Source organism: Caloenas nicobarica, chromosome 2, assembly GCF_036013445.1.
Source record: "Caloenas nicobarica isolate bCalNic1 chromosome 2, bCalNic1.hap1, whole genome shotgun sequence".
NCBI classification, from domain to species: domain Eukaryota; kingdom Metazoa; phylum Chordata; class Aves; order Columbiformes; family Columbidae; genus Caloenas; species Caloenas nicobarica.
In genome coordinates this window covers 108645648-108717736 of record NC_088246.1, presented here as the reverse complement: position 1 = coordinate 108717736, position 72089 = coordinate 108645648, and positions in this window count along the sequence as shown.

Below are 72089 nucleotides of genomic sequence, written 5' to 3'. Positions count from 1 at the left end.
CTGTGAAGCTAGGAATGTTCATGAGAACTTCTTTGAGTAGAACAATAAATTACTAACTCTAGTGCATAGGAAAAGTGCATTCCTTAATTACAAGAAGCCTCTGGTAAAGTTCACCATATTGATCTTAAGAGGACACCAAATTCATTTGAAAATTACTTCATAAAGTCAATCCAGTGGAATGGTTGCATCACCCAGACCAAAATCAATAGGATTAACAGATTTTAAAACAAGCAGAGTAACATAAGTCTCTCTATAATTTTGATAGCCTAAAGGTCCATTAGAGGCTATTCTATTCCTAATTTCCTAATTCCTCTTATATTACTAATTTAGTTTACAACTCTCCATATAAAACTGTTTCAGAAAGCTGATCAAAGTAAATTTAAAAGGCCATCGTTAGTAAATAAGCATATACTCTGCTTTGCCAAGTTGCTGGTAAAAATGTAAGTCAATGATAGCCAAAGGAATTGGATATTTTTCTTCCACATTCCAAAGCATATTTTAAAAACTGCCATATGCTAATAATTTCTGCTTACAATATTTTCTTTTGTAACTGGATCTGAGTGAGTCACTCACTTAGGCTTCAAATTTAAATATGCAAGCACAAAGAACACAACAAAAGAATATGATAATCTTATTCTGTCAAAAGCAGATCCTATTTCTTATTTCCCAAGGGCAGCCAAAGCAGAGCTGGCCTAAAACATTAAATACAGTGAAGCAAGCATACACATATTCTCACCTTTTGCTAAAATACAGACCTGAAATGTGGGCACAAATTTTCCACATTTTTTTTTTCTTTCTCACAGCTTCAAGTAAACACGATCCCTTCAAATCACATGAGCAAATTTTCAAACATATTTCAATGCAACTCCTAATTTTGCTGAAGTGGATAGAGCCACCTGCCATTCTGCTGTTCACTTGGCTAATAATTTATGCATTGCACAGTCTTATGGAAATCCATAAAACTGTATGGTCAGTTCTGAATCTAATCATGGGTAATGAACTCCTTTGATAAACTCAGGTCCTTTGGATTTTCAGCCCTTGGACTCACTTGTAAGTGCACAAGCTTGTAAGTAGAACTTGAAATGCCTTTTTAAAGGCACATCATTTTCCTGTTAAATACTGCACATAATAGATCTTTTTAAGATGTATTGCTTTTTCTTGGATATATTTACCCCAGCTAAGTGTAGCCTTGAACATTGTGGCCTGCTGCACAAATTTCCTGGGAACTATAACAGAAAAACTGGAGTTCTTAAAAATCTATTATCTGCAAAGAGACACAAGGGTAAAGGAGAAACTCATCATTTCAGCTGAAGCTCTGTAACTCCTTTATTGTTCCTATTGTCCTTTCAGTATATCATATCAACACTGTGTCATTATTATTATTATTAGTTTTTTTATAAGGACACATTCGTGCTATACACTCAAGAAAATAAGACTTCCATTTTAGTAAGATGGAAGTGATAAACCTGTAGTATAATGGATGAATAGTGATAGCAAGATTAATTTGCTGGTTTTCTTTGGAAAAAAAAAAAAGGAAAATGAAGAGAGGGCAAAGCCATGGCAGAACAGTCATATGCTAACTCATTCTTCAAAGCAGAATGCTCTAGATTCAAGAAAGACCTTTCTGCAATAGAAACCAGATTACGTGTACTGTTTTGAAGGAACTGTTGTACACCCTCACCTATCATGAAAGTGCTTCTGGTGCAGATGTTTCTGCAGGATTAATATGACATATTTTTCCCTTATCTATGACAAAACAGTAACATCAGGGCTCAAGAGTGAAAGGTTAGCATTTACCACACTGCACAGATAACTCACTGTGAAAGAGTAAACCAGTCTTCCAAATCAGTCACATAAAAATATTCTGAGGGGCTTCTATTGGAAACACAGATAATATGGAAAGAAATAGGCAGACTTATTTGCAATGACCTTTCTTGCTAAAACACCTTATATATGTGTATGCAGCAACACATACCTGCATTTGTGCACACACCTAAACAGGCAAAGCATTTGAGGAGTGTTGCTCACTTATATAATGTGGCTTCTCAGCAGAAAGAGAAATGAATCAGTAATATCTGCTGTTGCTCTTTCTGCACAAATAAGGTCACTTTCCACCCTCCTTTTCCCTCTTCTTGCCTGAAATATTCAGTGCTGTCATTTCAATACTCAGGCCATTAAATCTAATAATTAGAAATTACTAAAGAAATTTTTGCCTGAGACACATATGTAAGCGTGTGCTCTTTTCACAGTGTTTAAGTGATTGTCACATCAAATCCCCAATTATTTTCCAAGTAAACATCACTCAACATAACTCAAAACTGAAGGACTGTAAAGTGTCTTTTTTTTTTTGTCAGTTGAAGAAGATAGGGAAAAAGAGCATGCATCAAGCTGCAAACAGAATAGTACTGTGTTCACAAAATACCTGATGATAAGCTAAAGTCCTTCCAGTTCGTGCACCTCCTTTGATGAAAACAAAAAATTTAAATTCTGTTTCCTAATGCATATCACCAAAAATCTGACAATGTCATTGAAATCCTTACAACTATGAGAATACAGACTGAAAGTACATCTGAATTTAGTTATCCAGAGCCAAACCCTCTTTTAAATTCTACCAAGATGTTAAGCAACAAATTTTAAAGTGTCCAAGGTTTTTTGGAAAAAAAATACTTCAATAAAATACATACCATAATTGTAGGCAGATTTAATATCACTGGAAAAATTATTCATTTATTTGCCAGACAAAACAAAATACTGAGATATCAATAAATACAATAGATGCCTATATCCATGGTACTAGCCATTGCTGAAGAATAACAAAAATAATAACAAAAACCTAAAAGTGACTTCAACAATAAAGAAAAACAAGTTTGACATAACGATGGTTGCAGTTTTGGCATGATGACAGGGGATGGAAGGATCAGAAATCTGCTCTTCATTTGAGCTCATTCATAACACAGGTTGTTTTGGATACTCAAGGTGATCATATACAGCTGTAAACTCATTAGGGTTGTGGGAATACAGAGTAGACTGAGACTAATATCTAAGGAATAAGGATATCTGAAAGTCAGATATTTTCACAACTGGTTTAATAGCTTCAGTTCAGTACTACAATTAAATTTCATGGACAACACAGAAGAAGAAAGAAATCCACAACACATTAACCATTTTATTTTCCTCTGGTCTGGAATCTCCCGTTGAACTGAGGCATGAGCCTTTCTCCTTCAAAGCTGTTCATGGATGAATGTATGAAGCGGACATAATACAACAGATTTTCAGCATAAATACTGCAGATTTACAAAGCAAGTATATTTGTCTGGAGGTATATTAAAACTCTGCAAAAAACTGTGAGCTCAAATCAGTAAGCTCTGAAATAACTAGGGGAATAAGAGAGAAAATAGCTACAGTCCTTAGGTTGTGGCCCACATACCATTTGACAGTGGTCTGTGGAGAATTTATAGGTCAGATGGCAGTCTGTCCTTCTTGCTCCCGGTTCACCAAAGGGAAGACGTGGTGAGAGAATCAGGTGAGAAAGAAGCACATAGAGGATGCAGCAGAGGAACAGAGCAGATGGGCGTGGGAGACAAAATGAGAAGCAAAAGTGACAGCACAATCATTGCATCCTAGACAACTAAAAATACACAAATAGTTTTATATTTGTTTCCCTCACTGCAGTTGCCAGAAAGATGTCACATAATCACAAGTGAAAGGGAAGGTAGCACATGCAAGTAGGAGTCAAAGTGAAGGAGATGCATTAGCTGCTTTCTGCTTTCAATGATGCTCCAGCATCTGAAAGTCAGAGAGCCTGGGGCTTAGGAGACTCCATGACCCTGTACAGAAAAAGGCATTTTGTCCAGTTCTTCTGTGATGTCTGAAAGTGTTAGCAGAGTTGCATTGGACAAGCTCGGCTGTTATGACATAAGAAAAAAAAAGTAGTTTCTAAGATGTGAGCTATTTAAGATCTTCAAGGTGAAATCTTGTACTTCAAGAATTATAAAGTATCAGATTCAAAGTTTTATTTTGTGAACAGAATCATTGCAAATGCCAAAAATTAAGGCTTATTTATAGCTACATGAAAAGTTATCATAAACAGCTCAGAGGTAATTTTTGTGGCTAATATGGTCTTAGCAGTTAGCTATTTCCTGCTCTAATTGGTGCTGTTAGAAGAAGACATTGAGAGGAGAATCCAGAACACAGGAATAGCATCTTTCTTTTATTCAATGGTTAAAAAACTCCATCTGATAAATGGGCTTCCCCATTTATCATACATGTGCTTTCAAGATGGTTTTGGTATATATGGCAAATAGATAAAATCTACAAGCATTGTAGATTGATAAAATCTACAAGCATTCCTGGGAGGGTTGATCAGCATCTAAGTATCTCAGTCCTCAACTAAACCTCATCACAACTAAATACAGAGACATAGGCTCCTTCCTATCACTTATTGAACTAAGTTCTCTTGAAAGGGCCACTGCTTCAGCAGGGTCTGAAGGAAACACCTTTTTCTCCCAATAATTCCTCTACATGGAGTGGGCATACCCACTACAGAAGGAACTGAGTATATAGCTGGGCATAAATTTGCATTAGCTGAAATGAATCACAGACTACACTCTCAGCTTGCTGACCATGAAGAGAAACAGGTTGAAGTGTGTTTCCGTGTTTTATATTCCCTTTGAGCCAGTTCAAAGTGTAGTTAATATGTTGCATCGGCTGCCTGGAGTTCACAGTTGAGGATCAGAAGATCTTTATCCTTGGTCTATCTCCCGTTTTCTTTAAAAGAAAAAAAATAAGAACACCAACAGGAACAGTGAAAGTATCCACCATAATTCAATAGTTGTTTTATTATAGCCAGGGTGCTTTAAGGACATTAGCAAGGTAAACTCCATAGAAAGAGATAGCGTCTTTTACTAGATCGACAAATATGGCTGGAAGATTACATGGATCTGGGGACATGTGCCCTCCTGCAAGCTTCAAATGGAAACAGCCAGCTTATCTGAAATATATATTTAGAAACTGAATATACATATAAAAAGTATTACATTATTGAAATTTTGACTTTTAACAGAAGAATTTGTTCTTTCTTTAAGACCAATATTCTGGAGCTCTTGGTAGCCAAAAGGTTCATCACCTAATCAAGTAAATTTAAAACTCTTGGTTTTACTATGTTTGAATGATTTTTGATTCCTGATGTTTCACTCCACAAGCTTAAGCTTCTCCATTTAACTGAAATTTAGTGGGTCCTCTCTCAGCTATATTGCTGCAATACTGCTGTCTAACTAACAGAAGTGCCAATGACATTTCTCTTTTCAAGTGTACAGCAACATGGACATTTAAGTTACTGATTTTGCTAATACCTGACTGAATTTATACATCCTTGTCAAGGCATTTCATTGTTTACATACTCAGTGATCAGAGGCTTTTATGTCTTCTCCAACTGGAGCCCTCCTCTTAGACTGGGACGCCGTCTAAGGAGACTTCCCGGGATGGAGAGCGCCTCACCTCCTCTTGTGGTGAATGGTTATTTACTGGATATATCCTTGAATGAGTCCTTGCCCAACCTAGGCAAGTGTGAGCCCTCACCTAACCCAGGCGAGTGATTATTTCTTGTGGGTACTCTGGAGTGAGAGACCTCTGGTTCTGTTTCTTGTGAGTGTATGAGTGCATGTTGTGGATCCTCATTATTCTTATGTTGTTGTGCCCCAATAATCTCCTCAACTGATATCCGAATGTGGATTTTATGTCGTTGGAGTGCTAAATAATTGTATAAACCCTGTTTCTAGTTGGTTTATTGGCTACACTTCTGCCAGAATAAAGTCTGTTTTGGAACTTATTGTCTGTCTAAAACTGACTTTGGGGTGCACCCGTGACACTATGTATATATTTTGTACCCTTTTACACACAACAAGATTTTGTGCCTAAAAAATTAAAGCAGATTCAAATATATGACAGAATGAAATATTGCTTTTGCATTCTGCATAGTTAGAAAATAATTTTCGATTTGATAATTTCTTGGAGGCATGACAGCAAAATAGGTCTTCAAATAGAAGAAGGTAGAAGAGGGTTCCTGAGTAGGACTTAAGAACTAATTATTGTGATGGAAAATCCGTGGGGCCTTATTTGGCCTTTAACCCCACATTGGCTCTACTCCTGTTTTTTGAGCATGTGATTGTAACATTCATGACATAATTCAATTCTCTATCTATTAAATGAAAACAGATACAACTCAGCATAATGGGATTTTTTCATAAAGATGAGAATGATAATGGAAATAATCATTATAATGGGGATGAAGTAAATGCATGCTATTCTTGTTTGTTGGTGGCTTTTTCCAGTGCAGGAAAGATTTTTCCATTGATGTTCTACAGATGCAGTAAGGAAAGATCTCATAGGTAAATATGAGAAAATAAGAAAGATAAACCTATGACGGCATTGTTAATGGAGTATGTGCTTAAGTATACTCTCACACACTCCCAAAATGTGAGGGCAATCCTGATTTTTCTGTGCAGTACTTTAATGCTGCTAAAGGCAAAGACTTGCAGACTGTACTGACAAGCTGGTAAATTTTAGCCTGGCAAACAACAACTTTGAAATTAATTAGAATGTTCATGGTGGCTAACAAACTAAATGTGCGTACTCAAAAGAAAGAGTTAAAAGTACAAAGAGGGAAATCTTGTGTAAAATTAGGGTGCAATATCATCTTAGTAGAGGGGCAAGAACTACTGGAACATAATGCTTTTGGTGGTAATTTAAATTGGAGAAAGTTTGCAGAAAATCCAGGAGAATGATTAAAATATTTGGAAACAGGCACTCTGGAGGGTTGTAATCTGCTTATTAAAGAGACAAAAGAGATAAATGTAAGGGAGGTGGTGTACGTGCTTGTCTGTGTGGGTGAGTGACTGTCTTACATACTGAAAGTATCTCCTGGCAAACAAAACTTTGATCAAGGGTTCTCTGATATAGTAGACAAAAGTGTAACGAAATTCAATGGCTGGAAGCTGAAGCAAGACAAATTTAGACTGATAGAAGAAGGATCCAATTTTTAACACTGAAGATAATTAACTAGTGAGTACCTTGAGGAAATTGTGGTTGCTTTTCCCTGGAAATTTCAATTAAGACAGCATATTTTTCTCGGTAAACTCCTTTAATTCTGCTGGAATCAATTCTGGTGAATCCTATAACCTTCGTTATTTAAGAGGTCAGATTAGATTATCATAATAATAATTTATGGCTTTGCCACCTATGTTTGGTAATAATTTCTCTCATGTTCTAGTTAGTGTCTCATAAAAAAAAAATTTCTTTTTTCCTTTTTCTACTAAACCCTTTTTCCCAGAATATATCCCCTACTTTCTAAGAACTTTGTCCGCTGTCCTCTGCTCCCTTCTCTTGGGCCCCTAGACTTTGAACCCCTGTTCACATGTGCATTTTGATTCCTTGGCTCGCAATCTGAACATGAGCAAGTGAGTAGATCCAAGCTGTAAGAGGTCAATATTTTTTTGCCAAAAAATATTGCCTTGTCGAAGAACTAATGGCTAACTTGCATTAGGTAATATAAATATTAGGGGACTGAAAGGGTCTGAGGGGAAACCTTTACTACAGCAGAAATGCTGCTCTAAGTTTTATGAACAGTAAATGGATCAAGGTTTACATAAAGTCTTCATTTTGTCGGGTACAATGGTAACAGCCAAACAAACACATCCCATAGCCTTAGGTCTAGCAGTCTGTTAAACCAATTTGTATGCACACAGGAGGTGTCTTTCTGAAACATGAAGATGCCCGAGAGAGTCTAGAAAGGTTTTACAGACATTTAATAGTTCAAGACATTATATGTTCAATAACGAAAGAAAAAGGTTTAGAGAGAAATCAGATTTTCATGGACAAAAGCTATGCTCTTGTCCTGAGGGGAGAAAGTATCATAGCAGTGATTTTGTATGTGTCAGGAAGACATGCAAAAAAAAGGGTTTGACAGCTGGAGAAGCAAGAGAAGAGAAAGAGCTGCTCTTTCTATCTCATCTGTTTTGTATGCTTTTATATTCCATTTTCTCTGAGTGATTTCTAGCTCTTTCCTCCTCTCCATTAAACTGATTCATTCTTTTTTACACTCTTCTTGGCACACAAAATAATTATTTTTAATTTTTCTGCTCAATGCTTTTTCTGTCCCACTGTCCTACACCACTCTCTATAGTGTACCACAACATTACCCAAACCTTTTGCAAGTGCATCCCCATTATGGTCACATTTGTGTTCACATGACTGCTGTAGCAGTCTCCACTAAAGTTTGTTGTATGTTTTACTGGCTGTGCAGAAGCTACTGAGAACTGATTACAAGCATCAATATCCACCCCTCTACCTTGGAGGAAGCAGATACTTGCCAGCAAATAGAAGTAGCTACCTGTTCCCCAAGTAGCACAAACAGTTCTTCAAATACTCCAAAAGATTTGAAACAAGTTTGGTTCTCTAATTTGGTTCTTTCATACTTTCACCTTGTTTCTAGTCTTCAGAAGTGCGTTAAGAAATCTACACTAAGACTGACCAGACCAGTAACCATGTGGTGATGGTGTGGCCAAAGAGCTGATTGCCTTGAATACCTTGAAGTGAGAACTCCAAGAATTCTAGTAGTGCCAGTACAAGGTGTCAGACAGTAATCTCTAAGGCCTATTAATATTTCACTATTTCGTCCACCTTAAAGTACTATTGTTTTTGAATAAAAATGAAGGGGCAAGGCAATGAAACACTGTAAGTTTCAAATGAGACGAGACAACCTTCTTTATACAGCCACAAGGTTGTAATATGCACTTGGGCTAAAAAGTTGTCACTAATTTACTTATGTCAGTTATGAGTGTGAAAAAACTCCTATATCCTTACTCAGAACAGTGATTCTCCCCAGAAAAAAGGACACAGATGTAACTGTAGTAATGTTTTTTTAGTTTAATCCATTCAGGATTTGGTTTAAGCCAAATGGGAGAACCAAATCTCAGTTGCTGCCCTGGAGTTCCTGTACACCAGCAAAGTCTTTTGAGTGTAAACAAATTATTTTTGCATGTGGGAGGATGATAGGACTAGAAGGTGTATTTTACTTTTGAGTGGGATTAGGATGACTCTGTTGGAGTGGCAAAAAATTCTGAGCCTTGGCCTCCTAAATGTTATGGAGTTTTCATAGGAAAGATTTTTATTAGGAAATGTCAAAGTAAATATCTAAGCATGGGATAGCTCAAAGCTGCCTGTCATACATACAGTATTGATGGATTCTTGGCTGTGTCTTTTGTCAAGTAAATGAGAATACTGGCTTCATGAATTGTGGTTACATGCCTAAATGCAAGAGCTGCCCACGCAAAACCTGTGTTGGAACTTTCTAAGCTGACATGGTCGATAGAAGTGAGAAGTTCTGATTCAGAATAAAGAATCAGGACATCTGTTTCAAGTTTCATGCTTTTGGGGGTATATGATGGAGGGGGAACACATTACTTTAATGTGACAAATACAGACCAATTTATTTCAAACTTTACTTTGATGATAAAGATACAAAGTAAAGATACTAAAACACTTGTCGCTTTTCCACAAATGCAAATGACATATATATATCTTAACCCTTTCTTTCAAACTTAAAGTTTAACATTCATCAGTATGATTCAGGCATACAAAGCGGAACCTGGGAATAAGAAGCAACAATTCTTCTGAAAGTTTGCATCAAGAATATATATTTGGACTAGATGATCACTGTAGGTACTTTCCAGCTGAGCTGTTCTGAGAAGAATTATTTACATAATAATATATATAATGGGCTTCTTGGTGGTGATACAAAGAAAGAAAAATACTGCTGAGCACCAGCATAAATGCTGATGCAACTGTTTAACTGAGCATGGATTTCTGAAGACAGAAGTATCTTTGTTAAGCCTGTTTTCCATTTGACCCTTGTTTAGGTGACATGTATACCGACAGCAATATGAATTTCTAAAGCACTACCTTGAATATCAACTCTTACACTCCTAAATTACAAGGCTAGCTAATCAGCACTTTTATGATTGGGCTGCCATTCTCCTAATTACCATTTTCCGCAGCATTCTTAAAAAAGATTTCAAATGACAGAGTATTTTATACATAAATTTTCATAATGTTAAACTATGAACAAAATTGTGTACAGAAAATAAGTTTTGCTTTTCAAAATAAGCATGCGACATTATCACACAAAAACATGCTTAAAATTCAAGAGGTGTGCCTAGGATATAATTCTCAGTCCTGACTGAGATTCCTCTTGACTAGCATCAGTTTGACTTGTTTCAGCTACTTATCTAGTTTTCCTAAATGGAAAAGTTCCTATCTCGTCATCACCTTTATTTACATTAGAAAAATTCTTCTACAGTCCCTGAGAAGAAGTGTAAGAAGCAAAACCTAGCTTTGCCTATGAAGTTCTGCTGAATGGATTTTGATAAGACTTTTTCAAATTCCAGTCAAAAATTTTGTATCAGCAGAATATGATAAAACTTCATTAGTATGTTCATCAAATATGTATACCTGCTTGGCTGATAAGCAATGTCCAACCTACACTGTAAATAAAGGAAACCATCATGTGACACAGCTAGCATGCAATACTGTAATTAAAAACTGTGTCCACTAATTATGTGTACAGCAAAAGAAATGTCTGAGAAGCACTTTCTAACTTACCCTGCTAACTGTTGCATGAGCATGTTACTGGTTAGCTCAAAGTGCTTTGCTTTGTCCTTTTTATCACAGGTTTATTTTTCTTGCAATAGATAAAACACCATGTATTTTAAAAAATGAGCTATGTAACTTAGGTGCTGTGGTCGGCTGACCTGGGCTGGGTGACAGACACCCACCCAACTACTCTCTCAGTCTGCTTCCTCGACAGGATGGGGAGAGAAAATAAGATTAAAAAATTCATATGTCAAGATAATGACAGGGAGATTTCTTACCAATTACTCTCAAGGCCAAAAGACACAAGCTGTGGGGAAAATTATTTTAATTTATTGTCAAATAAAATAGATTTGGATAGTGAAAATCAAAGACAAATTAAAAGACATTCTTCCCACCCAGTTTTCCTAGGCTCAGCTTCACTCCTTCATTCCCACTCTTCTACCACCCCCTCTCAGGTAGCACAGATGAGATGGGGAAACACAGTATCACAGAATGTTAGGGATTGGAAGGGACCTCAAAAGATCATCTAGTCCAATCCCCCTGCCAGACCAGGAACACCTAGATGAGGTTACACGGGAAGGTGTCCAGGCAGGTTTTGAATGTCTCCAGAGAAGGAGACTCCACAACCTCCCTGGGCAGCCTGTTCCAGTGTCCGTCACCCTCACCATGAAGAAGTTTCTTCTCACATTTAAGTGGAACCTCCTGTGTTCCAGTTTGTACCCATTGCCCCTTGTCTTACTGTTGGTTGTTACCGAGAACAGCCTGGCTCCATCTTCATGACACCGTTTACATATTTATAAACATTAATGAGGTCACCCCTCAGTCTCCTCTTCTCCAAGCTAAAGAGACCCAGCTCCCTCAGCCTTTCCTCATAAGGGAGATGCTCCACTCCCTTCAGCATCGTTGTGGCCCTGCGCTGGACTCTCTCCAGCAGTTCCCTGTCCTTCTTGAACTGAGGGGCCCAGAACTGGACACAATATTCCAGATGCAGTCTCACCAGGGCAGAGTAGAGGGGGAGGAGAACCTCTCTTGACCTACTAACCACCCCCCTTCTAATACACCCCAGGATGCCATTGGCCTTCTTGGCCACAAGGCACAGTGCTGGCTCACGGTCATCCTGCTGTCCACCAGGACCCCCAGGTCCCTTTCCCCTACATTGCTTTCTAACAGGTTGTTCCCAGCTGAATGGAGGGTTGTGAACAGTCCATGATGGTTCTTCTCTGCTGCTCCTTCTTCCACACGCTTTTCCCCTACTCCAACCTAGGTCCTTCCCATGGGCTGCAATCCTTCAGGATAAGACTGTTCCTGTGTGGCCTTCTCCACTGGCTGAAGTTCCTTCAGAAAATATCCACATGCTCTGATGTGGGGTCCTCCATGAGCTGCAGTGTAGACATCTGCTCCAACTGGTTGCTCCATGGGCTGTGGGAGAGTCTGTGCTCCAGTGCCTGGAGCATCTCCTCACCCTCCTTCTTCTCTCACCTTGATGTCTGCAGGGTTGTTTATCTCATTGGCCAGTGAGATGGCCAGTGATGTGTCAGATAATAATATGGGGCTTTTTAAGTACATTCATAAGCAAGAGTAGGTCTAAAGAAAACATTGGACTGATATTTGTTGAAGATGATCATCTGACTAATAGGGATAAAGTAAAATTGGAGGCATTAAATGTTGTTTTTTTGCCGCAGTCTCTAATAATACTGATAGACCTTGGGCTGCCCAGTCCCCTGAGTTGGGGGACAATGAGCGTGGGGACAGTGACTTTCCTTTTGTGGACATTGAAATGGTAAGGGACCTGTTGTATCAGTTGAATGTTCATAAATCTATGGAGCCTGACGGGATTCATCCCAGAGTATTGGAGGAGCTAACAGATGTTGTGGCAGGACCTCTGTCAATAATCTACCAAAAGTCTTGGGAGTCTGGAGAGAACCCCACTGACTGGAAGCCAGCCAATGTTATTCCAATCTACAAGAAGAGAGTGAGGGAAGACCCAGGAACTACAGAGCTCTTAGTCCAACCTCAATTCCTGGAAAAATTATGGAGAAGATTATATGGAGTGCTATTGAAAGGCATTTAAAGGATAATGCAATCGTCAGACAGAGTCAATATGGGTTCACAAATGGAAAGTCCTGTTTAACTAATTTGATATACTTCCATGATAAGGTCACCTGCCTAGTGGATAAAGGGAAGGTGGTGAATGAAGGTTTTCTGGATTTTAGTAAGGTTTTTGGTACTGCTCCTCACAGCATCTTTCTGGATAAGTTGTCCAGCTGTGGGATGAGTGGGTTTGTGGTGCACTGGGTAACGAACTGGCTGAATGGCAGGGCTCAAAGGGTTGCAGTAAATGTGCCTACATCTGGCTAGTGACCGGTCACCAGCAGTGTTCCTCAGGGTTCAATTCTAGGTCCTGCCTCATTCAATACATTTATCAATGATATAGATGCAGGAGTTGAATGCATCTTTAGTAACTTTGCTGGTGATACCACACTGGGAGATGCTATTGACTCTCTTGAGGGACAAGATGTCTTTCAGAGGGATCTAGATAAATTGGAGCATTGGGCTGTGACTAATGAGATGAAATTTAAGAAGTCCAAATGCCAGGTTCTGCATCTAGGACAGAGTAGTGCCAGGCACAAGCTTAAACAGGGAGAGGGGTGGCTGGAGAGCAGCCCTGCAGAAGGGGGTCTGGGGGTGCTGGTCAGCAGCAGGCTCAACATGAGTCAGCAGTGCGTGCCCTGGCAGCCAGGAGGGCAAACCGCATCCTGGGGTGCATCAAACACGGCATCACCAGCCAGTCAAAAGAGGTGATGATCCCGCTGTGTTCAGTGTTGGTGTGGTCTCATGTGGAATACTATGTACAGTTCTGGGCCCCACAGTTTAAGAAGGATGTGAAGGTCCTTGAATGCGTCCAGAGGAGGGCAACAAAGCTGGTGAAAGGGCTGGAAGGAATATCCCATGAGGAGCCATCAGGGACTCCAGGTTTATCTCATTTGGAATACAGGAGGCTCAGAGCCACCTCATTGCTGTCTACAGCTTCCTGAGGAGGGGACGTGGAGAAAGAGGTGCTGAGCTCTCCTCTCTGGGATCCAGTGATAAGACACATGAGAATGGTTCAAAGCTCTGCCAAGGGAAGTTCAGACTGGACATTAAGAAGCATTTCTTTACTGAGAGGGTGGTCAAACACTAGAATAGGCTATCAGTCTTAAGAAAAAGCTATAGGAGAGTGGCATGATGAGTATTCTTACATTTCCTCTATCATTTCATTTATCATTCAGGTGAATTTAATTAAAGGTAAACAACAATTCCAGCAAAAAATAACGTATGAATAATTCTAAGTGGGGAAATGCTTCGAGTTGTCATAATAAGTCTTGTTTTTCTCTGGTAAATTTCAAGGTCTGTTTCATGTTTTCTCTCCCAGTTTTGGATTTGTGATTTTACTAGGGACTTCACTTTGCCCAAAATGTGTACTTAGGCTAGAGATGACACTGTCTGGGCCATGGAAACAGAACTCACTTTTAAAGTGACTTCACTGTTTTTTCTTTGCTGCACTGTAAACAAAGTTCACAAAGCAAGCTGAAAGTGTGTGTTTGTGTGTTTGCAAGGGATACACTAACTATACTGAATTAGCATATGTATTTCACAACTCAACAGATAATTTACTAAATTGCTGTAACTTGATTGCATTTAATTTAGTACCATTATTGTAAAAGTATTAATAGTATCAGTTCTGATGGATCTTTGTATTCTTCATCTTAAGAAATAGTCAGGCAAACTCAAAATTTCATAAGTGCTAAAATATTTCTCTAATGCTAGGGAGAATAGATATATACCGTGGTTTTACATCCTCTTACAAATTCACCAAAGCCATCATAAATCCCAAAACTTGTGAATTACATCTGGAATGTGTTCGACAAGCACACACAACTTAGAAGCATGATACTGCACGCTTTGCAGTGTGTTGATGGGACAGAGTACTGAAAATTGTGGGAGCTTATCTGATCTTTTCCTCCTCTGAGATTCTGTTGAAAGAATTCAAAATAGGCAAACCTTAATATTACTTCAAAATGGGCTAATGGTCTAGTCATTCTATCTCTCATTGAAGGAACTTTTTTTGGGAACAATCATTAACAGGTCAGGAGATTTTAAATTGTCACCTCAAACCTATATTATACGTATTGAAGAGCTTTCAATAATGTGGGATTACTGTGGTGAAAAATCCTTTAGCAGGTATCCATCCATTGTGAAGAAACTTTGCAGTAAAGTTGTACAGTTGTGTTTTGTAGGTGTGCAGTAGGGAAGGAATTAAAGAATACTTTATACAGAAGCCTTTAAGTAATAGATGTCAAAATTCCATTTCTAGTATTAATAGCTTATGTAAAGCTTTGTATTTTAAGATTAGATTTATTTAGTTTTGGTCTGCTGCATGACTTTCAGAACTCCCACACTTATGCAAATCATATCCATGGGATGAAAAATAAAGCTGTCACAGATATGTTACCCATTGTTCCTGATCCACTTCTAAGTTAAATACTTTAGCTAAACAATAGGACAAGCTTTAGTGTAATGATGTTAATCAAGTCATAATTTCAAAGTACAAAATGAAATGTGACACTACAATGGTGTTTGATTTGAAATATGTCCAAATTGGTATTGCATTGTACTTTTGTAATGATTTTTTTAAAAATCAAATAAAGGCCGAAGTTTATGTAAGGGAAAAGTCCCTTTTAAAATGCATTGTTTAAAACTGGTAAGTATTTTATCTACGGGAATAGTAATGTAAAATGATTTTACACAAAATAAAATGATACTTCTACCAAAGGCCACTACTATGATGAGGCATCACTTATCCATCTATAAAGTATTTTTCACCATCCTAAAAAATAATCTTTTCATTAATGCTCTGCCATTTTCCCCTCCTAAGACTACATTTTGTGTGTGACCTAGAGAAAGAAAAAGGGGAATAGTTATATTAAAAAATGTAACAAAATTAAACGTAATGGACATGAAACGTACAAGTATAATGTATAATGGAATTATAACAAGTGTTATAATTTAATTTTTGAAGGCACTGTGAAATGAGAATGGTACTGCCACCCAGGAAATGTGCATATTTTTATCAAATTAGTATAAAATAAAGTTATTCTATTTGTAAACTCAAACAAGATTTATTAGATTTTTTAATTCAGGTCATCCCGAATCATCTTTCACTATAGAAATAAATACTCCTTAATTTGCAGGGCTCTACAAGATGTCAATTTGTTAGGCTTCTTATTGTTAGTTATTTGGAGTGTTAGTAGGCTTTCTATAAACTAGAGGTTTGGTAGTTTTTTATTTATGATTATAACTATCATTTCATGATCAATATTTGCGTACTTGAAACAGTAACTTTTTAATATGCATCAGAAATCCAGTTCCCATCAAGCCTGTGTGACCACGCACAAAGTGAAAGAGTACTTGTTAAATACGACACTGTGGCTTTTTCCTCCAAAGAGAGAGACACTGTACATTCATGTGAAAACCATAAATCATGAGCTGATTAGAAATGTCCTTTAGAGTTCTAAAGTTTGAGATATATTTGAGCCTGTAAAGTCCTTACTTTGGTGGGATCCCGTGAAGGATACCACAGGGCAAGAAAATGACATTTTAGACCGGAGAGGCTTCATATCTCAGACAGAAATGAAAATATTAATTCTGCAAGGTTAAAACCTGGCTGTCACCTTCCACCACTTGTGAGAGGCACAATATAGAAACCAGCTTCACAGATACACTTTAAATGACAATTCATTAATAAAGAATGGTCTGGAGACCATAGGAGAAATTTCATTTGGAAAAATAAAAAGGCACTGTACTGCTCGATTTATTAATTTAAGACATTTTGAAGTGTTGCACAAAGCTTTCAGTGTGCTCCTTAAATCAGGTTATTTTATTTTGTGAACATCAATAGAATTTGCAGTGCTGCTGCAAACAAGTGGGATTTCCCAGCTGGCAGATGGTCCACTGCAGTTGAAAACTCATGAGCAGAACAATACGAAGGGAGTCTCTCACACAGCTGAATTCTGCCATTTAAAGTGTCTTGCTTATCAACAGAATGAGAGACTTAATATTCAGGTCTCTTGGATTTTTAGCTTTTGAAATAGCTTAAAGGAATAAATAAAATGCTAATATTTCATTGAAAAGAATAACCTCTACTGACCTATGTGCCCCAGGCCAAGCCTGATTCTTAGTTATATGTGCAGAACACTATTCAAGTCAATGCAGTAATAAGAACACAGCTGAGAGATGAGGCGAGTGATTTTTAAATAGCCAAAGTTCAAGTAAGTTGTACTTTAGAAATAATTTAAAATTGAACAGCCTTTTCTTTGACTAAAGAGTATCTTTCACTTTTTGATCAGGATTTTCTTCACAGACCAACAGTTTTGTCTTTACTAAGTAATTAGAAAACTGATTCTTGTTAGACAAAAAAGAAATGGCTGGAATTTTTAATGAAAATCATGTAAGTGATTTCATTCTACTTACACAAGCAAATTTACTCATGAAGTTTCGGAGGGCACTGATCAAACACAGAAGTTAGGAAGATGAAATTAGTACACTAAAAGAAATTGTCAAAGCAGAAGTCAAATTAGTGTCTCACTTTTGTCCTGGACAGATATCAGGAAGTCAGACTTGCATAAAAGTAAAAATTGGTCAATTCCGCTGTGGTTTTAATATGGTTATAATGAGTAAAGCTCCATTTTCCATTCTGTAATTTTGTTATTTGTTTGTTTTCTAAGATTTAAGAATACAAGTAATTCTGAAATAGGATCAAATCAAGTCTCATCAAAGTGAAAAACTAGAAAAACCTCAAATGCGCACCCTAAGTATCTAAGCCAATGGTGTAGCTCTTGGGTGTCACATGAGGAAGATTCCACCTGAGAATGTTACATTCAGGTTACATACAGATCAAGAGTTCTTCAATTAACTGGAGTTCATTCACATCAAGAATGTAAATTCCTGGATGACTGGGATACTGGTTATTCCAACAAGGGAAACTTTTCCTGCTTACTGTTGGAGCCATTCCATTTTAGATAAATAATATGTATTCTTTGGTAGAGAGATACTTATGTTATTCTCCAGCATCCCTAATTATTAGACTATGAAATTACTCTCTCTTTTTATCTCTCTTTTTGTCCCAATGCAGTTATAATGTTTTATATAACATGCAAAACCTCTGAGTGGAGGGGGAATGGGATGAGAGAGAGGAGAGAGAGGCTGATTTTGTCCATATCTAGATCACCTAAAACTTTCAGGTTGGAAGCTGAAGTTGCTAATCTGATGAATTTTTCCAAATCACAAACAAGCTTTCTGTGTAGAGTTCGCTTGGGTCCTGCAGAAATTCCTTGCTTGCTTTCTGTTTTGTAAGTGCCGGAAAGTCTTTTTGTTCAGAGCGGATTGGGGGGTGGGGTGAGGGGAGGTGGTGGAGAGGGAGGAAGTATTCGTTTCTGATAATTTCTGGTTTTCGTGTAGCTTCATTTTCAGGTGAAAAGGCATTGTGTTGTAAAATTCTCAATAAGCTCTAGTTATATACTTAGTCTGAGATCAGATGTTATATCTCTGATGAGGCATTGCAAAACCTTGCCACTATTTTCAAAGGGATAAATAAATAATTTGAATCAACAGAAAGATTATCTTGGGTTTTAACCCTTCTTATAAATCTCCATATAAATTTATACCATCTAAGCTTTATGAGACAAAAGATGCTGAGTATTTCTGAATGACTTTTTTACAGCCCTGAACACAGATAAATTTTAATCTGGTGATTTTGAAGATGTAATTTTTAACCTTTCATCTTGGTTTACATAGTGACATGTCATGACGATATATTACAGACTCATTGGGGAATACTTGCATGGTTTTGGAAAACTAACATGCTTTACCAAAATAAATATAGTGTCTTTCAGATTCAGAGTACTGACCTTGGCAGACTGGTCCCTTGATACTTGAAAAATAATGATGATACTTTAAAAGTACTTTGTTCTGTTAGAACATTTGTGATTTGTATGGTGGTTTCCTTCAGCTGTTCCAGTGCTGTGTGGTATAGAGCATGCTTCCTATAAATTTATAAATAAATAAAAAGCAGTGGGATGGGATCAGTGACTTAAATTGCTGTGCTTTGTCTTTGTTAGTCTCCAGCTTATCCATGTGCTTTACTCATAACAGAACTCAGGTTTTTTTAAGTTTCAGGCACTGTGAATGAAATTACTTACTAAGTTAACCTGTTTTCTTGGATATATCTGATATATTCACAAAGGCTACCATTAAGATTAAATCATGTCCAGTTAAGAGATTCAGCGAGTCATAACATATTCCAGTGTTTCTGCAGTATGGAGTATGAAATCATGTCTCTACTCCACCAGAAAACTGAAAATCCCAAGAAAATCTGCTTTCTAAAATGCATACCTCCATAAACACTCTTCTGTTTTAGATGTAATATTTCTACTAAGCCCCCTCAAAAAAAAAAAAAAAAAAAAAGGCAAGCTTTTAATTAGGAGTTGTTCTCTTAGTTACCCAAAGGCAAGTGGGATTGTATATGAAGGGATTTTTTTTCCAGTTAGGACAGTGATTTATTAATTATGCAAATGAAACAACAACAATACAAAACCAAAGCAATACTTCTCCCTGCTCTACTGTTTTCAGATATATGCCACATTATGTATACAGTGATATCTTGAAAGCCAGGATTGGTATTGCTACAGCATTAATTCTGTAACTGTCTATATAGGACAAAGTGCTAAAGCACTTTATGGAAGCTGAGAAATTGTCCTAAGAGTGTTAGAGTATTTTAGTGTTTTGGTAGTGGTGGTGGTTGTTTTGCGTGTGTGTGTGTGAGGTTTGTGGGGGTGGTTTTTGTCTTGGTTTTGTGTTTGGTTTAGTTTAGTTTTGGTTTTGGTTATTTTTTTTTTTAATTGACAAGATCACCTCGATCAGGTATCTCATGTCTGTGGAACAGAAAGAATTTCAACCTGCCTACGGTTTGCTGATTGTGCTCATCTAGAAATCAGAATAGACTACTGCAGCTAAAAGAGTGCTTATATGATCATTGTAGCAATATTCAGTATTAATAGTAATAAAGTTATTTTTTATAGCGGCTGGAGTTCTCAGAGGTTATTTTCACTCAAATGCTTGGCCTCTGGGAAAAAAACAAAACCAAAACAACCCAGCCAAAAAACAAACCTAAAAACTGGGGCATCTAATGCTTGTAAATTGAACTGTGAGATGGAGAGAGGGTATTGGCAGAGCATGGCTAAGGAAACAAAGAGTAAGTTCATTTGAGTCTGAAAAGACCAAGGTATTAAAAGCCTTTTGCATGAGATGTGCAGTCTTGTAATCGATACAATGTTTAACACAATGAAGAAATACTTCAATATTGAGAAAAGATCTTATTAGTTCAAGAGATAAAATGTGCTATTACATTCTGAAACTGCTGGACCCTGCACAATTGCTTTATCAACAAAGGCTGCCAACAGAACAGTGTATTAGTCTGATCTCTCATATACAAGTAAGGATGTACAAATCTTTGCTTAATTGAACTACAAAATGGAACAGTGGCTTAAACATTGTGTAAAATCTTGGCCATTAAGAGGAAGTGTGCTAAAGAAGATATTTCTGTACTCACAGTAATATCTACTAATTTCAGCTGGTTCAGTCAGTAGAATTTCTCTTTGTGTTTTTCTTACTATGTTCCTAAATTCCAACTTAAAATTCTCATTAGGAGAAGGAAATAGAAACAGAAGCATAGCAGCAGGAATTATTCCAGTTATTTTGTGCTGTTCTATTTATAAAAAAGTAATACAGTGGGGCTCGCCAAAATGCAAGCTCTCTTCAATTTCAAGTGGAAAATATATAAGGTGATCATAAAAGTAGAGGAAATAAACTTGAAAGATAGCTGAACAGATAATGATGTTATTGAGCACTATAGTGACATGACTCTTGCTGTTGCTCTGCCTCTGTATTTTCTTGATAGTCAGCCCAGATTATTAGAGAACAGTGTAAACTGTACTGCTGAAAAGGAATAATCCAATTTAGGAATTCACAGTCATATTGCCAGCTTTAATGCATTTCGACTTGATAAGAAGGCTGAAAATATAGTGTGGAGATATGCAATGTGATGAACTGTTCTGTGCTAAATATGTTTTACAAAGCAGTCACACAAAGCCAACACTTGATGCAATCCTTTGAGTAAACACCATTATTACTACTTGTTATGTTCGATTTTGTGTACTCAAGCAGCCCAGGGACCTCATGGTCTAAATTGGGGGGTAGGTGAGTGGAAGTGAACAGACAAAAGGAATTATTATTCTTCTTCAATAGATGGAGAATTTTGGTAGGCTGAAAGTATGTGGTTTGGTGACAAAACATAAAATAAATCCAGATTACCATGTCATTTCCCCAAATTAAAGCCCACTTTTACTTCCAGTGAAAAACCAGCTGTGAATCATATGGCTATTGTTGGATGGTGGCAGCATCAGGCTTTGTGGGACAGGCACAGAGTGCTTGATGAAGTTACAGTGTACTCCGATTCCCAAGGCTGCTTTAATTCAATCCAAGCATTTCTTCAATGTAAAATACACTTTGGAGCTTGACTGAGAATTTTTCAGCCATGTTTGCTGTTAACTTCTCCACTGTATCTAGTAACAATCCATTCCTCCAACATATTTCTTAAATGCTTGTAGAATGAGCAAAAGCCTATTGAACGGTGAACTTTAATTGAGGAAACCATTCCCGCAGAGTGGGCTCCTGAATAGCTTCAGCCTGGAAGCAGGAAGGGTTGTACAAAGTCTGCACAGATTCTGATCAGCTGGAATCCATCCCTTTTCAGACAGCATCCTGGTTCCCTTTGCTTAGTCCAACTTCTGGGCTTACTGGTTTGCATTTTCTACCCACTGAGTCAGCAAGACTGCATGAAGAGAGCTTATGGAGAGAGAAGCAATATTCAGACATAGGCACCCAAGGTGATATGGACTGATTTGTGGAGGGATTATTTCATGTCAATATTGTGAAACATATTTGAGAAAAGGTACAGAGAAGAAGATACAGAGGATACATGGTATTTGATGACATTTTTTGAATGAAGAAATCACTCTTTGGTTTGCTGAAACCAAAAAACAAAGATAAAAGATAGATGTGTTGCTTTCTATGTCACTAACTGGTTTAATCCAGCATCAGAACTGAGTAATAAAATGTCCAGCATAAAAATACTATTTTTCAGAAGAATCAAGGATGCTATAGAGAGACAATGACACAGGTTAACAAGCAGTTTTTCTAAAATTTAGGGAGGAGATAGGACTGTTCTCTGCATTACGGGTGTAGAACTCCCCTGGGGTCCTCACAAAGAAATGTGAAGGAGAGAATGAATTAGGAAATGCATAGTTGCAGAAAAAAATATTTACTAGATAGCCATTCGAGGTTATAGTGAAGACCAGGGGTTAAACACTGACACCTTTAGCATTAGGCTGGGTGGTTGTAAGTCTTGGTGAGAATTTCATCTGGGTAGGGAATATTGTGTAAGCACTTTTAGATGGAAAAACATTACAGAAGTATTTTTCTCTTTATAAGACTGCATAATGACAAATTGACCTTCAAGTCACTAAGGTGGCTAAGCTGTGGAATTTCACATCTGAAGCAGTTAAGAGGGAACAAGAAAAACTCCAGAACACAATTCATTTAACCTTAATTTTCAGAGACGTTATGAATTTTTATTCTTTCTGAGCAGGATGTGTATTTCTCACCAGTACTGCCCAATGAGTGGATACTGACACACTGCATATTTGCCCTTTATTTTGTTTTTCCACAGCTTAAAACCCAGGGAATAAATTTGCTGCTTGAGGAAATTTAAGTAACTGAATATCATTACTGAAGATGACCATCAGGTTGCCAAGCTGAAGTACATGCAAAGGAAGCATATGAAAGAAGAAACTTAGTGAACTAAGAAAATATGTGCTTTCTTAAGCAGAAAAATATTTCTCAGTAATGTACATATTTCACCTCACTACCTTTGAAGATCAGTGAATAGGTGATGTAGATTTCAGTAGCAATGACTCCTCCATTAGGATACAGTTGATCAACTTTTGGTGGATTCCCACTTGTGGATAATGAACCCATCTACAGGGCCATAAGTAAAGAAGTGGAGAAAAAAAAATTATTATACTTCTAGGTAGGACTGGATATATTTAGGACTTTCTTGATGAAGATGGGAGATTATGGTTCAAATTCTCTAAGACAGAAGGGGAAATTCAAAGTCAATCTCCCATAGCTTAAGCAAACCATAAGTTATTCAGGTCCAAGAGTCAATTTCTCTTTGAACTTTGCTTTGAATGTTTTTATGCATTTTCCCAATTTTAACTACTTGATGAATTAAGTTCAAATTTTATCATTTTTAGTGCATTTTGACTAATATATTGTTCATCACAAAAACCTTTTTTTGCTTGAAAGTTTTTGGTTTGATGAAGGGGAGAAACGTATTGCTGTGTGATATACAGTTTAATGAGTTTCTAGTGTAGTTTCACAAGCCTCCCACCCCAACATGGTTTTTGATTGTTTGTTTGGTTGGTTTTTTTCCTCTTAACAAATGCTCAGTAGGTAAACGCTCCAGCTGTTTTATTTGAAAACTTAGTGGGGAGAAGAATTTTGCCATCTTGCTCTGTAGAGTGCTGTAAGACACATACATGATTTACTACAATGGATATCTTTGGATGGAGTGGGGGCAAAAAAAGAATGTGGAAACAAATGAATGCAAAAAAAAAAAAGAGGAGATTATGCTTTTACTTTTCACTGAAACAACTTGCACTGTGAAATCACATATTGCAACATGGATTTCAATCAAACTTCTTGAAAGTAGACGACTCCTTTAAAACACTGAAAGGCTCAAGGAAGTTCTTTCGGGTGCCAGTGACTGATCTTATTTACATTTTCAAAAGAGAGTTCCAATTGACTGAATTATTAAATTGAAACACTCAGAGCAAACATTTCACTAAGGATGGATCCACGTACTCTTCCTATTTCCAAGAACACAGGCTGTATTTTTTCAATGAGACAGAAATGAAAATATTTGTTACTGGGGAAATTTCAGGAGGCAGACGGGAGATTGAACTACTGAGCTTGTTTTTGCATCAAAAACAAACATTAAAGTGAAAGTTACTCTCAGACTCTGAATCATCTCTGGAAGAAATCACACATAAGCAGAGTCAAAGTGGGTTACCCCTGATTTAATGGAATTCCAGATACAGTGAATGTGTTGTTAAAAGCCTAGGTAGGTCAATGGTGCTGAAACATTTGTGGATGAAATGAGCTAGAGAAATGTGCATCCTTTGCATCTTGGGGCTGTTAAATAAACATTCTCATGTACTTACCAGAAAACTGTGCTGCTTTTTCTCTTTGAGAAATCTCAATGAATGGGCCAACATTTGCTTGAATTGGATAATGAGTACAGAATATTGGCTGACTGCTGCAAAAAAAGCTCTTCAGCCTGTTTGACAGCCATTCTTTATCAGGTACTAAGTATTCAAAATCTCCAGCTGTTTTAACTGAGCATTTAGGACAGGTGGGTTTCCTGATTAAGTGAGATAAATAGTGTCATTTATATCAGCCTGGTGCTACAGCTCATGTGCATGAATCATTACGTTGTTGCATAAAACTATTTGAAGAAAACCAGCACAAATCTTACATGCTGTTTAAATTCCAGTCTGAAAAGAAAGCAAACAGATGACCTCTAGGACTTAAACTGTCCCAGTAGAGAACTGACTCCCTTGTACTGTGGAGGCTTTTGGCTCTTTAGTTAACACTCATGGAGTTGTGACCAGTTCTTTGTTCTATGTTTACTAGAATAATCACTACAAAGAAAGTGATTACAAACATATTCAAAATACATTAAAATAGCACTCCCTCTCTCAGGATTTCAGCTCTGTTCTAACAGTGACTGATTGTACTGGTTTTGGCTAGGACAGTTACATTTCTTCATAGTAGACGGTCTGGGGCTGTGTTTTGGATTTGTGCTGAAAATACTGGTGACAACACACTGATGTTTTAGTTATTTCCGAGCAGTGTTTACACAGAGTAAAGGCCTTTTCTACTCCTCACGCTGCCCCACCAGCAAGTATGTTGGAGATGCACAAGAAGTTGTGAGGGCATACAGCCAGGAAAGCTGACCCCAGCTGAACAATGGGATATCCCATACTATATGACGCCATGTCTATTGATAAAAAATGGGGGGTTCATTGGTGGGGGGATGCCACTGCTTGGGGGCTGGCTGGGCATCGGTCGGTTGGTAGTGAGAAATTGTTTTCATTTGCATCACTTGTCTTTGTTGGGTTTTATTTTACTCAGTCTTTGTCATTTTTTTCCTCTTTATGATTTTTTAAAAAAATTATGATATACTTTTAACTATTAAACTGATTTTTATCTCAACCCACAAGTGAGTTTCTCACTTTTATCCTTCCTTCTGATTCTCCCCTCATCCCAATGGGGACAGCGGGGGGTGTCAGCGAGAGGCTATGTGATGCTTAGTTGCCGGCTGGGGTTAAACCACAACAATGCTCTGCAGAGGTCCGTTATATACCAAGTTAATTGTTACATCCAAAACTAATAGTAGTCTGATGATCTATAGCATAGTGGCAGAAGATGTCACTATATCCAGTATGTACTTCGGTGCATTTAATATGTTTGTGATCTTTCTTTGAGTTGTTACTGTGCCAAGGAATTGCAAGTGTAATAGAAGCAGTTTGGTTTTGTTTTTTGTTTGCTTTTTTAAAATAAATTTAAAGTCAAATAAAGAAATAATACTCAAGACTGCAAGGTGATATCTTAAATTATGCTAACCTCATATTTCTTCTGGAAATAAATCATAGCACTGTTGAGAAACTCATCTAAAGACTTGATAGGTTTGGGCTTGCCAACAGCACACGACAATGTGTGAGCTGCAGTGCTTGTGGGGACAGTGGCTTTCATGCTTTTTCCCAGTTTGGCTCTTTCATTGCCCTTCAACACTATTCTTTAATCCTGTATTTTCTCAGGTACGAACTATAATTTATTGTTCCTCATTACCACATGCTGACTCCTTCCTTCCACCTCCCCAGGTTATGAAAAATTACCTTTTGGGGCTAGAAATAAGTATCTTTAACTACGTTTCTTGACCTGGACACCCTCAGCGTCAGGGTCATAAACCTTTCCAATTTTACTCTCTTGAAACCTCCACACAGGCATTCCACATCTTTGATCTTATCATCAGGCTTTAGACAACATCCCATGCTTGTCATGAGTTGCCTTCCTACTAATGACCAATCAAGTTCAATCATCACTGACTTGGCTTGTCTTTGTCTCCTTTAAAAACCCAACTTTGCTAGAGCAGGCTTTCTAAAATAAGTATGCGTACTGCTGAGCTGAAAAAAACAGGGAAAAAAAAAAAAAGAAAAAAAAAGAAAAGAGAAGAGCAGAGAAAGCACAGATAACCAAAACACCATAAGGTATGCCCGTAGATATCAGAGTCTTGAAGTTATTTTAAATACTGAGGGTTTAAAACACTAAAGGTCCTCAAGTCTGGGCTAAAAAAAAAAAAAAGTATACATTTGTTTTCATTTGAACACAAGCTGCTGCATCTTTGATTTATCTTCGAAACAGATGTGTTTTTAGTTGAAGTTAGACTTCAAAGGAGAAAGTAAACGTTTAACAGAAAATATTTTTCTTATTTGGAGTAGAGACTGCAAGTGTAAATTTTGTTCTGAAAAGATAAAATTGTATTCTAAATGTTCCATTCAGAAGTTCAGAAATAGTTCAGAACTTCAACTTCGAAAAGTATGGAAAATTACAGTTATGAACCTCAGGCACATTTCTTCAACTGAAGTCCACAGTGTTAACCAGGAAAATATAATATCTGGCTGTTGTGATAATTACATATCTTCGTGCTTTAAATGCTTGAACACTCTGTCTGCAAAGTTTTTCAACCACTTTGACTTAATTTCCTCCATGCAGAGCCCAGAAATAGTCTGATCCTCCTCCCATGTGCTTCAGCTCGAACACTCAACATCCATGCTCTAATCGCTGACATTTTTGTCTTTGTGTCTAGTCACCTACTCTGACACATACCAAGATGCACACATATTTAGATACGTTGCTGAAACCTTCTCTCTTCAGTTAAGCCCTGGGCTAACGCTTACAGAGTTCTTTTTCTCCCCAGCAAGTGCGAGACGTTTTCTCTCGCCTTTCAGCTTTGCCCAACTGCTCCATGCCTGCAGCTTTGTTGGTGCTTCTTTCTGCTTACTTTCCATCTGCTTGTGCTTTTTTAAGCCCCTTCTTGATTTGCCTTCCTTTATACTTCCTCAGCTTCCCAGCCAGTTTCTCTCATTCTCAGTCTTGCATTAGGACCTTCTATTTTGTTCTGTTCTGCCAAATGACTTCCCAGTCTTCAACCCAATGAAAGATGTTCTTCATCCAGAAGCTGCTTTTACCGATAATTCAGTTAATTATTTACAAAAAACCAAATCTGCATTTCTCCTAAATTATGGTTTCCAGGCACACATCTTGTTTCCTATTAATAAGACCAATATCTTGTGTGAGCAATGAGCAGGGTCAGGCCTATGAAGGTGAATGCTCTGTTCCATTTTAACTCTCAAAAGCGGTTAGTCGTAAGTGTTATGATCCAGCTGTATGATCATACATCCTGATGGACACAGAGAAAGCTGGAAATGTTTCTGTCTGTAGAAAGTCAGCAAGAAGAGATTTATAATCATGTGCTTAATAATATCAGCTTCTTAATCCCTTTGACAGATAGAAAAATATTATGCCTATGTAGTATTTGGAGAGACCGATTTTGAGTAATTCAAGGTCAAGCTGGAGTGTGTGTTATGGAAGTGATTGCATGTGTTTAACTTCACATCTTATTTATAGTACATTTCCTCCTTTTGTATCTTCCCTGTGAAGACAAAAATGCTGGTGATACAGAAGATAAAGAACAGACATCAAGGTTTAACGATTCTGCCATTTAGGGCTACTCTCAAGGTCTGTGTATGGATGACCTTTGAAGTGAATTTGACCACCTTTCTTTTAGTATGTATGAGTGGTTTATACTATAACAGGAATGGAAATATTTTACCTATAGTTGTGTGCATGTAACTATCTATTACTACATAAAATTGTAGTATATATTATAAAGATAAAACTAAACAAATCTATATAAAACCATATGCTTTTATTATTTATTGTATATGTAGTTATGCGCTACTCATCTCCACCATTCAAACAGTTCAACAATTTTATAATATGTCTATAAATAGAGCGATAATATTGGAATGATATTTTATATTAATCCATGCTTCTTGCCCTAAATATGAATAAACCAACCTGGACTAAAATAATTATCTGAAAATAAATGAGTTTATTGTAAGTTTTATGTATCATTTGAGATTACTACTTTGCAGCATACCAGAGGGCCATTGACTACTTCTGCTGCCTCTCACATCTGCTGTGTGAATCCCCCATTTTATTCAGGAAAAAACTAACAATAACAAAACAAAAAATAAACAAGCAAAATGCCAAACAGTAACCTCTAGATGTCTCAGAACATTTTTTTGGTTGCTGTGTTCATCATCCATCCTGTTTCTGCTTCCTGTGTCTGAATGGCTCTTCATTTCTGGACTGACATGGAGTAGTCTGGATAGCATGACAGATTGCATTTGTGAGATAAAGAGATACACAAAATATTTTTTTTCTTGCTGTTTCAATAAGATTTCTGCACTTACTGGATCTTCTTTACTGCTTTCCATTACTGTTATGCACAATAATCTTAGGAACAAGAAAAAGTGCAATATTCCAAGGTGTCAAAATGTTTGTAGTTTTACTATACTGAAGAGTGATTGCAGTTGGCAGCAGCACTGTGGCAAAGTTGAAATGCACTTTTTGTCTCCCCTTGTTCCTCACATCTTGTTTTTGTCCCATTAACATTGATCTTCAGACCCTTCTATGGCAGTGATGGGAAGGAGAAGCCTGTTCCTTAGCTCCTTAGCCCTCTCTGAGGAGCCTTCACAAGCCTTAAGGCTGGTTCTGTGTATGTGTGTGGAAAGCACACCAGAACTAAACTGTATGATCAGCTTTGGCCTCCGATCTGATTCAGCAGACATTTCCATATGTACTTATTCCACATGCTCAACCTGTTTCAGGGGCTGATGAACTCAGGGCACGCCTTTAAAACTGCCAGTAAGTTTGGGTCTTGACCACTGAATGGTGCTCTGCCTATGTAATACATATTATTGGAAGGCGTTCCAGTATCTGCTCCGAGCTCCTCATATTGGCTTACACAGTGACCACTGAGAACTATTAAGTGATAGATCCTGTGACAGCAGTTTGTGTATGTGCTTGGGTCCTGTTTCCTACCCATCCTGAGGCTGAATTTAAAGCTCTGTCCTTGAAACTCCTAGGTTTCCATGGGACAGAAGATCCCATAGCATGGTTTTAGCCAGGTACCCTCCTGTGAATGAGTGGAAGGAGAGGTGAAGGAGTTATCAAGGCTGCAAGACACCTAAACACGGCCCATGGTCCAGATTTATTAGTAGTTATTGGCTTCCTCCCATCATACAGCTCACATGTGGTCAGAGCTGCACAAAAGACACATGAAAAGGATAAAGTCTCCACAGAGCAGAGATTTTAGTCTAAACTAACAGAAGAATATTAGACATAGAATTTCATTATGAGACCTGGAGCTAGTTCTGACTTCAAGTGTCATCTATTTTCTGATTGAAGTTAATATGCCTTTAAAAGCATGAATCAAAGGAGTATTTCAATTTAAACTGTCTTGTGCTAGTGTCTCACTGACCTGAAAGATAAAGAAATGTAAATGGTATTCAAACCCCTTAATTGCTGCCAATAGCAATTCTTTTGTTACTCTGCAAGGGGAACAGTAGAGACATATCTTTTAGAGAACAAAGCCCCAGGTAAAAAAAGCAGTAAGTACCTCATTAGCAATACTGCCCTACAAGTGTGAGTAAGACCCCACAGACTTCAAGCTAAGTGTTAAAATAGGTTACCTGTAATGGATGACTAAATTGTTCCAGCGACAGTCTATCTTTGATGAAAGGTGCCTAGAGCTACTGGTTCTCAGGTTTGCGTACCATACCCATCTGTTTTCTCCCATTCAATATAGTTCACTTCTCTCTCAATTCAGTATCTTCAAGGTATTGGAAAGCTGGGAATTAGAGATTATAAAATAATAGCTCTTGCAGTAGCCACTCACAGTTGGGGAGTGTTAAAGTGATTGGGTATTTGTTTTAGTGAGCGTCACAGAGCACTAAAACAAATAAAAAACGCATTAGTTGTGAGTTACTGAAGGAGACATTTTGAACCATTGATGCTGGGTGAATCAAGCCTGGGAAATTTAAAATGTTCTTCGTGTGTTTGTAGATATATATATATATTACTTTTTAGATATACTCTAAGCCAGACTGCAGGCATTTCCTCTTCATCTTCTGCGTACTTAATAACTTCATGAAACACGTTGAATGCTGTGATAGAGAGATGCCATAAAAGAAAAGTGCCTGGCCAATTCCTGCCTGGTTCGCTCACGCAATTAGGTAGTGCCTGCATCAGTAAATCAAACAATGCTTTTTCCAGCACTAGATGAACTGATTTCTCAGCTGTCTTCAGCAACCAAATGAGAACATTTTGACGTCTGTTCCTTCTCAAAAATGCCTTAGAGTAAAAAAGAAAAAAAAGGCAAAAAAAAAAAAAGCAAAAAAAAAGCAATTGCTGAAAGCAGCCACTTTATCTCTTAATAGATGCAGCAAATGGGACAAATGGGTGGTGGAGGACAGAAGAGTAATTTACCAGTCCAGCACAGATTTCACTGAAGCCAGGTAGATTAGATTCCCAGGCAGATTAGATTCTAACACTGAGTTTCAGAATAATTCAAGGCTAAATCTTGAGTTCGTGTCAATTAAAAAAAAAATTATAAAATTGATTCATAAATGTATAGATTAAATAGATCATTAAATAAAATAAAATTTTACTAAGTAAAATTCAAGAGCTGTTTTTAAAATGAAGAAAAAAAATATCTACTGTATCTCCCAGCAGAAAGGAATGAAGAAAAATTTCATTTTTGATTCCAGTCACATTGTAGTACTGAGATGAGGAATGTAGCATAGAAATCTAATTAGAAGAAAGTTTATTTGTCTAGTTAATTCTTCACCTTCCTGAAGTCTTTCACAGGGAAGAACATTCACTGAAGTCATTCAGTGTATAAAGCATGTGCTATTTAGAGGAAGACACCTATTCAATATGAGCATACGCTTCATACAGTCACACAAGCAAAGGAGTTTGCTTAAAATATCTTACTGCCCATTCCTGAAACATATGCTCAGCACGGTCGTTCTGTAAGGGCACTGCAGACTAAATGTATCATAGTTTACATCTACCCCAGTTCCCTCAGCAGAGTTCGGGAACGCTCCTGGGCACAGGGACTCCATCCCCTCTGCCAGTAAGTGACAGTACAGTCCCAGCACCAGCTATAGCCCAGGGCAACTATAACTCTGTCCCTGGCCCCCTTCTCGTGTTTGCGTAGTCTAAGGATTGAAAGAATAAAAGAATTTATGGACATGAATATGAGCTTTCTACATAAACTGGACTCGTCTGCAGACACCAGCTCAGATTACATTTTTGGTACTGGTATAGCTCTAGCCCATGGGATACCACGATGCATGATGACCGCTGCCCTCTTGCATCGCCCCAGGACAGGCTGGCTCAAGAGAAGCGATGCTTCTGGCTCATCTAAGGTAAGAGTTTTAGGAGTGAGTTTGCTACACGTGAAGAGCACCCCGATTAAGAAAGAAACATTCAGGGTGTGGTCCTTGGCTCCTAAACCAAGATCTCTCATAAAATTTGCCTTCCCTTGGCCAGATTCCTCATGGGCTATTGTCTTGCCCTGTTGCTACAGTAGCGGCTTAACTGCACTTAGCATTCAGGTGACAGCAACCAGATAAATTAGCTGGGACAGTGATGTAAGAAATATTCCTTCACCAATGTTCCTTATTCCCTGTTGTCTTCTTACTGGCCTGCTCACCTAGGGGATCAAATCTTACTGGCTGGCCAAGTACCAGTGTGTTCTTGAGTCACTTGGCACATGTCTGTGCTTACTACTAGAAATTCTGAGAGCAGGGACAAACTTCATGCCCTCCTATGACCAGCATGGATTTAAGTACTACTCAGTCCTAGCTGCAGCCTATCCTAGGTGAGTTTGCAGAGAAACTCTTCAGCCGTCATCCTCCTCTCACAGACACAACCTTTTTAGCAAGTGTTTTTCCGGTAAAATCAATGTCTGGTCCCTGAATGAACCACATGATACCAGAAAGTTAGTGGGCGTTTTGAAATTGATTGATACCACTATTTAAGCTGCTACTAACTTAAGAACTGTGCCAAGAAAATCATAACCATAAAAGTTCCTGAAAGCACATAGAGTACACCTGGCTTTTGGGATCCTCTTTCACGCATACATGTGATAACTATTATAAACCGCTGAAAACAAACGGTATCTAATTACCTTGGTTACAATCATAATATAAATAAAATATTGCCTTACTGCTTAATCTAAACTGCTGTCTATTTCTCTCTTTTACATATTATGAGCATTTGTTGAAAGTTTCCAAGCTCTTTCATTATTTTCAATCATAATGGACTATATGATGCAAATCAGCACTTTAACCGTGTAGTATATCTATGGAAAAGTAAGTAGACATCTTATGCGAAATAATTAATGAGATTGATCCAATAAATACTTTCTCATTAAGACATCAAATAATTTCCTCTCGAACATCACACAAGCATGACATTTTTAGAAGATGTATGAGAGTCAGAAACTTAGATGGACAAAAATATTATATGGTTCCAAGACAGTTCGTTTTTCAAAAAAACCAGACTCATGAATTACACATGACCTGAAATTAGATCATAAAAACCTGAATTTCTGTACATCTTTATTTGGTATAATGTGACTAGATGATACTTAATACAATGTCATTTGTATGCATACGGCTTTTTAATTTCATAATGGCAGCTTATTTGTTCAGTGCCTGGCCAAGAAATATACTAACTGCTAAATAGATGTTTACAATATTTTTTATCCTGTGCATGGTAAATTGGTCCTAATTAAGCAGGATTAGAGTGGTATTGGTGCTTTCATGTGAAATAAAATAACCTCACCACCAAGGTCTCATTTACATTCTTATTATTCACCATATGTGAATACAAAATAGTTTTGGCATGATAAATGAGGATTCTTTGTCAGCAATCCAGACCCCACAATACATTTGGAACTGGTTTCTTTCTTCAAATTGATAACAAATATCTGATCTGAAGAAAATGCTCTCTTTTGGGTTTTTTTTACATGCTATGCTAGTTCACACTGGATTATATTGCTTTAGATCATGAGCCAAGCAGTGGAGGAGGAGGGAAGGGGGAAGGGGGGAGTGGGGAGGAGAGTGAATGTGTGACATAATCTGAAGTATGCTTTAAAATCGCTGGAAGTACAGAGGAAGCAGCAGTATATCAGGAGTCCCTGTTAAGTACTATAACTTGGGTTGAAAAGGGCATAGATCCTGACCCTTGCCTTCCTCATCACTTATTTATAGCTTTCAGAAACACATTATTACATAGTGAAGCTGTGACAAAATACAGAAGAGCAGCAGCTGCGTGGCTGGCAGACCCTAAAATCTCAGTTACAGATACGTTCTTAGTACATGAAATACCATTATAAAACAAAGAAAAAAATATGAAATTCCTGACAGCCCCACCTCCCAGTAACATGCCTTAGATTAGACAGTTAATACTTAATCAAGAATGATGAGAAAATACTACCCAGCACTTAATAATTTACCAGTGTTTTTTTATGCTGTTACACAATATAACACTTCTGTAATTTATTTTTCTTTAAACTCATGTAATGAAACACTACATTGTAAATCTAAGCTCTTTTCTTCGTGCAGAAAGGAAGGAAAAAAGCATCAGGCTAAAGGAGTCTAAATATATGTTTAATGCAGGTAGGAAGAAGGAAGACTAATAGAAATAGTTGTGGAAACTGGTTGAACACCCATCTGCTTGCAGAAATCTCTATTTCTTTATATTCTAATGGCTGCAAAATATATTTCAAATGCTAGTGCAGATGCCTATTGCAGATTCAGAGTATGAGAGCCAACAGTAAGTGTGCAAGGCATAATTGGCACATCCACTGGGGGGGTCTGATAAGATTGTAACAGTCTCTCTTTGTCTAGACTCTTCTGATTACATCCTATTTGCTTTCTCTTTTTACTGACAAACTTGACTTCCAAATTATGGTAATGTTATCATGCTCTTTCTCTAACTGGTTGTACTTACATTTCTTTGTCTCAGGATGAGCTTAGAGAAATTCTACTGAAAAGCAGTTTTCCTTGTTAAGTTTTTTCATTATCCAGTTTCCAAGACAGTTAATTGTTGGCCACTTGATATTCTTGTGCCTTTATTTGCATCCGGACTTCTTCCCAACAATATTTAAGGAAAGTTAGATAGATGTTTAAAACCTAGACCTTAAGGGCTATTGTGTGAGAGGCAAAAGAGGAACAGGTTGAAACCTTAAGAAACACAGCTCAGCTTGAAGTAGTTTTGTGCATTTCTCTATTGAAAGTCTGAGGAGAGTTGTTTAAAATACCGGCAAGTGCTATGTACCTGGTCTAGCTTATTTATTGAGGAACAGTGAAAACAGAGCTGATCTTTTGACTCAAGCCTGATTTTCTGTTTCTGTAGCTTAAAGCTTGGGTTTCTGAATGTTACAAAAATGGAAAATTTCTATAAACCTTGAAAAACACAGTGATCTACTGTAATACCTTTCTGCAAAATTTAAAAAAAAAAAAAAAAAACCACACACAACAAAAGCACCACACAACAAAACACTTCCTGCATTGCAGGGTGCCTTAAAAGGCAAAGGCTGTTTTGCTACCTGCACAAAATGCTGCTCTTGGCTCAAATTATGGTGAAGTCCTGCGGGACAAAGTCCATCTCACAACAATAACTCTGCTGCTTCTGTTGGGACAGAATGTGAAGGTCTTCTCTCTGGAAAAGAAGCTGGTTAATCAGTGTGTAATTTTGATTAAGGAAATATTTTCAAATTGGCCTAAGTGGCTGAGGGAACTCAGCTTTACCTTTTGAAATAATTTTGGAATTCATGTTTCTCGAGTACAGGTGTTTAAAGATATTATAGATGTTTGAAGACATAGAGGGACCCTTTCCCTTTCAAAATGCAAAGGCTAAATCAATGGCCCTGAAGAAGTAAATGACTGAAACCTTAACTGTGGGGAAATCAGAGAGCCGGTAAACAAAGCTATGCTTATCCAATATGGAGTGAGGGCAGAAGATAATTTTCTTCTAGCTAATATACATTTTAAGCTGTGGCAGCAGAATACCTCTGGCACCTGGTTCATTCAGACCCCCAAAAGAATAGAATGCTGGAGAGAATAGAATGGGTAAAAAAAAAAGGAATATGGAAACTTCTATTTTTCATTTTGATTTGGAAAATCCAACCATTTTCTATTTTAATGCAGACATTCTTCACAGCATGAATATTCCGCGTTTCAATCAGCTATGTGAATCCTTTAGGAGACTTTCCAGAATATCCTCAAAATGCAAATGATCTCATAAAACCATTTTGCTTGAGTATGCAAATCTGACATACATCAAATAATCATAAGCTTGAAACATATTTTCACTGAAATGAGAAAATATGTCAGCAATATAAGCAAAGAAAAAACCTGATTTATGTCTAGCTGGCTGTAACTGTGCAAGGCCAAGCTCTGCACTGGGTTGGATTCCTTTGGATTCCTAGTTTTCACACACACGTTGTTTAGCTACTCTATGTAATGTTATGCTTTTATTCTCTTATACTCTTATTCTCTTCTGTTGTCTCTGCCTTCCTCTTGTGTTGTGGATTGCATAAGACATTTTTGCCACACTGGTCTTTCTTCATTAAATTTTTCTGAAGGACCTCCGTCTGTTTAACTCACCATTAATTATTTTGTATGTACAAGCATTGTTGGCCTAATTTTTACTTTTTCCTCCTTCTGTCCTATTAACTAATATTATTGCTCCTATTTCTTCTGAAAAGAAGTAATATGCAGCACTGCAGCAATGGACATGTACTCAAGTGAAATGCCATCTCTGAAACCTGTGTTTTTGCATACAAAATAAATACATTTAGAAAACAACATCTGGAGACTGGTAGCTCTGTATCACTATTAATTACTTTGAATTTCATTGTCTCCTTGAGCTCTCTCATCTGACGTTATCTAGTTTGGTCTTATAACCATCTCAAGAATGGCCACAGTCTTTGTTCCTAGGGTCCATTTTTACCAGCAGTTTGGTATTTAAGGCCTAAACCCATGTACAGCACTGTCAGCAAGTTCACTGATGACACCAAGCTGGGAGGAGTGGCTGACACGCCAGAAGATTGTGCTGCCATCCAGTGAGACCTGGACAGGCTGGAGAGTTGAGCGGGAAAAAAATTAATGAAATGTAACAAGGGCAAGTGTAGAGTCTTACATCTGGGTAGGAACAACCCCAGGTTCCAGTATAAGTTGGGGAACGACCTGTTGGAGAGCAGTGTAGGGGAAAGGGACCTAGGGGTCCTGGTGGACAGCAGGATGACCATGAACCAGAACTGTGCCCTTGTGGCCAAGAAGGCCAATGGCATCCTGGGGTGTATTAGAAGGGGGGTGGTTAGTAGGTCGAGAGAGGTTCTCCTTCCCCTCTACTCTGCCCTGGTGAGACCGCATCTGGAATATTGTGTCCAGTTCTGGGCCCCTTAGTTCAAGAAGGACAGAGAACTTCTGGAGAGAGTCCAGCGCAGGGCCACAAAGATGATTAAGGGAGTGGAGCATCTCCCTTATGAGGAAAGACTGAGAGAGCTGGATCTCTTTAGCTTGGAGAAGAGGAGACTGAGGGGTGACCTCATCAATGTTTATAAATACATAAAGGGTGAGTGTCACAAGGATGGAGCCAGGCTCTTCTCGGTGACAACCAATGATAGGACAAGGGGCAATGTGTACAAACTGGAACACAGGAGGTTCCACTTAAATATGAGAAGAAACTTCTTCATGGTGAGGGTGACGGACACTGGAACAGGCTGCCCAGGGAGGTTGTGGAGTCTCCTTCTCTGGAGACATTGAAAACCCACCTGGACGCCTTCCCGTGTAACCTCATCTAGGTGTTCCTGGTCTGGCAGGGGGATTGGACTGGATGATCTTTTGAGGTCCCTTCCAATCCCTAAAATTCTTTGATTGTGTTTTGGTGAGCAGAAAGATCTATGACTATATAAAGGGTTTATATGCTCAAACTTCACACCAGAAAAGCTCAACACAGAGTTTTCTGGAGTTAACGGAACTACTCAGGGATAGACTCCAGTTTGGTGAGAGTGAAAGAGGGAAGAAGACATGCTGTCATGCCTCTCTGGACATGAGAGGTAGCCCCCCTACAAGGGCTGATTCAGGTCCTGTAGGCCACTGATCCTCCCCACTGAAGCATAAGCAAATTGACACAGAAGTGAGGGGTAAGGCAGGACTACCAAGGTGGATGCAACTCTGTGCTTAGGAGGATGCCCAGCTGACATCTGAAGGCAGAGGGCCAGGAGCAGAGCTGAGCGAGTCCCAGGACAGCTGAGCTCATGGCAAAGGGGTGAGAAAACATTTTGGGGGGGGCTGGGGAGATTCCTGCTGAAGCCATCCTGAGCTGCGGGATGTTTCCACTGCTGGCATCAAACACTGACAAGAGCTTAATGAAGAGTTTCAGAGCTGGGAATGGACAATAACCTAGACACTATTCCCAGGTGGAAACTTTGCGAAGCCTTGAAAAAAATTTGGTTGTCAGGGATTAAACATACCAATGGTGCAATCATAGTGTCCAATTTATGGTGATGAGACAAAAGCAGGAAGGAGGAAGCTTGTATTGTGATTAACATATTGCAATCAGACTTTCAGTATGATTTACCATAGCCTTTGTATTTTTGTTTACTGTTATATACACCTTTCTGTATGTTAGTTTGAAGAGGAATTAATAGCATTTCTGTTCATTGTGTCTGCTGCCTTTCCCTATCACCACAGTTCTCCATGAATAATTCATACTGTCTGATGGACTTCCTTTTAATTCTGTAACACCAGGACATTAAATTTACGTATAAAATAAGAAAGGAGATTCCTTTTATCAGATTCATGAATTTGCTCTGAGTGGAAAATGATCTTACTGGTTGGTGGATTCTCACTACTACTCGCTTATGAAGAAAAAACAAAAGGCTTTTTGTTGTTGATGTTGGAGAGTTGACTTTTTTTTTTCCATCTAGGCTACTCTGTAATAATTTCTACTGCATAATTCAGATATCATGGGAAACCAAAGCTGCTAGAGACTCACTTTCTTATTATTAATTGTAGATTTCCTCTTCTGTTAGTAATATTGCACTGAAAGTTTGTACGGAAGAAAACTATTGAGTGTGACTTAAAGCATTTTTAATTCTTCATCCTCCAGCAAAGGTGCAATGAAATTGCCTTGGGTTATGTGTACAGACTCTCCCATGAGACATAACATTAGAAAGATTTCTTCTGTTTCTCAGGGAGATTTTATTTTATTTTATTTCAGACATGAATAGCAACACCAGGGATTTTTCTTCTGCCTCTGTAAAAACTAACCTAACTTTCTTCATATGATTGTGTGATGATTAACTTCAGCAACATAAGAGCATTAATCCCAGAACATGAATAGCACACTTGGGTGTTGCTCATGGTCAAAATACATCATCCATTCATTTAAATATCACAGAAAAGGCATCTACTTTGGGGAACGTTTAAAATCTTTTTTCTTGGAGTTATCACAACAGGTATGATAAGATTTTAATGAGCTTTAGACTTAATTTGATTTCTTTTACTTTATGTAAATAACTCCAAGCCTTTTGTTTTGGAAGATCAAAGTTATTTGCATACCCTCATCTTCACATAATCTCACAAACAGACATTTTCATGGGAATGCCATTTTATTTTTTAATCCCAGACAAGCATTTATATCTGAGACAAGCTCTAGTAAAGTGTCCCCATCTTCACAAATATCAGAAGGAGCAGACCGTCACAATCTATAAATTGCCATAATTTACTACAATTTTGCACCAGATGAGGACTGGGTATAAAATAAATCTCTGTTTATCTGACAACTTGAACTCAACTTTTCCATTAGCAGCAAAGGAATGACTAAAATTTTCACAACGATGCTACATCTATACTGAAATACATGAAGGAATATAGGAATGGGATTAGATGAAATCCCAGTCTTCTCTCTGTATTTGAGTGACAGCAGAATACAGAAAGTGGCCCTACACATGGTTGTTTGTCCCTGTCAGTTAGGCCTCTTAGGGTTTGATGGTTGAGGTCCCGGCTGCATCTTTGTTCATGCAGCAGTGGCTTATGAGTTTAGGCCCAAAGATTTCAAGTTGTAGTTGATGACTCATCCTGGAACATAATATTACAGAAAGTAAATGTGTGCAGCAAAAGCTCAATGCACAAGTTGTCTCAGAGAATATAATGGAGATCAGTTGTAACAAAATAAGGCTACACAAAGTTTTGAATGCCCCACAGCAGGGAGCTGCAGCCATTGTGTCAGCTATTGTGAGAACAACAATAAGGCTAGGATGGGAGATATTATTAGATTTAGGTCATAACTAAAGCAGTACTGAAGTAAGCACTCTCTGCTTGTTGTCTATTCTAGAAATCATCTTATAAACTAAGCACTGTATACAAATGTAAAGATCTTCGAAACTGTATTTGTTCAGACATATCAGCATTAGAAGCAGTTCTTAGCACTGTGCACCATAATCTTTTGAATAGGAAGCTCTAATGTTATTAATTTTTAAAAGATTCCTAAGCACAAACTTGCCAGCATTTTTAATAATAATATAATAACAAAAACAAATAATAATAATAATATATATAAGAATCTATTACTACATTATTGGTATAAGATGAAGTCAACCAAAGCTGAACTGTTCATAAATGGTAAAACCAGGGTCAAGAATCCTGCCTGCAGGTCTGCTGCTCTAATAGATCTGTGAGAGTGTATTATAACTGATTAATGTACAAAAATAAAGGCATCAGACTCAACTCATTTACATTGTGTACTATCATGATGTGTGCCAAGAAATTACAGCTTACATGAACCAGAAATATTGCCTGTATTATTCATGAAGAGAAGGACGCAGGAAAAGGATTGTTTAGGTAAGCTGTAAGATGACATGACTACAGTCTTTGCTGAAACATACACTATTAAACACCTACTTGTTTCATATACTAATTAGTTGTTTTGAAATTTTCAGAATTTTTTTGGTTACCAGGACAACTCAAATTTTTACACATTATCTTTTAGACAGAATTTGCACAATAAGCTCACAGGGAGGTGAATCACTGGTTTGCCACAGGGTATTGTACAAGATATCTGTTTAAATTGCTGGAGCTAAGAATCTGGTCCATCATCTAATTCACTGTTCCTAGTCACAATGAAGTTTATGGGCTTCAGTGGGTGCTCTGAAATTTACCTATCAATCAGTCATGGATAATGACATCTTCTGCAGCTACGTGCTAGGACACTCAAAGGCATCCAGAATCTTTCATAAGAACGTGTCGTGCACTTTGAGTCCTGCCTATTGGAGGTTTAATGTGACATGACAGGATGTGATACCCTCAAGGTCAACTGCTTTGCATTTACAGCCAGTTTTTCCAAAGGAGATATAGGCACCTTAAAACTCAAGTTCAGTTTATGAATTTAGCTGCAAAATCCCACCGAGCTGTGAGTAATAAAGTGGGATTAATAGAGTGTTCCAGATAGCAAAATAGATCATGGAGAAAGGTATTTTAATAGGCCACCTTCCCTCTATCCCAGCTTCTGTTTACAAAATAGCACAATATTCTTGGAGTTGGAAGGACAGCAACCCAGAAGCAGACTGGCTGTGTTGTAACCCAGTGATAGGGGATGTTGCTGCGGAGGGTTTGTTGCCAGTGTACTTGAAATTCATACCACTGAATGAAACCTGAAAAAGTTTTGGGAAAAGGAACTTCAAATCTTTTATTGTAATTCTGATAAGCCGCCTATTTGATCTGAGCCTTAAGTAATGTTTAATATTTTAAGAAACATTTTGACAAAATATATTACAGCACTGTACTGTTAGCACTGTTAACATCAGCTGACATTAGAAAGTAATATGATCTTAAGCAGCATTTGTTGAAGAGTTCTGAAATATCCTAAGGTCTATTGAAAACCTATTGGTGCATTCGCAATGCACTATTAAAGTTCTTATTAAAAGGTTAGATATGTCTAAAAGAATAAAGATTCAACATTGTCATGAAATCCGTGGCTGGCATCACAGCCGTATCAGATCACTCCTACTCCAGGTCCAGATGACAGCAATTATAAGAGACAGATTTAGGCTGCAGTGAAAAATAATTGTGGATTGGCAACACTAACAATAACACACAAAGGTTGCTCTCTTCCCAAAGTTTACTTAATTGTCAAGTCTCTCACCACACTAATAAAGAAGTGATTATGAGAAGTCTCTGGAAACATGTTAAAAGAAAAGGTGTATGGACTACTGAGACTAATCAGGACTCATTAACATATAAACCAACAACCCCAAAATAGCAAAGAAAAGCTCTGGCACAGGAAGGAACATGGAGATAAAAGTGTGATTTTTTTCTGTTAGTGGCAACAAGAGAACTCGCTTCAGAAGGGCACTTGAACCAATGGGAAGCTATCATCAATTCTGCATACATTTGATAAGATCCTAATTCATCTTTGCTAAAAATCATCAAATAAAAGTTATGTAAACTCATAAGAACTTGGTACTGATAATGATCCTCTGTAGAACATGGAAGTCCTTCTGGAGTAACATTAAATGTCTTTTCAAAATTAGGGTCACAGAGACAAGCAGGAGCATAAATGATACAGTACTTTGTATGAAAAATCAAGAGGTACATGTAGACTTGCAAGGGATACAGTCAATCTTCATATGACCATAATGCAATCAACCATTCATTTTTCAAAGGCTCAAAAGAAAATTCATATTGAAAATCACTGGGAAAGTCTCCCTACACTAGACCTTTGAAAAGCTGCTTTTCCTTTGGTAGATGTAAAATGGTTCATGGTAAAGATTACAATCAGTCCGTAGAAATGTTAAGTGATTTGCAGCAGTCTCTCAAACCAGACTACAAAGTGTTATGGGTACATTAAATTTTTGCTCTGCTCTGAACAAAGCTTTGAGTACTATGCTAATGTTCTTCCTATTGCTACCATACTATGTCGGTGATTCCCCTACCATTAAATAAATAAATAAAACCCATCACTTCTTTCCCAATGAACCAATTCCAAGATTTCTGTAATAAAAAGGACCTCCCAGAGCATTAAAAAAATCCAAAGGAATAGTTATCTCCTTCAGATCCAAGATGGAGTTAGAAAGAAGGCACAAGTGTCACAATGACCTAGCAATAATCTCCCCGTGCTTTGTTGCATGCTCTTCTGTTAAACTCTTCCGTCAGTGGGCACTGCTCTATAGGACAGGTTAACAGATCTTTGTCATCTTGTTACACAGCTGAGGTGCTGTGCCAAAAAAGCACTTAGTGTTCAGGTAAAAAAGTTAAAAGCTCTGTCAAGTTATGGTACTTCGTGTTGTGTTGGAAGAAAAGGAATTATACAGAAACCAAGAAACGTACCGTTTCATCTTCCTGTGCATTCGTATACTGGATATATACCAGTTTTATTTATACCTACTTTGTAGTGTTCTAGCACTTAAATATAAATCCATCTAAGAGAATTAAGGAATTCTTATAGACATGTTGTTCAGATATATTTTTGAAAAATGACTATGCAGCAGACATTTGAGCTTATTTGTGTAAAATGTTATGCCATTGAAACCATCTGCTTAGAAGCAGATCAGAGGGGAAATATATCGGTTGGGCTCCAAGAATTTGAGATCAGTCAGTCAGTAGCTTGCATTTCTACCTAAAGTGTCTTTAACATATAAAGACTTCTTGGATATTTTTTTGGCACTAAGCCTGTCTTCAACACAATGCATCATCTGTAAACATGCAAATAACTTTGTTTCCAATGAGTCTCCTATAGAAGGTGCATTCTAATTAAATTTAAAGACAGACTGGGGTTTTTTAATTAGGATGAATTATAAAAATGTTCCTGTTTATGGTAGTGTTCTTTATGCTTTACAATGTAAAAATGCATTGTAGTTTCTAAAATTACTTCAAACACTGGTAGTACATTTTATTTATCCCTCTGTACTGTGTTAAAACAATACATGGTTGGTACTGTCATCAGAATAAGAAAGCCATAAACATTCGTTAAATTAGAATACAGTGGAGTGTGAATTTGTGTGCACATCAGAAGACAGTAGCTTTGTGTTAGAAATATTTTCTTACATAAATGGGCTGCACCATATTACATTTATTAAAATGTATTTATGGAACATTAACCATAATACTAATTTCTGGTAATTAACATAAATGAAAAAATGACTCAAACTACCAATTAAGAACACTTCTTGTGCCTATGGACTGTGGAGTGAATTCTAATCTCTATTACACTGGTCAAATTCTATCAAGGCCAGTGAGTCATTTGTTATTTAAACCTGCATAATGAAAGGCAAACACTTAATATGTCCTTGTAACACGTTATATCCATTTATATATACCTAATCATTTAAGTTGACAGTGTTCCTCTTTCTGTTATTTTATACAGTACACAGGTGCATCCATTTCAAGATCTTAAACAACACATGGTATATTCAAGTTAGATTATCAATTAATCACATTCCAGCAGTGACAAAAGGAGAAAAAGGGGAAAGGGAATGGACTTTGTGGAAAATCAGACCAAACCAAACCACAACAAACTAAACAAAACAACCACCCTTGCCCATAGTTTTGTAAAATCCATCAATGGGAAGGCTTGCCAGGGTCTTTCATGCCACTTAGACTTCATAACAGAGCTGGAGGATAACAGTGGTTCTGTAGCCACCCCTTGTACTGTCACCGTGAATTGCTAGTAAGAAGTCACAACACTGATGGACAGTTAGCTGCAATGGCTATTAACACATTCCTCCAGAAGTATGTGGTAGTTTTGTCATAAAAACTGCAGATAAATTGCATAGTCTAGTCCAGGGTGGATCTGGCAAGAAAGTTCAATTTTGTTACTGTTTAGGTAGAAGTAAGTGGATTTTAATCTTAACTAACTGGCTTACATATTTAGGATATTTGCTCATGATGTGCCTTATTACTTTTCCATTCTGCCTTTTATATTCCTACCTCTTCTGTTTTCATCTGTTACACTCAGTCTCAGAAAGAACACACACTGCAAGGTTATCACTGAACAATACTCTACATTTCTTCAATAATAACTTTTCCTGTGGCTTGTTCATCTTCTCTTCCTTTTTTTTTGAGTCCTTTAGTTCTTGCTTTATTTTCATCATTGCTTCCATACTTCCCTTAACACCTCTGATTGAACTCTGAAAAAATTCAGATTTCTGATCCCCATCTTCTTTTTTTTTTTTTTTTTTTTTTTTTCCTGGGGCTATTCGATGTGTTTTCCCTAAAGCTGTTTGACAGAAACAATGACCAACAGCTTCTCCTTCCTAATACAGCAGAACTCTGCCCTTCAATGAGATAGTGCTGTTATGACAGAGATCGATATTTTCAGATGCTGGTCCCAAACATGGAGCTAATTCTTCCAGAAAGCCTCCTCAGATACCTCACTGTTTTCTGCCCCCTACAAAATGCTTTTCTCTATGATCTTGCCCTTTTTTCAAATAAAAATGTATGTTTTCACAACTAAAACCACAGAAAACATGCTGCAGTAAGACACACTGTGGTGTGCTGGCATACAGTTCTCCCCTGGGGCTGGAGATAAGAGAGGAAGCAACATATGACAGATGTGACATTGTTTTTAGGAAGATTCTTAGACAGAACAGTGGTAAACACTATCTAAATCTGTATAGAAGAGAGAGAGTAATCCTGAACTTTAACTAATCTCTTTTTTCATCCCCTCACTAATTACTTTGGATAAACTTTAACTCATTATAATTTAAAACCCATAATATTCAAAACCAAGCTGAGCACCTGAAAAAAGTACAAGGATTAAGAGCTGCTTTTGTTTGCAGTGAACTTCCACTCTCTGCTAAACTGGTCAGTCTCTTTGTGATTATTACATTTATATATTTATAATATTTTCAGATTAGTGTGTAACAACTTAAAAAACGATTAAAAATTGTTTTTAAATCCAACAGGTTAGTACTCAAAGGTGCAATGGAAATGCACAGAGGAATGGAGGGAGTATCAGAGACTATTAAATGGCATGTTTATGTTTCCAGGATTTCAAATACCAGGGCATGCTCACATTGCCAGACCTCAGTTACCAGGGTCTTCCTTCTTACTCTTGGAAACAACAAATTCCTATGGTTCAATGGCTTTTATTATGATAATTTTGTTCCATCTAAAAAAACTATTATCAAATTGTTGATGTTATAGCCTAAAAATCCCGAGAATGTAAGGCACCACAGAAGGACAAAAGTGGGTATGGAAATAGAAAACTTCCAAAAAGAGCCTTCTACTCAAAGACAGAGACCAGGAGAGAACACAGAAGTGCAGATGCAGTTGCCAAAGTGCCAAATAAAAGAGGACAAAAGCATTTTTGTTGTTTTGTTGTCATTTATTGTCCAGCTGTGAAGACGTGGAGACTGCGCCTCTAGCAGAGGGCTGGCCAGGTGCTCCTGTGGTGCTGTTGGAGCAACCTGATGCAAAGGAGCCTGGATACTCTGTGGTCCTGCCAGGTCACCCCTGTGGCAGGTGGAGCCACTACCTTCAAGGAGTCTTCTCAAGGTGGATTCACCTCTATGGTTTCCATGCTGTTGTCTGGTGGATTAACAGCTATTGGCCCCATGCTGTGCTTTAATGGATTGACATCCATGGGCTCCATGTCGTCCTTTGGTGGGCTGGCATGCCTGGGCCTCACACCATGCCTCAGCAGATAGACTCGTCAGGCCCCAATGCTGTTCCTCTGTGCGCCCACAGCCGTGTGCTGCATGCTGTTGATCACGGTTGCTTTCATGGCACGAGGCGCGATGTTCCTCCTCTGCTGCCTCTGCTTTCTCCTCCTAGGAGGTGCCTTCCTCCTCCACAGTTGAGGGAACAGGCTTTGTGCTGTCCCATGCCAAGGTGGGAAGCTACCTGGCCTGCTGCTGCGGCTTCTCTTCCTTCCAAACATGGTTGCCATCTGTGGGTCTTGAAGCTTGGCAAACTGTGGGCCAGCTGCAGGGACCCTTGTTTTTATAGGTCCCTAGAAAAAGGCAGTGAGGTGACTGGTGACAACAGGAGGCCAGTGTGATGGCGATTGTGATTGCAGCTGATGTGTGTGGCCACATATGGTGGGTTTGGGAGTGGGGTCCTGTGGCCTTAAAGATAATTTTCTGTAAGGTTATTTTTTTTTAATAGAAACTGATTGGAGTTACACCTGGAATACAAAATACAGGAGAACATGACACAGAGATAACAAGCTGATGGCACAAGCCTGCCAGAAGTCCCAGATTTTCAGGTTAAACTCTGTGTAATATGAAAACTGTTGTGCTTGTGCCTGGTCTCTAACACACAGGTTTATATTATCTTGCAGTAAATGATCTGGATTTCAGAGACCAGATCTCCTATGACTCGATGTCTTTTCTTCCATTTGCTCTTTGACACTGGTATTAGTCATTGTTGACTTTTTGTTCAACACTTCTTAAATGCCATATCTTCAACTTGCATGTAGTTTACTTTTGTTGTTGCATCTTTATCTCAAAACCTCAGAAGTACTTTTGCTAAAATATCATTGCTAGGTGACCTGAGTCTTTGTAGGCTGCTCTAAGTTCAGGATCTATTATAATGAAGAGCCTTACCAGAATAGAGCAGACTTAACTCTGCTTTGTCTCATGTTCCCTTTGCTTTTGTGCCTTGGAATTTCTTTGGTGCAGCTTTAAGGTAACCTCTATTCACAGTTCCTTGTGACTTGTCTTTATTTGTCACATCTTTCTCACAGAAATATTAATATTTAATAATCTAGGACTCTTTGCATGTGAGTGTACACTTTGCAATGTCTGCCAAGTGGACAATTATTGTTAATGTCAGTTTCTCTTTTGAAAATTTTTGAACAGTAACACAAAGTATTTAGGTTACATACAAAAGTAAATCAATCGAAAGGAAAAGTAAGTGGTGTTTTCCTGTATGGTCTAAAACATTGGCTGAATCTTTATTTTGGTATATGTATTATCGTACTGGTTTTTGCTGGGGTAGAGTTAATTTTCTTCACAGTAGTTAGTATGCGGCTACGTTTTGGATTTGTGCTGGACACAGTGTTGATAATTCAGGGATGTTTTAGTTACTGCTGAGCAGTGCTGGCACAGAGTCAAGGTCTTTTCAGCTCCTCATATCGCCCTGCCACCCAGTAGGCTGGGGGTGTACAAAAAGTTGGGAAGAGACATATCTGGGACAGCTGACCCCAACTGACCAAAGGGATATTCCATACCATATGACGTCATGCCCTGTATTAAACTAGAGGGAAGGTTGGCCATGGGGGCGCTGCCTGGGGACCAGCTGGGCATCCATCCGTTGGTGGTGAGCAACTGTTTTCCTTTGCATCACTGGTTTTCCTTGGGTTTTATTTCTCTCTCTTTGTTACTTTCATTTTCATTACAATGTGTAATTATAATTATAATTTTATTGTTGTTGTTGTTATTGCTATTGTTATTACTACTACTCCTCTTATTTTTCCCTTCCCTTCCCTTCCCTTCCCTTCGCTTCCCTTCCCTTCCCTTCCCTTCCCTTCCCTTCCCTTCCCTTCGCTTCCCTTCCCTTCCCTTCCCTTCCCTTCCCTTCCCTTCCCTTCCCTTCCCTTCCCTTCCCTTCCCTTCCCTTCCCTTCCCTTCCCTTTCTTTTCTTTTTTTTCCCATTATTAAAGTGTTCTTATCTTAACCCATAAGTTTTCTCACTTTTACTCTTCCAATTCTCTTTACCCCATCCCACTGGAGGGGGAGTGAGCAAGCAGCCGTATGGTGCTTAGTTGCTGACTGTGGTTAAACTGTGGCAAATATCTAGGATATATTGGTTAAATTAAAGCTAATGCAGGAAACTTAAGGAAAGGACATTCAGAGATCTTTCTGTTACCATCAACAGAATGAGTAAGTGTATCTTTGAAAATCCAGCCAATAATAATTTATATTCTTTGGTTTTTCAGTAAAATCCATGAAGTCTTACTTCAGATTTTTTCCCATTTTACATACACTTATTTTTCTCTTTTATTTTTTCTCAAGATTGAAAAATCTTTTTCCTATAGAATGAAAACAAAACTTTCTTTTGTCAGCCAACACAACCTTACATATTACATTTTGAAAAGTCATGTTAAAATAAAGTTCACTGTGGACAAAACCCCACTTATTAGGAAGCATAAAAGGATTTTGCTGAAGTGTGATTTTCTATCACTATATCACTTTGAAATTTTTGCAAGTTCACAGCTGGACTGCAACAACTCAAAGTGCATTGCCAAATGAAAGGAGAAGACAGGTGACAATTACATGAAAAGTCTCTACAAGTAATTTTGTTACGAGAAAGATAACAACTATAAAGCAATACTTACATTAAAAATAAATAAAATAATAAAAAAAAGAAGTCAGCAGACTCCTGAACTTTTTTAAATCCTCTGCTAAGAAAGTATCTCCCAGTATTGCGCAAAACAAGAGATGCACTTTGTAAATCAGCTTCTAAACCAACAGAAGCCCTCCCTGAAACAGCTGGAATATTGAATATGGAAGGGTTGCCTTGAGTTATACATTTTACTGAGACTGAACTGTTGATTTAAATACTTAGTAAGTCACCATAAGTAATGCCAGCCTTCACATCTAGTACTTTAAAGCCTACTTTCAGTAAATATCTCGTACAACATAGTCAGAAAATTTGTATTAATTGAGAGCTGGTTATTAACTCACACTCAATAATTTGTAACCCCCACTACTACCAACAAAGAGGTATCCTATCTTACTTATACTGTCAGTTATTCACAGGATTATTGCCATTGGTTGAGGCAATATTAATTTTAGATATGAACAATAGGAATTTTTCAAAATTTGTTTCCATATAACATATATAAGTTTTATTTTTTCTGTGTGATCAGGCTATTAATCTGAAATATACACTATGTTAATATTCCATTTATTTTTGTTCCTATGCCATGTGCTTTCAATGTGCTTTCAGAGCTGAAACAAATATTTTCCATGTAGAGATTATGCTGTATTATTACTGCTGACTCCAGCATTAATCCAAGGGACTTACACAACTTTCTAGATGATGTGATGGTAATGAAGAGCAAAGGATGGCAATCTTTCATTAATCTGCTCTATTCTGGTTATACACTGTGCTCCTCATCTTTGTACCCAATTGCCAAGTCCAGAGGACATCAGTACCAAGGCATGGTTTGCAGGAAGACTAGGTACCAAAAGCTGCTGTTCAGAAAAACCCAGATGAACATCTGTGTGCTGCTGAATTTTACATTCCACAAACTTTTTGGTTTCCCATTTTAAAGACTCTAAGATATCTAGAGTTTTGCATCTCTGTCTCCCTGGAGATATCTTATGTTGACAGGGTTGAGGAAATGGTGCTTAGCTAATGTCTAAACTCTAGTGAAATCCAGACACTGTCAGGCCTTAAAAGTCACCTAAGGAGCTGGATCCTGTATGTGCTTTTGGAGCAAGTTTAACATACAGTGTCTTCCAGAATAGACCTTCTATACAATTCTGCTTCATCTTTCCATACTGTGCAGCTCTATGTAGTTACCTGACACTGTGTATAGAAATACAGCATAAAACGACATTTTATGACATAGCTTTTTTTCTTTTTCTTTTTCTCTCTCTGATTTTTTAGTGACTTCTCTGCTGCTATATGTGCCTTCTGAAAATGCACCTATATTAATAATTTCTGCTCAGTTTTATCATTATTTCGTTGTGGTTTATGCTTTGGATATCAAAACTAAATCATAATGTAAAGAAAATACACAGATTCATAACATTTTGATCCATTTAATTCATTCAAATTCCAAGGGACAGATTAGATGTAAAGATTCTTCAAGTTTCCTGTCCTTATGGGGTTTTTTTATGGGTCCTTTTAGGATTAGAGGGTACAGTTAGCAGGAATCTCTCTTTCTTCCTTGTGAATAAAGGAAGCTTCGAATGCACAGCATTTATTTATTAAAGTGTCTAAAAAAGTAAAGGCTGATACAAAATTAACAATCTTTCATTTATTAAATGAGATTCTCAATACTTCCTGCAAATAGTTCCATTCTTAGTCTTACTATATGTGCAAGCATGGTAGTGTTGGCTATGGAAGAATTATGACCTTATTCTTTTAAATTCCACAGACTGATATGTGGATATTTCCAACAGCCTCTTCTGCTGTGTGTGTTTAAAAAAGGCCACTGGCTTAGCAAGACACAATTACAGCACACAGCTGCATGTAAAACTGTTGTGGCCCTCACTGTGGATTTAGATTTTCACCAGTCTTTCAATACAAAACCATCTTTGTGGAATAGGTTGGAATCTTCTCCATTTTTCAGGCTTAAGATCCAAAAATTCAACAAAGAGCTATAAGTTATGTAGTGTAGTATCGACATACATAACTGCATTTAAAGAATGGAAATCGCTGTATATTTGGGGTGTGTGTGTATAAGCATACATATACGTCCTTGTCCCCCATGTTTTAGAAGGTCCTTTTCCTCAACAGCTTATAGTAATGGGAGGGGACGATAGTCATTATCATTATGCTTATGGAGTGCTGAGCATAAGAAGTCTGAATTCTGGTCATCTAGATGCTGTATGTCCTGTTAGTAATGAATGTTATTAATTGTACTTTTTGAAACTTCAGAATAAGTAGAATGTTAAACGATGACATTAATTTTTCATGTCCTGGTAAGGAAGAACGAAAACCAGAAAGCACCCTAATCACGTCATCTCAAAACCACAGACTATAAGTACTGTTTAAAACATACATATAAGCAAACACAGAAACAGTCTAAACTACTCACATGCAGGGGAATACTTGTCTCAGGTAAAAGAAGGAAATACTTTCATAAGCCTATGCTCATAAAAGCACATGGCTTCTAATATTTTTCAATGTACATACAGATACACACACATACACACACACATATATATATAAACAACAAACCATTCAGTTTGAGTGTACAGTGAACTTGGGTTCAATTTGCTTAGACTGCAAACCAAGGTGTCACTTGGACTGTTAGCTCTTTGGGCACAGGGAAACTTTTTTTAATTTAATAGAAAGACTACCAAGGTAGAACACTCCAGTCTTTTTCTTATTTGTTACTGTAAATGAACAAAAAACCCCCAACCCTGTCTCAAAATATATTATTGACATTCTTTTCCCCTTTCATATCTGACCTCAGAACTTGACAGGACCCAGAGACCTCTAAACTGTATGGGCTTCATCTCATCAGCTAATGTGGATTTTTCTTGCAATGCTTGCTTGAATTCTTTGCTGTATTCTTGCGTCATTGAGTGCCTGCTGTTCATTTACACCATATTATTAATTTTGTTTTCTGCAAGTTGTCAATGTTAGGGAAAGGGAGTTTGTTTTAGGAAGTAATCAATTAAAACAGCATCTTGCTCACAAAAATTCATGACAAACTGTTAATACAAGTTAAAAAAAGGTAGAACAAATGTGTTATTAATTGTGCAGTTTGGACCCACTACATGACTGTTTTTTCAATATGTAGAAACCAAGAACTGGTTTAACTCCTGAGGATACCAGACTGAATCCACAGGAGCACTGGTATCTTGATAATCCACTCCATGTGGGAACAGAAGTGAGACTACCACTACTCTATTGAAGGACAAACACGATTAGCGTTTATAACCTTATAAGATTACTCAGTAGATCAACTGAAGCCATGAGAGTTGCTGAATATATTTTCTGGATCTTTTTGGCAAATGTCCTGGGTCATTTGGGTCCACTTTTTATATCCAGCAAGTTGTGAATGGGATGGAATACTCCAATTGGTCAATTTGTGGTCACCTGATTCAGACCACCTTCTCTTGTTGCTCCCCACAATGACCCAGGACAGCAAATTACTTTGGCTTCTCCATTTCTATTGACATCTGGGATTTGGCTTGCTTTTGGCACTCCAGTGAGGCAGCCAGGTATAGGCAGAGGTGATTTGTCTCATAACTTTCTTTTTTTTTCCAGTTTTTTTCTTCCAGTGATGATCTTACACCTCACCTGCTCTAATCAAGCTCAGACAAATAATGTGGATCGAAAGAATTTGTGGTGTAACTTATTAGCTAAAGTGCACTTGAAATCAGAAAAACATATATTTTACAGCATAACTGTTTTTGAGATCTAATTAATCTGCTCAGTCTATATATTGTGTGTGGGTTTTTTTGTTTGTTTTGTTTTGTTTTGTTTTAATGTGGTCCTGTTTGTTCTTCTGCAGACTTGCTATCCACCCATTAGTCTCTCTGCACAATAACCTGTAAATATAATGGCTAACTTAACATTTGAAAGAAATATAGATGTATCAAAGATAATAACACTGCTACAAACTTCAAGCACAATTGTCTGCTGTCTGCAAGAGAGGAGACACAAATGAGAGTCTCTGCTGAAGGAAAGGAAAGCAAAACTCAGCTATGACATGCTCTGTCAAAAGCTCCTCAGCCAGTCTTGACTAGTAATAGCATTGTGTGTCTTTCTGAGTTAGAACATAGTAGGGGTTATTATGGACAACAGAAAGAAATAGGATGTTCAGAAAAAGGACCCAGCATATAGAAAATTAAATTTCATTCTGGCCTTTCAGAGCAAGTAGATTTTTTTCTTTTTTATTTTCTTTCTGTATAAATATGTATATTTATTTATTTATTTATTTTCCCCCAGCCCTCTATGTTAAATTATGGGAATGCGTTGTCAGAAACACATTTTAAATATGCCATTGACAGCTGCCTGATGTATACAGAGTGACCAGTCTAATATTATTTTCAAGAATATTCTTGAATGATTAAAATTTTCATAACGTGCTCAGGCCTTCACTAATTCCATCCCTTTTCTAATCTCACTCCTTTCTGTGGCTGTATAGTCACATGCAGAAAACACAACTGCAGCAGTAGAGAAAAAAGTAATTTTAGGCTGCTGTGCTCCCCTTCCTGAATGTGTCCTGGAAGTGTCAGTCTGTTTGGTTTATGGTGTGTTGAGATAAAGTAATCGTATACTGAAAGAACAATAGGGCATGACAGCACTGCACTGATTTCTGAGTCATCTGAAAGTTGATGTCATTATTCAGTGTTGGCCTGATTATATATAGTACGTAAATTCATCAGCAAGCAAATCAGTCTAAGTAGGTTGATCATAAAAGATCTGAGGGTTTTTGTGGTTGGTGGTGTGTTTTTTTCCTTTTTTTTCTTTTTTTTTTTTCCTCCAGAAATATTGTGATGATCAATCTCTAAGAATTCAATATTTTCCTGAAATTTATTATGTTAGGTGTGGGTAAATATATTTACCCATGAGATGCCAGCACTGTTAGTCTTTGTCTTGAGATTAGGCAGTTAAGGATCTAAGAGAGATGTACAGGCAATATAAAATAGCTTTAGGTAGCCCAAAACATAAGTGAATGCTGAAAACATATTTTTACAGTAGCTCATCATTGGTGTGCTGTGATTCTATCAGAAATTCAGTGGTGGCTGTAGAACAATTCCAGTAACTCTTGTCTACCTCTGATGAACAGAGTCTACCTCTAATGGGCTACTCATTTTTAGATCTTATTTTGCTTGTGCTCATTATGAATGCATGTTCACTTTCTTAATGTACTCTAGCAAATTATTTAACAGAGAAAATCTTTTGTGGAGGGTGCAAAGTTTCTGTGAATCCTGAGTATTTTCAAAAAATACATTTTCAATTAATTTTTTGTGTCAGATATATGCATAAGCATGTGCATAAGTATTATTGGACTATGGGTGAATTACAGTTTTGAACCAGTAATTCTGTTAAAATCGTATAAGAATAAATTATCTCAGGACAATCCACTGCAATCTAAACTATGTTCCTAGACATAGTAGCCAGCTGTAGCCCATGTTGCTTTCAAATACTTAAGAGTTGTTAGACACCCAAAATGTTAAGAAAAGAGGTATTAAAAATGTGTGTGAGACATTTATTTGTTTGTGTCTAGCACATGTCTAACACATGTGCTTTTCAAGGAACACATCATAATTTCAGTAACCAGGTTTTAAGAAAAGCACCATCACAAAACTTAATAAAAAATTATTGCTTTTCACCATGTTGCCATTAAAATAGGACTTCACCATATTGCCATTAAAATAGGTACTACAATTACAATATTGTACTACAATATGGCTGAAATTCTCACCTACTATTGCTCTTCTAAACATGAGAGCTATACCTTTACAAGTCTGAATTTAATTGTTTCCTGAAACATAGTCCTCAGAAAAGGGCAATGAAGTTCCAAGGTGACATAATTTACAAGTCTTCAGATGCAAAGTATTTCACGTATTTAGCTATTGCTTAGCAGTTTATGTTGCTTGTATACTAAATAAGATAGGAAAAAGGAGATGGATGAAACAAACAAAAAAATCCCAACAAGACAAAGCAGTGCTTTTTTCCTGCTGCAAAAACAGTTTCCTGACATTTTGAGGTAAGGAAAAAAAATCCACCAAAACCTTATTTGCTTTCTAGGGCTTTAATAACTGGAGAGAAGTCAAGGGAAAAATTTTTTGGTTTCTGTTCTCCATAGTAGTCAAAGCAGCCTTGCTGTCTTGATCAGCATCACAGAGAAAGAGTCTACAAATGTTGAAATTTGTGACCTTCTCAGCAGAATGCTGTTAAGAAGCTCTTTGTTGCTCCAGGTTGTTTCCAGTTCATTTCTCCTGGATATGAGCTTTTCATGGCATTTAATAGACTCTGTTCTAAATACAGAAGTCAGGTTACAGTTCAGCACCATATGGTCACTCTCTTGAAGGGATAATTGCTGAAGAAGGATGGTGATCCCTGTAGCATCAGGTGATGAAACGCAGCTTCACCCTTCCCTAATGTAGTTGTTCTAGTCATAGCATTCAGTGCCTTGCACCTGGTTTATGTTCTTCCTGACTGGAGGTCTTTTCATGCCATAAAATCCACATCAGTAAAAGTATTGTTCATTGATGCAATCATGAAGAAAAAGTCAAGTACAAACACCACAGAACATTGTTTCCAGCTCAGTGATCCAACATTGGTTAACTGAATATAAGTTGACAAGTCATGCTTTTGATGCTCAAACCAAATACAGTTCCACACGAAGCACACAAAAAGTTGTTTTCTCTGTCTCAAATGTGCAATTTCAATCCTCAGCAAAATTAAATATGCATATTTCAGCCCAAATAACTTCCAGAATATGTCCCAAGTCTTTGAACATAACCTTTTTGATGGAAAATACTTTCAAAAATATAATTTTTGTACTTACTTAATTTTAGAGAGAGTCTGAAAATAACAGCTATCATCAGGAAATTATGCTCTGTTGAAATAGACGATCCTCCATAGGAACTTGTGAGGAGCTGTTCCTTTAAACAGCACTGGCTATAGCAATTGAGCTACCCTTGTAGATGTAGGTGCAATATTTCAGTTACATCTTGCAGAAAGGGAAGGAGGAATAACATTCCTGAAGAGCGGGAGGATGAAATATTTCTACAGACTGCTTAGGTGATATTTGAGTTCAATTCCAAATGCACTTTAGGATAATTCATTACCATCTAACATGAGGAGCACGTAGGACATTAATTAACAGACTACGGCAATTTTGTTACTAATTTCTTAATATTAATGGATTGCAAAATCTAATGCCATAAATAATTTGGTTAACAAAACACTTTTTCTGGTAACTTCAATGTGTTTAGCTATTTGCAGGGAGACCACTGTCATTCATATAAAGCTGACATTCTGCAGGGGTCCAGTTTGCTAGATGCATGCTGAATTTATAAAGAAAAAAAACAATATTAACGTTGATTTGTCAAAAGATCCTGAAAAGCTGTGCAACAATGTCTGATTTATCTTTTAATGGTGCAACAATAAACACAACATTGGAATAAACAAGGAATGCTCTTAATACACAAATTGGTAGAATTTTAAACATTTCAGTAAGTTATGCTTTCTTGTAATTAAATTAATTACTTCCCCAAACACTAAAATTACTTTCAAATGAATTACTGTAGCACACATCAAATAATTAATCACATTCCCAGTCCCACTGCCCTTTTGCACTCATTTCCCCTTGATGTTAATGGGAGCTTTGTTTAGAGAGGGAACACAGGAGCACACAGTTAATGTGTTATTAAGTAGTGTTTTGAAATGGCACCGTGAATTCTTCTGTGGTGTGGAATGCTAACTAAATATTGTTATGACAGTCCTGGACTGTCTTTGAAACAGACATAACCTGAGGTTTACAAGAAATGAATAACATTTTAGAAAAGTGACAAAATAGCCAATTATTAAAACATTCACATTTTTTGTTTGTTCTGGTTTTGTTCATATCTAGGAATAAATCTTGCAGAAAAAAAATCTAATAAGTACTTCTGCAAAATGTTAGACAAGCTTTCAGTATTTAGGCAGCTTTTATTTGAAATATGGTAGAGTATAAACTGTATATACTATACTTTTACATAACTTTCACAAGTAGACCAAAGATAGATGTGATAAATTCAAGTCTTGACTCAAATCTGAAAATTAATGCTTGGGATCATTAGCTAACTGATGTATGTTCTGTAGGTGTAATGAAGCTATTTAAGCTAAATTTACAAAAAGGCCACCATGAACGTGTCAATGATTTCTTATTGCTTTCTCTCTTGATCACTGCTACAGTACATAGATTTAGCTCTTCCGTTAAATAGTTGATGCCAGAAAACGCCTCACATCTGGAAGGCTTTGTACCAACCCATGACCTGTGTTCATTATATTAAAAACAGTGATTAAACCAGTCTGTAGTGAAAAGATGCGGTTTATAAGCTTGTTTAATTCCAGATTCGTCTTGATTTAACATATATTTTATTCATATATTTTCCATGAAAGTATTGGTGAAAAGAAACAACTAAATTTGAAGCACTTTCAGCTAATATCTTTGAGACTCAATGATAGAGACACATGGAACTATATCGAGAGTGAGAAATTGTTTATGAGGATCACATATTACAGAACCTATCCCTGTGCACACCTCCACAGAACTAAGTTTTCCTGTGTACTTAGATTGAAAGTTTGCATGATAACTTAAACTCGTTAGATTAATGGACTGAAAAGAGATATTTCCTCTTGGGAAATAAGTGTTAACTTTTAATATGCATCACTTATTAATTCACACTAACTTTCTCAACTCCAAACATAGTGATTTACAAGGAACTATGATTCAGACAGGACGGAAGATTAGAATGTTCTTCCAAAAGGTCAGATCTGACTCCCTGGATAGCATAAAAAAATCAGTTGCCAACCAGTCCTGCTGTCTAAACTGAGACTGTTGTACTTCTAGATTGCATCCACAAAGATAATTGATGTCGAGCAAACTTCACTTGTCTCATTCCAAATCATCACTCCATTCTTTGCATCCCCAGTTACTAACAAATCCCTAGAAATGGATAATGTTGCTTAGAAATAATGTCTTTTATTTAGCTGCTTGAAATTTCCCAGTGCTCCACTGAGAATGTGTTATAAGAATATCAATGTCTGGGATGCTAAATCATCTTAAAACATATACATACTGTTGTGGCCATAAATGTAAATGGCATTCTCACTTTGGAAGCAGGTGTATATTAATTGTTACCTGATGTCCTTCTGCATATGTGTGACAATAAACCAGTCTCAGGACAGAAGAGTTTCACCACCCGTATGCTTATCTAGTGATTTTAGATGGATGCAGTGGAAGCTGAGGAAATCCTACTGTGGGAGTTGATAATCTGAAATACAAAATAAATGAAATTCCTTATTTTTCCACATTTTTAATGAACTTCATTACGGATACTATTTTTCTTCATGCTTTATACTTTGAAAGAAACAAACAGGTCCCCTAAGCTGAGGAATGACCACATTAATGAGAAAATGTATCTTTTAAAAAATGAAAACACAAGACAGAATTCAGCTTCACAGTAAGAAAATGTGGAGGTACATGCTCTTAGAGCTGAAAATTCTATAAAAAATTAAATTTAAATTCTGTGTTATCTGAAATATGGGAGCAATGAAGTCATGTCAAGGAAAAGTAACCCACAAAACCAACAAAGACTTTTATTCCAATAGCAGTGAACTCCAGTCAGGGAGTCTGACGAGTATAAAAATATAATTAAACCATTACAAGGCTGAGCCTGCAGCTCAGTCCTGTGTGAACAACTCAATAGCCCAGTCCAAAACAGCTTGTTATTAGGAGAAAAAGAGCAGAAGGTTTGATTTCGCAGTGCTGAAGCAAATGGGATCTTTTCCTTTGAATGACACAGACACAGATACTGATCTCCTGTATGTAAGAGATGTGTCCTAAACACCCAATTATTCTGCTGAGTCATTCAAAATCAATGTATAACTTGGAATACTTTATGACAATAGTCCTGAACTGAAAGATTGTGAGAGATGAGGTAGAGGAGCCTTCCAAGGAAAATCACAATCTGCAAGGTGAAGCTCCTGCACATAGACACCGAGCAGTCAAATAAACCAGTCGTTAACAATTATCCACCACGCTGTAGCCTGAATTCCAACCTGAAGACCAATACAGAGGGGAGAAGTTAGACAATCTGTGTTGGACCACCACTGCTTTCTCAACAACCTAATTTCAGGAAAGAGGAAAAAAGAACAGCTGTGAATAAAATGATGGATACTTTACATCTCTTTGGCTAAACAGCATTTTAACCTTCTTCAAACACTGGTCCCTCTGTTGAAAGACCATCAATATCATCTACCTCCTGACTCTGTTGAAAAACTTTCAGAGTACTGATTTGGTACTAGGTTGAAAAATACCTTTCAAATATCACATGCTTTAACATAGTCTAAATATGAATTCCTCCCCCCGTCCTGACTTCTCAGAGGAGGTAAAGGGTGAGAAAGGCAAATATTTAACAAAGCCAAAATCGACTTTACTGAGTCAGACTCCATGTTAAATCCCAATAAATTTACTAGAGTGATTGTGTATAAAAAGGGGACATTTTGGAAGGCAGGGATTGCTAATGTGGTAGAAGAATGGTGAGGAAGGAAAATGCCAAAAGATTACGTATTAGGCAAAATCCAATTTAATATGCTCACAACAGTAGTTCTGCTTCTGTTCCTGAGTTGAAAAAGTTTGAAGAAGTATTTCCTCTTAAGTGGCTCTAATCCTCAACGTGAGATATACATTTTCAGTTGCATTCACCTGTTATTATACTTCTAACTTTGGTCCACCAGCCTTGCCATCAGTCTAGTGATTTGAGATATTAATTGAAAATACTTCTGTTTTCTACAGTAATGGTCCAAAGCACTACAGAGCACCCAAAGTAAGATGTAGGGCAAAATAGCCAAAGGCAAAAATGTAACTGTGTTCTGGAATGACTCTGGAAAAGCCTTTCTGTAAAATGTTCATTGACACTGTGAACTGGAAATGCATCAACCCTCATGAGAAACTCTGGATATTTTGCAGAACTAACCACGAAAGATTTTCTTGGATTAATTTACTCTGAAGGTAGTTGCGTGTGGAGGAGGCAATTCTTTATTTCTATTCCAGTCTGAAATAAAAAATTATCTTCAGGCAGTTTTGTATTAAGAAAATTAGCATTGGAAAACAATATTTTTTAGTTTTGCATGACTGAGCAGATTATTTTTGATTGCTGTTGGCCCCAGTTACATTTGTGCTCTTTGCAATATAATTTTGTTAATCCTTAGGTTTGAAAAGCACTACGATGATTGCTTTGCTCATGAAGACAAGATCTGTTTTGCTTCTTTCCATTCCTCAAACTCCTTTTCATCTTTGCCTGAGATGTTGCTTTGTGCCTTCCCTATGCAAATGTTAAGTCAATCATAGATTTACCAGTCCAGTTTTAAATATATGCTTCTGAAAGTATACCTTTTTTTGCAGGTGAACAAGAATTTGTCATTCACAACTCTGAACGGTGCTTCCACAGTAGGTATTTTGCATATACAAATTGGACATGACACACAGTATGAGCTGATCAGTAATTTTTATATTCCTTTGTAATTTCAAATAAATTTTTCATGTCTGGAGATAAATACATTAATTGCATGTAGTATTTGAAAAAATAAAATAAAATAAATGGTACCTTCCTTGATTACTGCTAACCAGGGATAATGCAAATTACAAAAAAATATTTATAGATGACTTGTGAATAAAATATCTACTATGTACTTACTAAGACTACTGCAAATCCAGATTATATTTGTTCACATCAAGAGACTTCTCTTTGGTGTGAGTTAGGTCTAAGTGGAAAAGGAATAAAGTTTATCATAATCAAAACCACTGACACAGACTGGGTTGAGAAATTTACATTTAAGTGTGTGAATATAATCAGAACCTCAGATTTCATTTTCTGGCCACCTGACTGTGTAACTTGACAACATCCCCCAGACACAGCCACAGTTGCTCCCCAGCCAGTGAGCTATTTACGAGTCTTAATGCATGTTAATTCAGTTGAGCATTTTCCTTCTCATGCTGTTGCAGAAATGCAAGAGAAGGCCTGATTTACATGTGATGCTTGGCAAATAGAGATATAGAGCAGTACTAAGGAAAATAATAATATTTGTGTTTTCTAATATATTTATAAAATAATCAAATGAAACTCCATGCAGTTTTGTAAGCTTTCAATCTATGATCAGAAATGACTGACTACAATAACCAGATGGCACCGGGCAGAAATAAACTCATATATTAATTTTTTTTTTGCACAGAGTATTTAACATAAAAATTGCCAAAACCTAACCCCGTTGCTTGAATAAGTAATAAAACTGAAAAACTGTAGGAAATAATCAAACAGTAGCAGCTACTGATGACAAATATTTTAGACTCTGTCACTTAATTATTGAAGCATATGTGTTGAATTATATAGTCCATACAAATAGTCTAGTCTTGGAGAAATAAGATGCAAAACACCAGCAGTAAGTGGTTGCTGTGGTTGCACAAAATGGACATGTTCATCTTGTGTTTTACTAGCTAAGATGGTTATGTGTCAGTTACTGATTTTTCCATTTTAAAAAAGTTTAATACTATGACTTTTTTTTAATAGAATAAATGTACTAATGTACTTATTTGTTCTGTTTTTTGTATACACTTCTTTCATCTTTCTCTCCTCAGATTCAATAATAAAATGTTGTAAACCGCCAGGGGAAAGCGAGCTTTTCCTGATCTGATTTGCCTAATAACTTGAATCTGTGTTAACTGAAATATAAATAAATTGACTATTAGAAGTTTTACAGTTCCATGACTCCCACATCACCCAGGTGTGCATTCCTAGATTGCCACTGAGTCATGCTGCTTCATACATTCAGGTACATTGCAGTTCTTTCATGAAAGACACACTTTTGGTCATTTTTGAAGGGGAAGGGTATCCTACAGCAGTTTTTCTACTTGCATTGAGAGAAAAGGGTGTTTTACCTAAGTTACATTATTTATGTGCATGTGTCATGGTGTTGTGTTTACTCATTGTTAAAAGAACCACGAAGTACAGAATAATGCAGGAGAATGATTATACTTTTCTAATTCCATTTCACAGCCTTCAGCTCATAACTTCCAAGTCTATGTTCGGCTCAGTTTTGGATGCCAGCCCACATCAGTTTTACACAATTTCTATCTCTTCAGATTTATAACTGCAGGCAGTCTAAATCTAGCTGTGGAGTTTTAGTTGTGTTCCTGAACTGCATCTTGAAGGAACCTGAGTTCACATCTCTGTGGCTTCCTGACTGCTCTCTATGGTCGTGTATTGCAAATAGTTGAAAAATATTTTTGTGAAGATGAATTAGACCAAAAGACAAAAAAAGCCACATGAGGTTACTTTGCCTCTCCAAAGGCTGAACAGAAGATTGAGTGCTACACCTCAGGTTTAATTCACACTATAAAGGGAGGTATATAAAAATGGCATTGCCTTGTGCCTAAAAGGAATTCACTCTAAAGGAAATACAGCTGATGTTTTTACTGCAGTGCCAATATCCGCTGACTATCTTTCTTTGCATTCAAACTCTACTAAATGATTGAGAAGACCTACAGCATTTGGGCAGATACCTACTATCCTACTGCCCCCAGTTACATGAATAGCAATATAAATTGGGTCAAATGATGCACTCCTGGGTTACTGGCATCAAGCAGCTCTGTGATCTGATCAGGATGGGGCTGTGGAAACTTGGCCCCCTCTCTAATCTCAGTCTACCCCTCTCTTTTCCACTACTATAAATGATTCTCCAATGAGAAGAGATGAGGTGCTGGACCTTGTCCTAACAAACCAAGAAGAACTGATTGAAGATGTGAGGGTTGAGGGCAGACTTGGATGCAGCAACCAAGAGATGGTGAAATTCAGGATCCTGCGTGGAGGAAACAGGACAATAAGTAGGACTAAAACCATGGACTTCAGCAGGGTGAACCTTGGCCTCTTCAAGGTCCTGCTTGGAAGAATCCCATGTGTTAGGTCTCTAGAAGGTAGAGGAGTTGAACAGAGCTGGTTAATATTCAAACATCACTTCCTCAAAGCATGTGGAGGAAAAGAAGGTTATCAGGAATAGTCAACATCGGTTCACCAAAGAGAAATCATGTTTGACCAACGTGATAGTCTTCTATGATGGTATGACTGGCTGGGTAGACGAGGGGAGAGCAGCGGATGTTGTCTGCCTTGACTTCAGCAAGGATTTTGACACTGTCTCTCACAATATCCTCACAGGTAAGCTCAGGAAGTGTGGGTTGGTTGACTGGACAGTGAGGTGGATTGAGAACTGGCTGGATGGCAGAGCTCAGAGGGTTGTGATCAATGGTGCAGGGTCTAGTTGGAAGCTTGTAACTAGTGGTGTTCCTCAGGTGTCAGTACGGGGTCTAGTCTTGTTCAACGTGTTCATCAATGACCTGGATGAAGAGACCAAGTGTACCCTCAGTAAGTTTGCTGATGATACGAAACTAGGAAGAGTGGTTGATACACCAGAAGGCTGTGCTGCCATTCAGCAAGATCTGGACAGGATGGAGGATTGGGGGATGAAACGTTGACCATGAGCCAGCAATGGGCCCATATGGCCAAGAAGGCCAACAGTATCCTGGGGTACATTAGGAAAAGTGCAACCAACAGGTCAAGGGAGGTTATCCTCCCCCTCCACTCTGCTCTGGTGAGGCCGCATCTGGAGTACTGTGTCCAGTTCTGGGCTTCCCAGTTTAAGAAGTACAAGGAACTACTGGAGGGAGTCCAGCGGAGGGCTACAAAGATGAGGGATCTGGAGCACTTTTCTTATGAGGAAAGACTGAGACAGCTGGGTCTGTTCAGACTTGAGAAGAGAAGGCTGAGAGGGGACCTTATTTATGCTTATAAATATCTCAAGGGTGGACGTCAAGAGGATGGGACCAGATTCTTTTCAGTGTTGCCCGACGATTGCATGAGGGGCAATGGGCACAGAGTGAAACATAGGACATTCCATCTGAATATGAGGAGAAACTTCTTTACTTTGAGGGTGCCAGAGCACTGGAACAGGCTGCCCAGAGAGGTTGTGGAGTCTCCTTACCTGGAGATATTTAAAACCCACCTGGATGCCTTCCTGTGCAATCCACTCTAGGTAGACCTGCTTTAGCAGGTGGGTTGGACTAGATGATCTCCAAAGGTCCCTTCCAATGCCAAACATTCTGTGATCCTCACTGCTTTAATGTTTTCCTTTTTATCTTTGAATTTGTATGCATTTCAGAAAACATCATTTTTTCTCATGTGCAGCAAATAAAGGGTGTACCTGCACAAGTATGCACAACTGCTTAGTATCACCACTGTTACCTCACAATGAGTAGGATCTCTCTGGAGAGGAACCCCATGAAGTCCATTTGTAGCATTAGCTACTCCTTAGCTGAAACAAAGGTTTTCCAAATCCAAGAGTGTGTAAAGATTGAGTTTCCTCCCTAGAGATTAGATGTCAGTGATTTTGAGTGAGTGAACAGATTAAGCAGCTGTGAACTAGTAAAGTCTGAACTTTAACTTTTAGTATCAAAATTCTTCTATGATATTGATATTTCCTTTTAAACTATATTTTCCCTCACCTTTCCTTCATTGCATGGTAGAGATATGAAATACTGCCCTCTCATGTCATCAGTCTTGAGTTAAATATAACATGGCTCAGCAGCACATTAGCCTTTATGTGAGAAAATCATCCTCTCCTTAGACTTCTGATTTGAGGAGTATGATACTCTTGCTTGCTTGCCTTTCTCTAGTTTAAACTCACCGGTAGTGTGGTGATGGAGTCTAAAAGGTGTTGACATACCCTCTGTGATAAGGAAGATTTGGAAATGACATCTATTTCTCTTATCTCCAGATAACCGACCTGACCTGTGCTAGACTAATTTATGGCACAAATCTCTCTTACAATTTTGCCTTCTGGAAAAAGTAAGTAAACACATGAATAGGTTATTAATAATAACAACAGTAATAACAGTAATTCATGTCACAAGAATATCGGGCACAATTAGCTGCTTATAAAGCACTTCGAAGGTGAAACTAAATAAGTGCTAAGCATTCTACTTCAGGGATTTTTTGAGGTGTTTTTCCCTCTCCTGCAATAGTTTGTGATGCCAACAAAATTATTGCTGATTTTATTTACCCAGACTTTTCAGCATCTTTATCAATGTTTCATAGATTTTTTTCTAGAATCTATATTTAATTTTATCAGCTATGACACATGCCATTGTGTCACTTTGCTTCCCTATTAGGGTTTCTCGCATGTATCAGAAACGCTAGTGGGACCTAACAATGCAGTAAGACTGTGGGTTCTTTTATTCAGCTGACCTCACACAAGAAAGTCTGCTTAAAAAATGACATAATCATATGCACTGTTGTTTTGTCCTTTCTCATTACTAAAGCAATTACTCCCCAAATACATACTGATTCATTATGGTCACTCCATGGAGCTAAACACTAACTCTGTAATACTCAAATACAGAATCAGAGAGTGAAGTCAGGCTAATTAAATTGGCCCAGCCACTTAAGCAAGCAAATTGGGCCAAGTTAATTGGCACAGAGTGAGATAAGGAAATTCAGGCACTATTCTGTGAAATACCATTTTAATTATATCTAAAGAAGAACATTGCCCTTAATTTCAAATTTCTTAATTAGGAACATGAATAAGTAGCAATAATAATCTTTGCAGTCTACAAATATAAAAACACTGGATGAAGTTTGTTTTGGCCAAGTTTGTTAACCACAGAGCAAATATGACTACTATTGTTATTAGCTGTATTTATCTTACATGCAGACCTATGGCCCCAGAGAAAAGGTTAATAGGGTGGGTATGCACCAAAAAGAAGATAAATCTGACATAAATAGTGTAAGAAATACTGTAGTAGAAGGATTCATTTGCGGTAAGATATTTTAACACCCAAAGAAAACAATACATATACCACAAGCAATGGATTTTTCAATACATTTCTGATTTCAGTTGAAGTACAATTGAAGACTTTTGGATTCAGTTTGGCTACGTGTTCAAACACTTCAAAACACTGTTTCAGGTTTTGCTTTGGTTTAAGAAAAAATAATAGTTCAGAGCAGTTTCAGTTAATTACCTTTGACTATAATAAAGGTTGAAGCAGCTGGTGTATCTACCTAAAGTCAATAATTCTGTCATGGTTTTTGTCAGCTGAAGAACTGATCAGTTAGAACTGATCAGTTTTCCTTCTCTACTCCTTGTACTATAATACTGATTCTCACAATATTCACCATATGAATACAATAAAATAATCTACATCTTCCGCTTTGGGAAAATAGTATTAATAACTCTACACTCTATTCTGTGTTACATACCAAGAAATCCTGAGGAACTATACAATTTCTAGTCTATCTGTTCAAGTCATGCCCTGCATTAAGAAACTGATTTCTGTATTAATAGATGTTAAGGCTTTTCCTTTTGGGGAATTTGTGGTTTCTTGAGCTTGTGCCTTTCATGGCAAAACAACCAATTATTCATATTGTGGGCCAAAAAGAGATGAGCAAAACCAGTGCTGAATAGTTTAGCTGCAAGGATAAGTGAGACCAAAATATGTTCAGTGCATTTCGGAAGCGGTGCACTTCTAAACTTCTCCAATAATTATTCTCCATCTCTTAAAGTGAATACTAAGAAGCTCCGCACTGAAAGGGTGTCAAGGATATGCAAGTGAACAAATAAAAGAGTGTTACAACTAATGTAAGTGTGAAAATTGTCCATATGCTCTCCCTGTCCTAGAAGCTTAAAAAAAAAAAGACCATATTCTACAACAGCTCCAATTAAAGGACACCCCATTGGGGAAAAAGACTGTAGGATCATACATATCCTGATTTTTGATAAACAAAACCATATTCAGTTTGTTATGAAGCTAATTTGGTCTAAGTAGATTCAGGTATGGACTATCGTGGCAATTTCATGATCAGATCACCTAACTGGTCTCACAAGCCAGACTATGTATAACACATAAACACATGCAATAAATAATTTTGTTGAAAACATTGGGGAAATGCTGATTAACTAAAACAAAATCACGTGCAATACCATAAACCTTAAACAAATGAACTAATTTTTTTTATCACTTCAAGGAAGGCAAAGGAAAGAATATAGCCCTTGAGTGTGCTTCAAATACCATATCTTCAGACAGTTGAATTCTGACAGGCAAACACTTTTCTACATCTTGTTCACTGGAAAAAGTACTTACCAAGAGATCAAGGAACAAGGGCTCACCTAGCAAAGGTAAGATTGCATTTAGCATTCTGTTAAAGACATCTGAATGCAGCTGAAAACTTATGGTCATAGCTGTGGTTTACTCTTCTTCATGGTGGGTACTGCAAAATGGGGGCAATGACAGCAGCCAGGCCCATCTCCTTGAAAGTTTAGCACAATGTAAGGCTTTGTGGAGACAGTTTCTAGGAGGAGATTTCCATCAGTAGCAATATCACTCTCTGTTTCTTCTCCCTGTTTGATGCCTCTCCCTGCTCCTCACAAGGGCAGAGCAGCCATAATTCTCAGAGCTGACCATGGCTAAACACTATGCCCTTGCTAAGAATACCGCTGTGATATAATTAGCAGAACAAAACAAGACAATCAGAGAGGAGAAATTCAATCAAATATTTTAGAATTTTATCAAAACAAACATAAATATATCTATTTAGGTATGCATTTGTCTATGGGGATGTTTTTATATGTATATACAAAGGGAGTTAAAATTTAAGTATATAAATATAAGTATTTTTATATTTAAATGCATTTATGCACACATACACTTATGTCTAAACATCCTTTATTTTTTGCACACAGAATGAAAAAATGAACACACTGGATATTTTCAGACTTTTGAGAAACAGTGTAACTTTTACTTTTTGTAGCAAATTTCAGTTCGGAGCACAGTACAAATCATGGGTGTAAAATCTAGAGAAAAAGGGGTTTATGATATATGGCTAATATAGCCTTCACTATAATGTTGTGAAAGCATTGTTATACTATCAGTACTGTATATGGGCCAGTAAAGGAGGAATTATTTTTAGATTATCATCTCCAAAGTAAATTTGAGAGCAACACCATGTGTATACATGCTTGCTATAAGAAAATAAACTAACTTTATTTTAGAAGAGCAATGTTTTGGTGTTACAGTGAGGTCATGAATTCCGACAGCACTGTTACATGGGCCTTTGTAAAATTGTGTCTTCAATGTGCTCTGGAAAGTTGTTGCTATTCTTTTTAAATGCTGCTGACACAGGTAGTATGAAATTGAGTGGGGAGAAGCTGTAATAATGTTAAATGTGAACATAATATATTAGTATATTTACTTATGTACTTATCAATATATTTAATAAGTTTGTTTTAATTCAGACAGGATTCTGATTTGAAATTATACTTTCAAGGTACAGTGACAATTGATTCTGTTTCTATTGCAATAGAAGCTATTATTTTTTAATACATATTATCCAAAAGCCTTGCAATTTAGCCTCTCTCAAAGAAAAGGAGGCTGAAAAAGTGACTGCCAGAGGTAGTCTGGCTATATTGCGGGCACAACCTGCCTCAGGGAAGGCCGAATGGATAACACCCATTTCAAGTTGTTTCCAGCTTCCTCTCAGTAGTTTCTCTGAAGTGAGATCTGTAGCTTAGAAACCTGTACAAAATAATGGTCAGAAAACAGCATATTTAAACCCAACTTTGCAAATGAATCTGGTATTTAAATAAGCATCTCTGTCCTCTGTCTTCCTCTGATTATGCTCTTTAGAAGGATCTCTTTTTTTAAAAAGTACTCAGGTATATAGAAAACAATCACAAATTTGAATTGAAAGAGGTTTTTTTTTCCCACATAGTAAGTAACTCTAGGGAACTTCTTATACAAGAAGTTGGTTGGACTAGATCATCCTGAGGGCCTCTTCCAACTGAAATGATTCTATGATTCAAAGAGGCTTTTTAATGACCAACAGCAATGTAGCACTGTTTTACAAGTGCATAAACAAAATTTAACACATAGTAATCTAAACTTCAGGCTTTTTGTGGCTGCTGACATTTTTTCTGAACTTAGGAAATAAGAGGCAATAAACTTGGTCACGGCGGTTAAAATATGTATGGTTAATTTTGTGGGGGCTTTCTCCCAGTCTCATGCTTTTCTTCATTAATATGTCTAACTTCCTTGGATAATGTTCTAATGGCACTAATATCTACAGTAGATTTACTTTATTTGCCTGCTTTTTGCTGAGACTTTTATGGTGCAGTGGAAGCATTTATTTCAGCGTCTCCAGAAACTTGCTTTAAATTGACCTGCTAGCCAGAGGCTTATTATGGACAAAGACTAAATGAGTATCATCTAGAAATCTTTATTCATTACTGCTGCTTTAGCTTCACGTTCAGCTGGAGAGCCACATAATTATCATAATTTATATATATCTAGAATAAGGCAGGGAACACGTTTTGAAGAATATTCTATTTCTGCTCACTTTAATCTAGGCAGCATGCTGGCTCAGGGAAGCTGATTACACATACTATGAGAGTAAGATTATTTAGGGCCCTCTCGGGCCGCACACAAGGCCTGCCTGCCTGAGCAGGAGGGCTCAGCAGGCTCTGAACAGCCCCGCAGGGTGCCCCTCTCCCGCTAATTTTAGTTCTCAGGTAGTTGCATTACAGTGTGTCCAATACTATCTTTCTCATGTTGTGACTGAAGAAAATATTTCTAATGCGAGACAGGGAGGGAGCTTTTCCTACCTGCCCTGCCCTGTCCTGCCCATGGGTTGCTCTGCAGGATGAGGAGCCTTGCTCACCACTTCCAGCCTTGTTTAGAAGCGACATTTTAGCTGTCAGAAACAGACAGCGGGGGCCAATGCCTGACTGTCACTCCAGATGAACAACACTTGGTCGGTGTGTGAGTGAGAAGAGCCTCTCAAGTCTCAATTATTACAACAACCACTCACAGTCCAACTGTGCTGGCAGCTCTGAAATTCTCCAGGCTAACCCTCTGGTGCCCAAACACAGACAGCAGGACATCATCACTAAGCTGAAGACCTGCTGCTCAAACACAGAGTCATTAGCCTTTTCCAGTTCAGCTGGTTTTATGCAATATATCCAGGACCAGTTATTGTTTGGGAAATTAGTATTGTTGAAACCCCAAGGCTTGGTATCTGTTTCCTGAAGGAAATGCCATGGACTGTGCTCTGGGTATGAACACTTCTCAAATACAAGGGTGTCCAAAACTGGCTCAGGTTGTGCCTGGTAATACCACTAAAGTAGAAATGAGAAAAAGAATGCTGGAATTATTTTTTCCCACCTTTGTATTTTTGACTTATAAAGCAGAGCTTTTAGAGGTGTTTGAATGAAACCAAATGCCAAAACCCTCCTCTACCCCCTGGAAAGTCTCCAGAAGAAAGTCTCACACTGAGGTTTGAAGAGTTAATTCCTAGCTTAGGAAGACATTTCCACTTGGGAAATCTTTGAGGAAATGTAGACAATTTAGACCAAATGACTTGGAAGGAAAAGAGAAAAGCATCGTAATATAGGAATGGAGTGAATACAACTTCGACAGTTTCTGGAAAAACACATTTAGACATTGCTTGTACTTTCCATTTCTAAATAATTTTTAATTTAGTGTCATGATTGTAAAGCAGATCACAGATGCAGACATTTGTTTTAACTAGAATAAAGTTAGATTTAAAGACTTGGAAAAGAGCTAGGAAAGGGTAATTTGTCATTTTCCAGTTTACTCCCTGTTAGTACCTTCTCACAGCATCTATCATCTGCCTTTACTGCTTCGCAAAGTGTATTTTTTTAAACATTTGAAAAAATACCCTATTTCTTCCCACTATATTGCAATACATGTAATACATAGTTTTATATTTTACTGTTATACTGTATTCTTTGCAGCAGTCATAATCTCTGCTTTATCCTAATATTAATTAAAATAGATAGTATTTAGTAATAACCACATTTTTCAACTACATTCATTTTTATCTGTTGTTGTCACTGAACTGGGAAAAAGTCCCAAGAAACACAGGAAAATATTTCTGTGGTAGTGATTTTATGGTTTTAACTTTTCTTCTTATGGAATCATAGAATCATTTAAGTTGGAAAAGATCCTTAAGATCATCCAGTCCAATCATTAACCTAACGCTACTAAGTCCGCCAGTAAACCACGTGCCTAAGCACCACATATTTTCAAATATCTTTCTCTTCAAATGGGTTTATAACAGAAACTGTGAGTGTACTTTAGTTCTAGGGCATCATTATAAACTTCACCTTCATGGAAAAACTGAAGCGCGGTGTGATTGCTTTTTCTCAAATGGTCTTTTGTCACAGCAAGATGTCCATTTAGAAATTCTGTGTTGGCGGGTAAGAAGCAAAATGTCCTCTTCAGATCCACCTATGATTGTTTTCAGAGCACCAGGGTATTTTCCTGTTTTTAGAACACAAAGAAAGAAAAGATTAAGAAAAAGATGTAGAGAACTTGAGCACTGCTCAACTAACAGAAAATGATAAAAGACTGATGAATATAGGAGCTGATTTAGAGTTTGAAAGTATTTGGAAGAGGTATGACTATAGATTAATACAGGGAAGAAGGGTTGTGTTTCTGCACTAGAATTGAATGAGTGACTATCTAACTGCTTATAGGATGGGAGCAATGGCTTCATACTGAAAGAGGACAGATTTAGATTAGATATAAGGGAGAAAATTGTCACCATGAGGGTGGTGAGGCACTGGAGCAGGCTGCCCAGAGAAGCTGTGGATGCCCCATCCCTGGGAGTGTTCAAGGCCAGGCTGGACGGGACTTTGAGCAACCTGGTCTAGTGGAAGGTGTCCCTGCCCATGGCAGGAGGATTGGAACTAGATGATCTTTAAGGTCCCTTTCAACCTAAATCACTCTGTGATTCTGTGATTCTATGATTCCATTCTATGATTTTGGGGCATGCTCGTGTAGTACGGTGTCTATCACAACAGAATTCCGCACCTTTTCTGAGAGGAGCCATTGGTCCTGAAAGAATCACACACATTGGTAATACGAGTAGGTGTGCCACTTGCTCTTTTGGGGACTGAAGACAGAACTGACTGAGTATCTTTATGTAATGAAATATCTGTAGGTGGTAACGGATTGCCACTTGAGGGATTAAGACAAGTGGCTGGGCCAGTGCTGATGTAATTCAGATTAAATCAAATCATTAAGAGCATATTTTATTGAAATATGTGAATTAGTGTGGGAAAGACAGAACATTGAGTTATGAAAGTGATTTCAAAGGAGGAAAGAGACAGTTTCTCAGATACTGAATTTATTGTAGAGGCATACAAGAGACTGCTGATTAAGAAAATGACCCTTTCATTTGCTTTCCACTGTATTCAAGAAAACCAAACTTTGCCTAAAACTCTTGTAAATAAACCATATTAGACCAAGAGCATTCCGAACTTTTCTCTGAAGGAGTCTGAGTCCACTCAGTAGTCATGAATTCAGCACTCAGGTGAAAACACTATACAACATTTTTTGTAGAAAACCTGTAGTTGTCCCAAAAGCATACAGAAACGAAGCTTAAATAACACATAGATCCAATTATGTTTGAATAAATTCCTCCTGTTGACTTCAGACAAACATGAGGGGATAAATAGGTATCTACTCTTTTCAGACTCTTCCCTTTATCATGGTATTTAGCTGTGTCTACTTAAGGAATACCAGAACTAAGAGAA